This window comes from Helianthus annuus, chromosome 9 (genome assembly GCF_002127325.2).
Source record: "Helianthus annuus cultivar XRQ/B chromosome 9, HanXRQr2.0-SUNRISE, whole genome shotgun sequence".
Taxonomy (NCBI): domain Eukaryota; kingdom Viridiplantae; phylum Streptophyta; class Magnoliopsida; order Asterales; family Asteraceae; genus Helianthus; species Helianthus annuus.
This window is the reverse complement of record NC_035441.2, coordinates 131,574,500-131,646,588: the sequence shown is the minus strand read 5'-3', so window position 1 is coordinate 131,646,588 and position 72,089 is coordinate 131,574,500. Positions and strand designations below refer to the sequence as shown.

Here is a 72,089-nt window from a genome sequence, read left to right as displayed (position 1 = left end):
CATCATTCATTATCATATTCAGAGCTCCCTCTTCCTCCCACCAATTCAAAAATGTGAGAACTTTTTTTTCTAATTTACGTTGAGGCCTCTCGTTCAGAACTATACAGTTCACCGTTAATCACATATGTTTGAACATCATCTATATTAATATAACCTATTTGATTAGGGATTAAAAACTGAATATCCAAAATTACTGATTGGGAAAAAGAAGATTGTTTTCATTGAACTGCAGAAGATTGTTTATGTTTAGATCATTAAGGTTCCCTTTGTAAATGAGATGAAAAAGTTTCTATACCCAATATATATGTATACATAAGTGATCTCACCTATGATTATTTTTAATTGTGATCAACCTACGACGAAAGATGGGAAAAGAACATCAACTATATGTGTCACACCCCTTTCTAAGGCGGAAGCATGAGGTGTGATCTTGAAAGGTTCTCATTGCATATGAATGGTAAACATACTACATGATCATAAAATAACTCCAAATGCCATTAACATTACATAATCGAAAACATAAGTTAAGTTTAGAGTTTACATCACAGCATAAAACATTGTCTGAAAAGTTTACAACTTTATTTAAAAGACAAACATAAGGGTTTTGATCCTTATATCACCACACAGGATGGGATATAACAACCAAATCCCGCAAAATGGGAATAGGAGTCTTGACACATAGTAACTAAAAACAGAGACGACATCCAAGCGCAAGAGTGAGACTGCGCGTACATCCACTTTAGTTACCTGAAATACATGTGAGTTTTGAAAAATCGTCAACAATATGTTGGTGTGAATTTATGCAGTTTTTGTGAAAAACATTCAAGCATTCATTGTAGAAAACATGGTATGTAATTGTATGAAACAAGTATTTCTGTAAATGTAAGGAATACGAGATCGCCAATGGTTCGCGAGGCCACTAACATATGTAACGACATAGGAAGCATCCAAACCATAGGCATTTTTACTTGTCGATTCATGACTGTCGATTCACGACTAGAGACACAAAAGCACTGCTTGGTAAAAGAGTGGCCAAGAGTGTGGTTGCCTGAAACCCATTAGATCTAACCTTTTGTTCCGCGGTCTTAGTATGTAACTGATTAATGGTGCTTATGGCACCCTATTCGTGACATGATCTAAAGTATCGTTCTCTAGTTTTTATATTCAACATACCATAGCACATGTATTTTCCCCAAGTTTAGAAAACAAGTAAGAATTTAAAAGTGGGGGCATGAACTCACAACTTTGCGTATCCTGCGCCGTAAACTTCACCAGTTGGTTTCGTAGCATCGTGACCTATACGTGTTCTATTAGTGTTAGTCACTAGACTTGTATCGCACAAGTACAAGTCACCATCTTTTATTTATGTATATGTTATTTGTATGTTCATTCTTAGTGAGTGTCGTGCCCTTATTTGTCGGGTCTTGCCCGTTGAGTATATATTGTTTATTTGTAAATATATATTTCACTCCTTAAAATATATATTTGTTTATGAAGTCTTTTACAAGTAGTAAGTGTTAAAAATAATTTATATTTTTAACTTTTCATATATGTTACTTATATTATTTTCCAAAAATAAATATAAGTATTTCGTGAAATAATATTTTCAATATTATTTTTGTACAAGTATTCTTAGGAAAGTATACTTGTATTTTATGTGAATACTTGTGTATTTTGTATTTTTCACCAAAAATTAGTACTTTGATTTTTATTACTTTCCGGAATTATTTTTCTTAAAAATAATGTATTTTTAAGATTTGTATGAAATATATATATTTTGTCATGTTATAAAATATATATGGTTATTCTTGATATTCACCCGATTTTTACATAAATTCCATTACTTAGTAACGGTCATATATTTGTCCAAAAATATATTTTAAAGCCCAAAGTGTCCAAATTCAATAATATGTTAAGAAATATATTTTCATAAATATATTTTCTTGTATTTGTCCATGTATTTCCTTGTGGGAAATTTTTGTATACTTGTATACTTATGTTTTCCCATGTATTTGTATGTGTATTTTTGTATTTATACTCTGCCACACCCCGATATTTCCACGTATTACCGGTGGGCCCAACGGGGAGTATCGTGACGTAGTTGATATCGTCATAGTCAAATGTATACAGTTTAATGCACAGCGGAAGTCTTGGATGAAAATAATATTACAAACCGAAATGCAAAGTATAATTAAATGTTATACAAACGGTTGTATATGGATCCACAGGCGGATCTTAAAACATAAATATAAATATTGTTTAACGGACTTTAGACGTTTAGAACTTGCAAGATTCTTTATTAACGCCCCGAGCTCCCAGCCAATTACGTAAGGCACCTGCCACTTAGTCTTTTTGGAAAAATACGTCAGTTTACACTGGTAAATACAATTAACCGACTCTTTTGAAAACTGTTTATGAAAATATGGTTTAAATGAACAAGGCACAAACATTTTATAACTTGGGATAATTATATTAATAACAATCTTGTATCAGATTTACATGTTTGTCCAAAATTTAGGGTCGGTATAAAAGCCGAACAAGATTAATCGACACACCACAAATATAAACTCACAAGAAGTTTCCTCACGAGTGAGTATATCTTTTACATACGCAACAGTCAGGTGTATGCCTACACCTCGTGCTTAAGTCGTGGCCATTCACGCTTTTTGAATGAGCCAAGGATATCCAGGACACGGTCGTTAACCCCCAATGTTATTTGTTATCAAGCAACACTGATTAAAACGGGATTATACAATTTTAACATATTTGATTAAAAGGTTTCTACACCCGACTAAGCGGTAATAATTTACCGTACCCCAAGCCCGTATAAGGGAAAATAAGTTAAAAGTATATACCTGAGCTAAAATGTAAATTATTCTCAGCCATATATTCTAATCAGCAAGTGCAGATAGCTTTTACTGGGCTCCTAATCTGAAACAAAGGTTTTAATAACCTATTAGATTACTAACGGGCCTTATTTAAGTTATAACTCAGACCGGTTAGTTTTAAAGAAAAGTTTACGGCACAAAACGCTAGATTAAGCGGTGACCGGATTGGAATGTGATTTAGACCCGACAAGTATGAAGACATGTATAAAATGGGTAAACAAAATACATTCTGGATTTTGAAGTAAAAATGATAAGTTTTGACCCGTTTCGGCTAATTTATGCAAACTAGTTACACAAACCGTACCGAACGCGTATAGGCACAATGGGTAACCGAGTGAGTCATGTACAAGTTCCATAAGTTATTATGCTTAAAATATGTTGTGATATCAGTAGGATATCTTCAATTATACCCAAAACGAATTTAAAACAAATTTAGGCCCCGAAAGGGTAATTTGGTCATTTTAAAGTTTATAAAAGATGTTTAATAGCAAACTGAGGTTCTGGTCTAAAATATTCGGTAAAAATATTTATTTTATCAAGTTACATCAGTAAGATATCATACATATGCGAGGTTTATCATTTATGGCCAAACTATGTACCGTAGGGGCATTTTGGTCATTTCACATATGCTTTTAAGCTCAAATTTGGAAGTCTGAGTTCAAGACTTTTACTTACTATTAAAGTATAAAAATTTATTTATAAAATCAGTAGATAACAAGTCTTAGGCGTTAAATATGGTTTTAAACCATACTATGCGCCTGATTAGCGTAAAAGTCGGTATTTGACGATATTTGAGATGTTTATGAATTTCTGAGATTTTTATCAGTCTTGAATGTTTAAAATATTCTATTTAATATATAAAATCAATAGGAAAAGGTTTGACATGTAAATGATGTGTAAAACTCATTTTATTAATGAAAAGGGCATTATCGTCAATTACCGAGTTCATGCAAGAACCCCATGTTATGGTCAGTATAAAATTTAACAAAAATTTCCAAAAATCCCTAAATATTATATCAAAACAGTAGGTAGAAATTTTGGTGCCAAAAATTGGGTTTAAATATGATTTATGCTAAAAATGCAATTTAATTAACAAAAAGTTTTTTTTACGATATCTTGCATAACTTTTATTTGAGACAAGAAACGGATGTCAAATTTTTATGAAATACTTATAAATCAGTAATAAAGCTTTTTGTCCTCTCACATTTTCAAAAAATCTCGTTTTTATAACATAAGGGCATAATGGTCAATTTTTAAGCATTTAACGGAAACATGCAAATGATCTATGATTTCTAAGGGACCATGTAGTATGACCTCAGATGGTATACTAACATTTAATATGGTCACAAAGGAACCCTAAGGCATAACTAAACTAAGCTAATTCGGGTCAAAACTAAAAGTCAAAGCAAAAGTCTACTTTTGCGACTTTCGGTTGCGAACCGAGCCTAATACTCAGAATTGTCGGGTTGAACATGCCTAAACATGTTCTTATATTATTTACCAAGTTATTTAAGTGATAAAACGTATTTTATAGTTCCTACATTATCAATTATGAATTATTTTGTAAAAACTGATTTGTTTGACTTTTATGTTCATAACTTTGACCCGACAATTGACTGAGTAAACGAGATAATTAGGAGGTGCCCTTTTGAGGGATTATCACCTACTTAATTACCAACACATAGCCACTTTCAATTCTAATAATGGTTGGACCGTTAGTGATTAATCACAAAGTCAAAGTATCATTACGATATCTTTGACTTTCGGTCATTAAGCTAATAAAAACTTAACTACAGGAGCTAAGAACGCTTACAAGGGTCCTTAGCACGAAGATTAAACTTAAGAGAGCTTCCTTAATGCTTAGGATGCTCCAGAGAATTCTCCAAAGCGTTAGAAATTGTGAGAGTAAGAAATTTAAACTTGTGCAATGAAAGAAGCAACACCAAGCCCCTATTTATACTACAAGAGGCCATCACCAGATCTTCCTAGGTGTTCTTTGTTATATTCAGATGATAACAAGTGTCCTAGGTGGTATTAGAAACCAGCAAACAGTCCATAGTTTCGAATTTTAAGTGACTAAAGCTGAAAATGGTGAAGAATTGCGCAGGACCTGCACCTGTGCATGCATTCTGCCAAATTGAGGCCGTCGCGTCGCGCGATGGCAGAGGGGTGTTGGTGTCGCGCAGTGCGACCCCTAGGGGGACCAGCACATTAAGTTTCAAACATGGCAGAATAAACCCCTGGACCTTTTAAAACGTAATAACTTCTATTTCAAGCACTTTTAACCCATAAAGTTTATATTTGGATGATCTTTAGGATATACTCAAACATCGTTAGGTCTGGTTTCGTTGAATGATAACCGAAAACACTAGTTTTTCCTCGTTGACGCTTTTAACCCTTTATTTACGAAGGTTAACGTATTTAATATCAAATGATATCGAAACCTCGTGAATTTTTCGTCACTTATTCTTGAGAGTATAATTAATCGTTACAAAGCCCCGGGTTCGCTAAAAGGTCACTCAAAGGTAGTAATTTAACATGTTGACATGTTTAACCCCCGTGTCTTGTAAACTTTCACTTTCTTTCACAAACGGCTTCATACGTTTCATAATTCCTTCGTTTAAGAGTATAAACATCGTGTAGGGTTGTTAAAAAGCAAAATTTTCAAATGTTCCAACACATTCGATGATCTCGAATGGTCCTATGTATCTTGGGCTCAACTTGCCCTTTTTGGCAAAACGCATCACCCCTTTCGAGGGTGACACCTTGAGTAGCACTTTGTCACCTACCTCGAATTTCATAGGTTTACGCCTTTTATCTAAATAGCTTTTCTGCCTATCCCTGGAAGCTTTGAGACGATCGCGGATTTGAACAATCTTATCCGTCGTCTCGAGGACTATATCAGGTCCTGACAGTTGGGTTTCTCCAACTTCCGCCCAACAAATTGGCGTTCTGCACTTTCTTCCATACACGGCCGCAAAAGGTGCGGCTTGGATACTCGAATGATAACTATTATTGTATGAAAATTCAATCAAAGGAAGATGGTCATCCCAACTTCCACCAAAGTCAATAACACAAGCCCTGAGCATATCCTCAAGCGTTTGAATCGTACACTCGCTTTGGCCATCTGTCTGAGGATGGTAAGCAATGCTGAAGTTTAAACGAGTGCCTAGAGATTGCTGAAAGCTTTTCCAAAAATGAGATGTGTATCTAGTATGCCTATCAGAGATAATAGATACTGGCACTCCGTGGAGAGATACTATCTCATCCACGTACAGCTGAGCTAGCTTATCGGAGCTGTGCATTTCTTTAATAGGCAAGAAGTGAGCTGACTTGGTCAGCCTGTCGACTATAACCCAAATCGTATCATTCCCGTGCTTCGTCCTTGGTAACTTTGTAATGAAGTCCATAGTTACCATTTCCCACTTCCAAGTGGGAAGTTCAGGCTGTTGCAGTAAACCTCATGGCTTTTGATGCTCGGCTTTAACCTATGTGCACGTCAGACATTTAGCCACATAAGTGGCTATAGATTTCTTCAAACCTATCCACCAGTAATTTGCCTTTAGATCCCGGTACATCTTATCACTGCCTGGATGGACTGAATATTTTGAACTATGAGCTTCTTGAAGTATCACATCTCTAAGTCCTCCATGGATTGGAACCTAGATTCGACCATTTAATCTAAGGATTCCATCCTTGCCATAAGACAATTGATCAGCAGTTATGCCTAACTTCTCGTTCGGGAAGTTAGTTTCTAATACAACTTCCTTTTGAGTAGCTAACAACCTTTCATTCAAGCTGTTCCTTAACTCAATGCTTTTAGCGTTGATCCTTATTGGCTTAATCCTTCCTTTCTGCTCAAAGCATCAGCAACAACATTTGCTTTGCCTAGATGGTAGCGAATTTCGCAATTATAATCATTCAATGTCTCCATCCAACGACGCTGCCTCATGTTAAGATCTTTCTGGTTAAATAGATGTTGAAGGCTTTTATGATCTGAATAGATTACACACTTGGTTCCATATAGATAATGCCTCCAAAGCTTTAGTGCAAATACAATGGCACCCAACTCCAAATCATGGGTGGTGTAGTTCTTTTCGTGCACTTTTAACTGACGTGAAGCATAGGCAATAACCTAGCCTCTCTGCATAAGCATACAACCCATACCTGTGTGCGATGCATCGCAGTAAACAACAAACTCTTCAATCCCTTCTAGCAATGTCAACACAGGAGCATTGCTTAATTTCTGCTTGAGGATCTCAAAAGATTCTTGTTGCTTGGGACCCCAGTCAAACTTTACATTCTTGCGAGTTAACGAAGTTAGAGGTGCAGCGATTCTAGAAAAGTTTTCAATGAAACGCCTGTAGTATCCTGCTAGACCCAAAAAGCTGTGAATCTCAGTAGGTGTTTTTGGTGCCTGCCGATTCATAATCGCTTCAATCTTAGCGGGATCCACCTGGATACCACGCTCACTTACTACATGTCCAAGAAATTGGACTTCTCGAAGCCAGAATTCACATTTAGAGAACTTCTCGTAAAGCTTCTCTTGTTGCAGAAGTTCAAGAATACACCGGAGATGCTTTTCATGATCGGATAAGTATGTCATCAATAAAATCAATGACAAACTTGTCTAGATACGGCTTGCAAACGCGATTCATGAGATCCATGAATGCTGCAGGTGCATTAGTGAGCCCGAAAGGCATCACTAAGAACTCGTAGTGGCCATATCGAGTCCTGAATGCCGTCTTATGCACATCTTCGGTTCTGACCTTCAGCTGATGGTATCCTGACCTCAAGTCGATCTTTGAAAAGTAACTTGCCCCTCGAAGTTGATCGAACAGATCGTCGATCCTGGGTAATGGATATCGGTTCTTGATTGTAACTTTGTTCAGCTCACCATAATCAATGCATAGACGCATTGATCCATCCTTCTTTTTCACAAATAGAATCGGCGCTCCCCAAGGGGACGAGCTAGGTCGAATAAAACCCTTTTCTAATAAATCATCCAACTGTGTTCTTAATTCTTTCATTTCAGTTGGTGCCAACCGATAAGGAGCTCTTGCAACTGGTGCTGCTCCAGGTATAATATCGATTCTAAGTTCCACTTGCCTGTCTGGTGGTAACCCAGGTAGTTCTTCAGGGAATACGTCTGAATATTCAGAAGGGTAAATTACTTTTTGAGTCCCTGTGTTTTATGGGTTTTAACCACTTGAGTCCAAAAGCAAAAAGTTTAACAACCTAAGTCCCCATAAGCATTTTCTTTAACCATTTGAGTCCAAATTTTTAACACTGTTAGAATTATTCTGTTAACTTTTGTTAAATGACCAAATTACCCTTATACTTAAAAAAACCATTTTATTATTATTAAAACTATTATTAAATATATAAACAAATTCCATCCATTATCTCCAGATTCAGATCTCTCTCTCTCTCTCTCTCTCTCTATATCTAATCACTTTCTCTCTCTTATCTTCTCTCTCAAAAAAACAACCACCACCGTCATCACCGTACCAACACCGCAGCACCACCACCTCCACCAACACCGCATCACCACCACCATTGTAGCCGCTCCACCACCGCTGCACCACATCGGAAAATGCTAACGAAGAATGAAAGCCAAATCGGAGATGATTAAAGCTCACCTGTGACTACTACCTTACATCATTGTTGTCAGCCACCATTTACCTGCACTATTTGCTGTTGAAGTTTGCTTTTCAAATCATAAAATTTTTGGGGATGTGATTCAGATTAAAGATTTTAGGGATGTGAAAGATTATAGATCTGGTTTTGGGGATTTTAGGGGGCGGTGGTGATTCAGATATGGGGGGCTGGTGATTCAGAAGATGCGGAGGGTCAATCCAGAATTTAGAATATAGAAGGGTTACTTGGAGATTAGTGTGAAAAAGTGTATAAAACCAGTGTAGTACCCTGTATGAGAGTTGTATGTTTAGTAGGTTCAGTTTAATCCTTTTATTTGTATTCACATCGACAAGTTTCATTATTTTTTAAGCTGTACACACACTTTTTTCTTAACTGACTTTTTTTTGTGGTACAAAGATGAGTTTGGCTCCAAAACCAAGAGGCTAAAAGGAATTGGTATTGGTGCTTCTGACGGTCCTATTTCCCTTGATGACTTCCCGAAACTTCAACGATCAAACACGGTATTGTTATTTTAGTTTGTAAATTATCATTGATGAAATAGATATTTGACTCATTACATGTAATCGACATGTAGGAATTAAGGAAGCAATTGGAAGATCAAGTTGCAACCATTAACTAACTACAGCAGCCACTGAGCTTCATGAAGTTGTATGAGCTTCATTGAGAGAGATAGAGATAAGAAGAGAGAGAAATCCAAAATAAATTAGTTTTTTATTTTTTAATTATAGGGGTAATTTGGTCATTTAACAAAACTTAACTACAGAATTCTAACTGTGTTAGAAAATTGGACTCAAATGGTTAAGAAAATTGCTTATAGGGACTCAGGGCGTTAAACATTTTGATTTTGGACTCAAGTAGTTAAAACCCCCAAAACACAGGGACTCAAAAAGTAATTTACCCTATTCAGAAATAACAGGAATATCTTTGATCTTTGGCTTTGGCTCGTCTATAGTCACCTGTGCCATGTAAATGACACAACCTTTCTTCAAACACTTTGATGCCTTAAGCATAGACACTTGCTTAGGCAATCCGTACTGCGTATCTCCTTGAATTGTAAGTGGCTCACCATAAGGGGTCTTGATAACCACTTGCTTCTTATCACATACAATTTGGGCTTGGTTAAAAGATAACCAATCCATGCCTATCACTATATCGAATCCTTCCAATTTCAACGGAAGCAAAGACAACGGAAAAGAGAAATTCCTAATGGACATAGAACATCCATCTAAGACTGTTGAAGCAGTCTCTATGGTACCATCGGCCAATTCTACCACATATTTTATGCTTAGAGTTTTAACAGGCAGATTTAACAGTTTACAAAATTTATTGTCTATAAAAGACTTATCAGTGCCAGAATCAAACAAAACTCTAGCATAAACATCATTGATAAGGAAAGTACCTATTATAACATTATCATTCTGTACTGCCTCCTGGGCGTTCATCTGGAAGACTCGTGCGTTTGTCTTTTTGGCCTCTTCAGGCTTCTTTGCAAGTTTTGGGCAGTTGGTTTTGATATGCCCTTTCTCGTTACAGTTGTAACAAGTTGTGTTCTTTAACTCCTGGCATTCTAAAGTCTTGTGACCCTTGGTCTTGCAAATTCCACAAAGTTTAGCATATGGGTCGATCGTACACTTTCCAGAATGACGCTTTCTGTAGTTCCTGCACTTGGGTCTGTTATCAGACTGACTCGAGTTTTTCTTGAACTCGGAACCTTTCTTATGCTCGGAATTCCCCTTTTTCTTCTTGTCAGAACGATGAGAGCTCTCCTCTTCTCTTTTCCTCTTTCCCTCATCAGAAGTCTTAACAGACTTATTCCTGATTGCATCTAAAGTGAGGGATAAGGACAAGTCTACCAGGGACCTATAAGTGGTAGGCCTGGATGCTTTAACATTTCCTTTGATTTCTGGTGCCAGGCCTCCAATAAAACGCGTTATGCGCTTTGGTTCCGGTGTGACCAAATAGGGAACCAAACGGGACATGGTGTTGAAACTCGTCACCTACGTCTGACAGTCCAAATTCTTCATGACCAGAGTCAAGAAGTCTGTTTCAATCTTTTCTACCTCATGCTGAGGACAGAAGTTTTCCTTGATCAGTGCCACAAATTGTTCCCAAGACAAGTTATAAAGCGGGATTTTCCCCGTGGCTTGGATCAATGATCTCCACCATGCCAATGCTTCTCCTTTAAACGATTGTGAAACAAACTTCACGATATCCTGTTCCGCACAACCACTGATATCTACTACAATATCCATCTCATCAAGCCATGTCATACAGTCAATGGCTCCTTTTTCGCCTGTAAAGTCCCTTGGTTTGCAAGAGACAAAGTGTTTGTAAGAGCAAGTCTTGACACGTGGCTCCTGATTAAGCACAATTTGTTTGGATGGGATACTCTTCTAATTCGACGAATGATGTGAATCGTCCTTATGAGACGTATGTGTTTTGGAAGGTGGTTTTTTTATGAGGTACAGATTGGGTCCTAGTGCGAGCACCACTTGGTTCTTTGAATTGTCTGTCAATGGCTCGAGTGACAGCATTATCTATCATTTCTTGTAAATCTGCACCCATTACATTCATTCTTGTATTGTCATTCCTCATATTGGGATGACTGTTAACCTCGTCTGATTAAGGCATGCTGAAGCTTGTTTTCTATAAAACAATTGACATTAATTTGTTTAGAAGTCTATTATGAAATCATCATTTTCGATGATTCATTAACCATGGTATAAAATAGACCATATTTGGTTAATTTGATAATCATCTTTATTTTAAACTTTTCATTATAGTTAATCCAGTTATAAAGTATTAAGGATATTAAAATGGCACAAAAAGGCTTTATCACGAGGACTGTTTTGAATTTATGAGCCATGATCTTTATAGGATTGAGGCATTAAGGTTTGAACATAGTTCATTACTTTTCTTGACAGGGAGTCATAGACTACAACTGTCTTTTGTCTTTTAGGACAATAGGTATAGCCCGTAGGCATTTCATCACTAATGGATGTTTATAATATGATCACCTTATTTGATGATTTAAGCCATGATTTCTAGATCATTAGGCTAGATAAGGGATTGGAAGAATCCAATATAAGGATGACTAGTGTGATTTTCTCGAACCACACGTCTCTAGAATGGTAAAACGTTCTCAGGTGTTAACAAGGATTTATTATCTTAAAAAGGTTTTACCATCATGGCCATGTCTTAGTGACACATAGGCTAGGTTATACCTTTAAGGTTTTCTTTTAAGATTTAATGACAGATCAATTAAAATTGAATTGTTATTTTTGATGTGATTTTAATATATATGTATATTTTAATGCCAGATGTAATTTCAAAAAGGAAACTTCATAATAAGTCCTAAAAATTATAATAATGCCCTAAACGGGTCTTTAAAGAAATAACATTCTCCACGCAGGGACTAAAATAAGAAAGACAAGTCCATGCAGGGACTGAATACATAAATAAAATGTCCACGCAGGGACTTAATTGAAATTTTAAAAATTACAAAACAATAAATAGGGATTTCTAATAGTCCATTTTCTTCTTCCCCTTAATAAGACTTGCCAAACCCTTTAGTAGACCACAGCGGCTCCTACGCTCTTCGTCTACCCTTTGTTCCATCTCGTGCAACCTCTAGAGGATTTCTTGCTGCTGCGGTGGTTGAATTTATGGTGGCTGCGGCGGCTGCTGCTGCTGAGGTTGAGGAGGCGGTGGGTATTGATACCCATATGCAGGGTACCCAGTTGGGTACGTAGCTGGAAAGGGTCCAGGGTAGAGAGCATTGTAGTTCGCTGCCTCGATGTACGGGTCAACGACAGGGGCATTGTTGTAGTTATAACCCGAATAAGCTTGCTGCTCAAACGGGTTGTACCCAGCTGCACCTGGGTAAGAAGGAATTGGGTTTTCATAACCCATGGGTGGTGCTGGTGCGACTGGTGCATAGTTGACTTCAGAAACTGCATTTGAAGGCCCACCCATTTGCGGGTCTTCATAGAGTGGCGGGTATTTGTTGTTGCTGGAGTGTTGGGGGGTGCTGAAATGGAAACCCCCACGCACGGACATCCGTGCAGTTCTTCGTCGCCTCGATGGTTCGGGAGGCGGTGGCTGCTCTGGCGCTGGTGGTGGCGGCGGCGTGACCGCCTGGAAATGTGGGTCCTCAGAAGGGACCTGCTGGTGTGGTGGCGAGTTGCGGTGAGGGGGAGTATACTCCCACTTATATGAAGCCCATCTTTCGGCCCAGATATCAGGGCCCCTGTAAGGCGAACCATGAAAGATGATCCGATAGAAATTTCAATGGGATGCGTCAGCGTCCTAGATGGCGGCATCTCAGGATCTGGATCTTCGTCCACATCCATGTTTTGATATTCCGGAAAATGGTCAACCGGTCCCAAAGGGTTTTGACCCTTTGGTTCTTCAACCTAGTTCATCGGGTTGAACCTGCTCTGAAAGTAAGGTGTCAGGTTCTGAAAGTAATGGTGTGAACCCGATCGTTGTAGAGGAATGTAAGAATGGTGAGAGTCATTGGGCTCATCCTCCTACTGCGACCCAAAGGAATGGTGATAAGATGGTGAGGAGCTGAGCGAGACAGAGCGTCTCGCAGGCTCAAGGTATGTCCTCCAGTCTTCATGAGGACTCGATCCAAGTGATGCGGATGGTGTGCGCTGGTGAGATGGCCCAGCTTCGTGGTCGTTCCTAGTTAAGATCGGTGCTTTTCCTCGTCCTCCACGTCCTCTCACTCTAGGTGGCATGTTTGCTTGTAATCCTGTCAAAACAAGAAAAACAACAAAAAGATATAAACCAATTAAGATTAGGATTAATCCTAGGTCTTTTTCCTAGACTTGGAAGTCAAGGAATATGCAACTGTGTCATTGAGATTAAACACAAAAGGCTAGTGTTTTATTCACTCAATGTTGGCTCTGATACCAACTTGTCACGCCCCGATATTTCCACGTATTACCGGTGGCCCGGCGGGGAATATCGTGACATAGTTGGTATCGTCATAGTCAAATGTATACAGTTTAATGCACAGCGGAAGTCTTGGATGAAAATAATATTACAAACCGAAATGCAAAGTATAATTAAATACTATACAAACGGTTGTATATGGATCCACAGACGGATCTTAAAACAGAAATATAAATATTGTACAACAGACTTTAGACGTTTAGAACTTGCGAGATTCTTTATTAACGCCCCGAACTCACAGCCAATTACGTAAGGTACCTGTCACTTAGTCTTTTTGGAAAAATACGCCAGTTTACACTGGTAAATACAATTAGCCGACTATTTTGAAAAGTGTTTATGAAAATTGGTTTAAATGCTCAAGGCACAAACATTTTATAACTTGGGACAATTATATTAATAACAATCTGGTATCAGATTTACATGTTTGTCCAACATTTAGGGCCGGTATAAAAGCCGAACAAGATTAATCGACACACCACAAATATAAACTCACAAGAAGTTTTCTCACGAGTGAGTATATCTTTTACATACGCAACAGTCAAGTGTATGCCTACACCCCGTGCTTAAGTCGTGGTCATTCACGCATTTTGAATGAGCCAAGGATATCCAGGACACGATCGTTAACCCCCAATGTTATTTGTTATCAAGCAACACTGATTAAAATGGGATTATACAATTTAAACATATTCAATTAAAAGGTTTCTACACCCGACCAAGCGGTAATAATTTACCATATCCCAAGCCCGTATACGGGAAAATAATTTAAAAGTATTTAGCTGAGCCAAAATGTAAATTATACTCAGTCGTATATTCTAATCTGCAAGTGCAGGTATGGCTCCTAATCTGGAACGAAGGTTTTAATAACCTATTAGATTCCTAACAGGTCTTATTTAAGTTATAACTCAGACCGGTTAGTTTTAAAGAAAAGTTTACGGCACGAAACGCTAGATTAAGCGGTGACCGGATTGGAATGTGATCTAGACCCGACAAGTATGAAGACTTGTACAAAATGGGTAAACTAAATACATTCTGGATTTTGAAGTAAAAATGATAAGGTTTGACCCGTTTCGGCTAATTTATGCAAACTAGTTACATAAACCGTACCGAACGCGTATAGGCACAACGGGTAACCAAGTGAGTCATGTACAAGTTCCATAATTTATTATGCTTAAAAAATGTTGTGATATGAGTAGGATATCTTCAATTATGCCCAAAACGAATTTAAAACAAATTTAGGCCCCGAAAGGGTAATTTGGTCATTTTAAAGTTTATAAAAGAGGTTTAATAGCAAACTGAGGTTCTGGTCTAAAATATTCAGTAAAAATATTTATTTTATCAAGTTACATCAGTAAGATATCATACATATGTGAGGTTTATCACTTATGGCCAAACTATGCATCGTAGGGGCATTTTGGTCATTTCACATATGCTTTTAAGGTCAAATTTGGAAGTCTGAGTTCAAGACTTTTACTTACTGTTAAAGTATAAAAATTTATTTATAAAATCAGTAGGTAACAAGTCTTAGGCGTTAAATATGGTTTTAAACCATACTATGCGCCTAATAGCGTAAAAGTCGGTATTTGGCGATATTTGAGATGTTTATGAATTTCTGAGATTTTTATCAGTCTTGAATGCTTAAAATATTTTATTTAATATATAACATCAGTAGGAAAAGGTTTGACATGTAAATGATGTGTAAAACTCATTTTATTAATGAAAAGGGCATTATCGTCAATTACCGAGTTCATGCAAGAACGCCATGTTATGGTCAGTATAAAATTTGAAAAAATTTTCCAAAAGTCCCTAAATATTATATCAAAATAGTAGGTAGCAAGTTTGGTGCCAAAAATTGGGTTTAAATATGATTTATGAAATGCAATTTAATTAACAAAAAGTTTTGTTTTACGATATCTTGCATAACTTTTATTTGAGGCCAGAAACGGATGTCAAATTTTTATGACATACTTCTAAATTAGTAATAAAGCTTTTTGTCCTCTCACATTTTCAAAAATCTCGTTTTTATAACATAAGGGCATAATGGTCAATTTTTAAGCATTTAACGGAAACATGCAAATGATCTATGATTTCTAAGGGACCATGTAGTATGACCTCAAAGGGTTATACTAACATATAATATGGTCACAAAGGAACTCTAAGGCATAACTAAACTAAGCTAATTCGAGTCAGAACTAAAAGTCAAAGCAAAAGTCTACTTTTGCGATTTTCGGTTGCGAACCGAGCCTAATACTCAGAATTGTCGGGTTGAACATGCCTAAACATGTTCTTATATTATTTACCAAGTTATTTAAGGGATAAAACGTATTTTATAGTTCCTACATTATCAGTTATGAATTATTTTGTAAAAACTGACTTGTTTGACTTTTCTGTTCATAACTTTGACCCGATAATTGACTGAGTAAACGAGATAATTAGGAGGTGCCCTTTTGAGGGATTATCACCTACTTAATTACCAACACATAGCCACTTTCAATTCGAATAATAGCTGGACCGTTAGTGATTAATCACAAAGTCAAAGTATCATTACGATATCTTTGACTTTCGGTCATTAAGCTAATAAAAACTTAACTACAGGAGCTAAGAATGCTTACAGGGGTCCGTAGCATGAAGATTAAACTTAAGAGAGCTTCCTTAATGCTTAGGATGCTCCAGAGAATGCACCAAAGCTTTAGAAATTGTGAGAGTAAGAAATTTGAACTTGTGCAATGAATGAAGCAACACCAAGCCCCTATTTATACTACAAGAGGCCATCACCAGATCTTCCCAGGTGTTCTTTGTTGTATTCACATGATAACAAGTGTCCTAGGTGGTATTCGAAACTAGCAAACAGTCCATAGTTTCGAATTTTAAGTGATTAAAGCTGAAAATGGTGAAGAATTGCGGAGGACCTGCACCTGTGCATGCATTCTGCCAAATTCAGGTCGTCGCGTCGCGCGATGGCAGTGGGGTGTTGGTGTTGCGCAGCGCGACCCCTAGGGGGACCAACACATTAAGTTTCAAACATGGCAGAATCAACCCCTTGACCTTTTAAAACGTAATAACTTCTATTTCAAGCACTTTTAACCCATAAAGTTTATATTTGGATGATCTTTAGGATATACTCAAACACCGTTAGGTCCGGTTTCGTTGAATGATAAACGAAAACACTAGTTTTGCCTCGTTGACGCTTTTAACCCTTTATTTACGAAGGTTAACGTATTTAATATCAAATGATATCGAAACCTCGTGAATTTTTCGTCACTTATTCTTGAGAGTATAATTAATCGTTACAAAGCCCCGGGTTATCTAAAAGGTCACTCAGAGGTAGTAATTTAACATGTTGACACGTTTAACCACTGTGTCCTGTAAACTTTCACTTTCTTTCACAAACGGCTTTATACGTTTCATAATTCCTTTGTTTAAGAGTATAAACATCGTGTAAGGTTGTTAAAAAGCAAAATTTTCAAATGGTTACACTTTGGATCCTTCCACATACATACTTTCTTCGTTTGTCAACTTTAGTCCCTCGAAATCAATTCATTACACGTTTAGAGTTCATGACACGTGTCTTTATTATATTGGACATGATTTTGCGAGGTGCTACATACTCCATGGGAGTATTTAGTGTATTTTCAAGTTCCTAATACACTAATATATATAATACACATAATATACACTTAGCACAAAATTTGATTATCACTAAATATATATATATTTTTCCCTAAAACATACATACTTAATATTAATTTTAACTTGAAGAAATCACCATTTCTTGACTTGTAATTTTACACAAAAATTAGGGAAACCTTGGTAAATATTCTTAGGTGAATTTTTAGGGAATAAGTTTCACCAAAACTTATAGTTTTCTAAGTGTCAAAATTTTATTAAAATTTTGACATAGTTTCCCTTAAAATGGAGGTTTCCCATGTTTTCAAAACATGTGTTTATTTTCTTTTCAATATCAAAACAATTTTCCAACAATATTCATCACAACATACACTAATTTTTCCATATGAAATATCATGGTGAACTTGTTTCTTGTTAAAAATGTGTAGTCTTTTAGATCTACACTTTTCATAAGATGATCTTTCCAAAAATAAGTGTTCTTGAGTATTTTAACAAACTTTTATGAAACTTTATTTCATTAACCAACTCATCCATGAGTTTAATGATCTTTAAAGTTTGTAAATCATGTTCTAAAACCACTTTTATGTTTATTAGAAAGATCATTATTTTTAACATCATGTTTAACCATGGATCTTTCAAGATCCATGCTTAATAACTTTAGATCTTTCAAAAACAAGCTTTATGTTAAATTTTTAACAAACTTTCCATGAATTTTAGTTTCAAAAATTAGTTCTACACACACTTTATTACTTCAAAATTACAAGATTATGCATAGAAATTCTTATTTCAAGTTCACATCATGCTTCATACGTTCATCTTCAAGTTTAACCATGGATCCTTCAAGATCCATGCTTAAACTTGTTAGATCCAAGCTTTAACATACTTGATCTAAACATAAACACAAAATATAACATCAACAACATCATTTCATACATCAAAAATTCATGTAATCACTTGATTTCTTCATAAATATGTTAGATTTTCTCATTTTTATCATTAAAAGTTAAGTTGTTTAGATGGTGAAACTTGTACATAACATAAACATGACTTATTTTAGTGATCAAGAAGCTTACTACTAGCTCTAATGACTAGGGAAGTGGCACAAGAATGAAGATGATGATCAAGGAAGAAAATGAGAGGTTAAAAGCTTCACAAGGTGGTCCTTCAAGTTCCTACACTTCAATCCTTCTTAGATGATCTCCATACACCTCTAAATTACCTTGGATTGCTAGTAAGTGGAGTGAAAATGGTGATGGTTAGTGGGTGTGTTGGAGCCGTGAGTTAGAGGGAAGGGAAGGAAGAAGATGAAGTGAATGAGAGTGTGTTATTAGTTTAGGATTTTATAAGATTTTCCAAATCTCTTATGGCATATATGTTGGAATATTCTCCAACAAATCTTATAAAATATAACAAAGAAATCAATTAAAATCCTTAGATGGGACCATTGTCCCAACCGTCCAACTAAAGGGGAGGGGGTAAAGTGTAACATTTTCAATTCTAGTTTCTTGGTTTAGTTGAAATGTAATGGTATTAGTTAGGTATTTTGTGTATTTAGTGTTTATGTGATGTAATATGATGTTCGGTGACCATAACTAGATTCGTAACACTAAAACAATGCTTCTAGTGAAAATTTGGTATTTCGGGTAGTGTCCGGTTATTCATTTCGTTACGGTTCGTTAAAGTGCTAAATTGCGCAGTTTCACAAAGTATGAAGCACCTTTTGTGACAGTTTTTATTCCCGACACTTTGTAAGTTAATTTGGATAATAAAACATAAATTTTGCATGATATTTTAGTGTCTAAAAGCTGATTATAGCTGAATTAGTGCTGATTTATGCTGGATTCTGCATTTAAAGTGCGTTTCGGGTGTCTTTTAGTGCCTAGTTTAGCTTTCGGAAAGTTTATATGTTAACCCTTGTATCCACACTTGGGTTTTAATGTATTTTAGGTGTTGGACCTATTCCTAGGCCCTAATTCTATTATCTGACTATTTTGCTGCAGAAATGCTGACACAGAGTGTCTTACCGGTGGGTTTACCAGTCTTTCTGACGCAACACTTAAAGTAATGCATAAAGCAATATTTGAAGTATAAAACGTGCATGAATTCACATGTATAGCATGTAATCAGACAATGTTGATGCTTAAGCACATAATTGCAATCATTAAATAATAATTAAAATTGTACGGAACTTACTGGTTTGTGCCAGTTGTCACAGTCTCCCCCCGTTAAAAGAATTTCGTCCCGAAATTCAGGCTGAGTTATCTCCCACAGGAGCTTTCTCGAACATATGGGGGTACTTGGCTTTGAACCGGTCTTCACGTTCCCACGTGAATTCAGGTCCGTGCTTAGAGTTCCAACGTACTTTGACACGCTTAATGCGATTTCTCCTTGTTTTATGGATCTTCCAATCCGTCACCTCAACAGGTTGTTCTGTAAATCGGAGTGTGTGACAACTCGTATTTCCAAACCGATCTTTGTACCTTGACGTAACGTATGTGCACGATATGTGATCTTATGCAAGTGAATGATTGTAAGAATGTTACGTGAATTGTATTAATTGATTTAATGCATGTTATGTTATGTGAATATGCATGTGTTTTCTTGAACCGAACCACACGACACACACCCGATCGCACAAACCATTAGGGCTTTACACTTGCACTCGGACCAATGGGGCAGCCCAAGTATGGGTTCGGCCCAACCCTTCATGAATGATTAACACCTAGAGTGTTGGTAACCTTCTCATTTGTTACAAAACACCCTACACACACACACAAACCCTAGGAGCTCTCTTTCTCTCTCGTTTTTCCCTTGGAATACGACGGCAACACCTTCAACATCGAAGTCCTTTGGATCTCGGCTCATATCTCGATCTAGCTAGATACTTCACACATCCGGTTAGCACTTTATCCTTATTTGATAGTTGATGATGCATATTACTAGGTGGTTATTATGAATTCAGATTATGCGATTTACATGATGAATTAGAACCGATTTTGTTATAGTGCTCGGCTGTGATGTTATTGATTGATTTGGCATGTATGATTTAGGTTGCATGATAGTCTATGAAGTTGTTAATCAAATGATCCGGTTGCATATTTATGTTGATATTGGATTACTGTTCTTGTTGATGATGATTTGAATAAGTGAAACTGTTGCACATGGTGCTTGATCCGATTTGTGAAACTGATAAATTGTTAGCTGGATTTACGGAGTGATTTTTGCAGTTTAATCATGGAAAACTGTTACATATCGTCTCGAGAAGGTTGCGAGTCGAGATTGCTAGTCTCGACTCGCGACCACATAAGCGACACAAAACAGCACAACCCGAGACCTGCATTGCGAGTCCTGTTGCGACTCGAGACCTGACTCGAGACCACCCAGTCTCGAGTGATATAGGCACAAGTCGAGACCTCTTTGTTGTGACTCGAGACCCCGAAACCAGTACAACACGAGACCACTTAGTCTCGACTCGAGAGCTTAGTCTCGACTCGAGACCATTTACACGTACACTTTGTTATTGGGCCTGCACACAGTTACGAGCCCAACTGATTGGGCTGGATACTTGGACTCTGCTTGTTTACGTAATTGTTCTGCTGCTACCTATACGTGAATATGATGATCAATATTAGTACACAACTTGTTACTATACGTGTAGAACATACGTGCAATACTTGTATACAAACCTGACTTGTATGATAAACATGTTAGGACGTGGTTGATCACACTGTAGCTTAACTGAACCTTTTCGTGTATCATACCGAGCAACCCCAGGTGAGTTCATTGCATTTCTCAAGCATGCGTCCCGGTGGTTTGGGACAACTAGTAAACATGTGGAAGGGAATTTTGGGTAAACAGTTGAATTGGGTAAACAGTTGAACACGGAATCAATCAGTATCGGATTGCCTGTAGGGCAATGGGGTAATTAGTTGATAGCGCTATTAGGTGGGATACCTCACACCGGGCCGTAAGGACGGGCGTGAACTAATTATCTGGGCATCATTACCAAGGCTTGGTTAGGAGCATTGGGGTTGTTAAGGGGCACACTCCCCGGATACATATGGGCACACTCCCTAGGGTATCTAGCATGTTATGAGCAACATCGTATCGCAACGTTGAATCGGCTTAACATACATATGGTAACAAAATACACTAACGAAACCTTGAACTCACCAGCGTCGTCTGACACACTTGTCTGCATGCTTGCAGGTCGTTAGGGTTGGAGACATGGGCTTGCTATCTGGGAGTGCTGGAGTGGTCATGGGTCGTGCCTTTAATTAAACAGTTGATTTGGTGGTTTTGAAACTTTAAAAAATTGAATATTATTTCACTTATGCTTCGGCTAAACATATCTTTTGGGTTTAACGCTTGGAATTGAACTTGCTTGGTTAATTAATGACATGTCTATTTAAATACTTGTGTGGTTCAATGTGATTGGTGGCTCGTACTCTGATGTGTCGCACCTCCCGCGGTGTTTCCGCTTGTGGTATTTTTGGGGGTGTTACAGTTTGGTATCAGAGCCACTGGTTATAGTGAACTAGGTTTTAAAACGTTTTATAAAACCAGACTATAGCCGAATACCTTCGAAGAATCGATCATGACACTCAGCTCCAGATCGCAAGGTTTGTCCTCTGTTTAGTTTATGCATTACATCCATAGTTGTCACACACTCATAACTTGCATGACACGATACACTTGATACTATAGTGACTTGATAGTGTGACACTACTCTTTGACTCATGTGAATCATAGACCTGTGATACCATTCGTTGTGTGAACGGGGGAAACTTTGAGCGCAAGCTAAGAGGCACTGAGATAAGCATGCAAATTACCTTATTATTATGGGTGCACACTTAATAATAACGTGGGGTGCATGCAAGTCCCAGTGAGGCTTATCGAGCGTGAGAAGGGTTCTGCCTTATTATGTGTGAATTTGGTAGTACATAGATATCGACACGATACTTGATTTCCATCTCGTTTCGATTTCCTGAATCGGTTCATCTCTATATATAGAATCATGAGTGGACGAGGACACGGACGTGGCAACATCAACATGACTCAGGCTGAGTTGACTGACTTAATCAATACCCGTGTGGCTGAGGCCTTAGCAGCCTATCAAGCTGGTACGGAATGTACCAAGTACTCTTTACTCTTATACCGCGTACACGTCTTTTCACTCCTATAATGTGTTCCCTTTCGTCCTTTAGGTCAGCAAGTGCAACCTCAACCCAACCAGCCTGCGTGTACGTTTAAAATGTTTATGGACTGTAAACCACAAACCTTCACCGGGACTGAAGGGGCTGTGGGACTTCTGAGATGGTTCGAGAAAGCAGAGTCTGTGTTTGCTATCTGTAACTGTCCCGCTGGGGACAGGGTGAAATATGCTGCGGGTACCTTGGCGGATGGTGCCCTAACGTGGTGGAATGCCCAGGTACAGTTGTTGGGCATCGAGGCAGCGAATGCCACAACTTGGGATGACTTTAAAGAACTAATCAGGGAGGAGTACTGTCCTCGGGATGAAGTCCAGAAGTTGGAAAACGAGTACTACGACTTGAAGATGGTTGGATCTGAAGTCGAAGCGTATGTGAAGCGATCGTATGAACTGGCCGACATGTGCCCAAACTTGTCCCGGCCTATGTCTCGGAGGATTGAGTTATTCATCAAATGGTTGGCTCCGCATGTGAAGAGTTTGGTCACTGCAGCCCATCTCAATGATTTGACACAGATTGTTCGTCTGACTCATAAGATTGTGGACCAAGAGGTAGAGAGCAATTCGTTACCCCCGCGCATTTCAGCCACTACTGCTGCGGCACCCACTGCTACTACATCTGCTAATGATAACAAATGGAAGTGGAGCGACTACGACAAAGCATCCAGTGCTGGTCAGACTCAGAAAAGGCCAGACAACAACAACAACCGTAGCATCAGCCAGTCGTCTTCCGTAAATCAAGGCCAAGGGAGTGGCCAAAGCCAGGGTTCGTATGCAGGGAGGAAGCCACGGTGTAACAAGTGTGGCTATCATCATTTTGGGCCGTGTGGTCGGATGTGTAACAGGTGTGGTAAGGCGGGCCATGAGTCCAGGGATTGTAGGGCCCCACAGCCCAAACACCAGCAACAACAGAACCAGCAGAACCAGAGACAACAGGGACAACCACCCCAGCAGAACCAGGGTTTCAGGAAGGGGTGCTATCAGTGTGGGGATGAGGGTCATTTTAAGCGGGACTGCCCTCAGTTGAATCAAAACGCTAACGACAACAATCACCCGAATAACAACAATGCGGGGAACAACAACAACAACGGCAACAATGGGGGAAATGGTGCTCGAGGCAGAGTGTTCCAGCTTGGAGCAGGGGATGCCAGGAATGACGGCAACGTTGTAACTGGTACGTTTCCTGTAAACAATCGTATTGCTTCTGTATTATTTGATTCCGGCGCCGATTGGAGTTATGTGTCCCTAGAATTTAGTCGACGATTAGGGATAACCCCAACACCCTTAGAAGTTAAGCAGGTAGTAGAACTAGCAGATGGTAAAACGATAGAAGCCTCGAATGTTCTTTTCGGGTGCAAACTAGATCTCGTGGGTCAAGTGTTTGATATTGATCTTCTTCCCGTTACGCTCGGTAGTTTCGACATAGTAGTAGGCATGGATTGGTTGTCTAAGCACCAAGCGGAGATTTTGTGTAAGGAGAAGATTGTGCGCATTCCTCTCCCTGATGGAGAGTCATTATCAGTTCAAGGGCATCGTAGTGGGATGATGGTTGGGATTATCTCGGCCATGCGTGCACAGCAGTATCTACAAATGGGGTACCCTGCAATGTTAGCGTTAGTTACTAATGCTCAGTCTGAGGAGAGAAAGATCGAAGACCTACCAGTGGTGCGAGACTTCGCTGATGTATTTCCAGAGGAGCTACCAGGGTTACCTCCTCACCGTCAAGTAGAATTCCAGATTGATCTTGCGCTGGGAGCAGCTCCAATTGCACGTGCTCCTTACCGTTTAGCACCAGGGGAATTGCAAGAACTGTCTAATCAACTGCAAGAGTTGTTGGACAGGGGCTTTATTCGACCCAGTTCTTCGCCTTGGGGAGCCCCAGTACTATTTGTAAAGAAGAAAGATGGGTCATTCCGTATGTGTATTGATTATCGGGAGCTCAACAAGGTGACCATCAAGAACCGTTATCCGTTACCCCGGATCGACGACTTGTTTGACCAGTTACAGGGGTCAAGTTTCTATTCGAAGATCGACTTAAGGCCGGGTTATCACCAGGTAAGGGTTAGGGAAGAGGATATTCCCAAGACGGCTTTTCGAACGCGCTATGGACACTATGAGTTTTTGGTCATGCCATTTGGATTGACAAATGCACCAGCGGTTTTCATGGATCTCATGAACCGCGTGTGTAAGCCTTATCTCGATGAATTCGTTATAGTATTCATCGATGACATCTTAGTCTATTCGAAGAACAAGGAAGATCACGAGCAACACCTACGTCTCATCTTGGAACTTTTGAGAAGGGAGCAGCTGTATGCGAAGTTTTCTAAGTGCGATTTTTGGATTCGAGAAGTACATTTCCTTGGCCACGTTGTTAATGAAAAAGGGATACATGTTGATCCTGCAAAAGTGGATGCGGTTAAGAATTGGGCGGCACCAAAGACTCCCTCTGAGGTGCGCCAATTTCTTGGTCTTGCTGGATATTACCGGAGGTTTATCAAAGATTTCTCAAAAATCGCACAACCTCTCACCTCGTTGACACAGAAGAACACGGTATACTCTTGGGGAACGAAGCAGGAAGAGGCCTTCCAGTTGTTAAAACAGAAACTATGCAGTGCACCGATCTTGTCGTTACCAGAGGGTACCGAAGATTTTGTGGTTTATTGTGATGCTTCGATTCAGGGTCTCGGTTGCGTGTTGATGCAACGCGAGAAGGTGATAGCTTATGCTTCTCGTCAGTTGAAGGTGCACGAGAAGAACTATACGACTCACGATTTGGAATTAGGAGCGGTGGTGTTTGCGTTGAAGATCTGGAGGCACTATCTGTACGGTACCAAATGCACCATCTACACCGACCATAGGAGTCTTCAGCATATCTTCGACCAGAAACAATTGAATATGCGGCAACGACGATGGGTTGAACTGTTAAATGATTATGAATGTGCCATCAAGTATCATCCGGGCAAGGCGAACGTCGTAGCTGACGCCCTCAGCAGAAAGGATAATGCACCTAGGCGTGTGCGAGCATTGCAACTCACGATCCAGTCCAATCTTCCTTCCCAGATACGAGACGCTCAATTAGAAGCGTTGAAACCAGAGAACGTTCGAGCTGAAGCTTTACGCGGCTCAAGGAAACGATTAGAACGAAAGGGAGACGGTGCTTACTACGTAACCGGACGCATCTGGGTCCCACTCTATGGCAACTTACGAGAACTTGTAATGGAGGAGGCGCATAAGTCACGTTACTCCGTACATCCTGGATCAGATAAGATGTACCACGACTTGAAAACTACATACTGGTGGCCTAGCATGAAAGCTCACATAGCAACCTACGTCAGCAAATGTTTGACTTGTGCTAAAGTCAAAACGGAACATCAAAAGCCCTCAGGTCTACTGCAGCAACCAGAGATACCCACATGGAAGTGGGAACAGATCGCCATGGATTTCGTGACAGGGCTACCAAGAACTCAGGCTGGAAACGATACCATTTGGGTGATTGTTGATCGCCTCACGAAGTCAGCACATTTCTTAGCAATTAAGGAGACAGACAAGTTTTCGCAACTAGCAGCGGTTTATCTTAAGGAAGTCGTCTCTAGACATGAAGTACCAACTTCCATCATCTCAGATCGAGATCCACGTTTCACTTCTGATCTTTGGCAATCAATGCATAAGTCGTTCGGTTCACGGCTCGACATGAGTACCGCTTATCACCCGCAGACTGATGGTCAAAGCGAGCGCACCATTCAGACACTTGAAGATATGTTACGAGCATGTGTAATCGATTTTGGGAAAGGGTGGGAGAAGCACTTACCGTTGATAGAATTCTCCTACAACAACAGCTACCACACTAGTATACAGGCAGCTCCGTTCGAAGCGCTGTACGGACGGAAATGCCGTTCACCTCTCTGTTGGCTTGAGGTGGGTAACAGTCAGATCACAGGCCCTGAACTTGTGCTTGAGACATCAGAAAATATTGTGTAGATTCGAAACCGTATGGCCGCAGCTCGCGATCGCCAGAAAAGCTACGCTGACAAGCGTAGTAAACCATTGGAATTCGAAGTTGATGACCGCGTCATGTTAAAGGTCTCACCCTGGAAGGGTGTGGTGCGTTTTGGGAAACGCGGCAAACTCAACCCACGTTATGTAGGACCATTCAAAATTCTGGAACGAATTGGAAAGGTGGCCTACAGGTTGGAATTACCTGCTGAGTTGGGTAATGTCCATGATGTGTTCCACGTATCGCAGTTAAAGAAGTGTTTGGTTGATGAAACACTAGTTGTACCATTTCAAGAGCTGAAGATAGACGACAAATTACAGTTTGTCGAAGAACCAATTGAGATTATGGATCGGGAAGTTAAGGTTCGTAAGCACAGCCGTATACCGATTGTGAGAGTCCGTTGGAACTCGCGACGTGGACCAGAGTTCACGTGGGAACGCGAGGACCAGATGGAGCTTAAGTATCCACATTAGTTCCCCAAAGACAAGACAAAACCTAGCGAATCTAATGTTAATGCAACTAGTGAATTTCGGGACGAAATTCCCATTCAAGTTGGGGATGATGTGACACCCGCGGAAAATGCACAACCATCCTGAATTAGCATCGCACCGTTTTGTTATTTACTTCTGTTTGTGAGTGCGTATCAAATTTCAGGACGAAATTTCTTTCAAGTTGGGGATGATGTGGCAACTCGTATTTCCAAACCGATCTTTGTACCTTGACGTAACGTATGTGCACGATATGTGATCTTATGCAAGTGAATGATTGTATGAATGTTACGTGAATTGTATTAATTGATTTAATGCATTTTATGTTATGTGAATATGCATGTGTTTTCTTGAACCGAACCACACGACACACACCCGATCGCACAAACCATTAGGGCTTTACACTTGCACTCGGACCAATGGGGCAGCCCAAGTATGGGTTCGGCCCAACCCTTCATGAATGATTAACACCTAGAGTGTTGGTAACCTTCTCATTTGTTACAGAACACCCTACACACACAAACCCTAGGAGCTCTCTTTCTCTCTCGTTTTTCCCTTGGAATACGATGGCAACACCTTCAACATCGAAGTCCTTTGGATCTCGGCTCATATCTCGATCTAGCTAGATACTTCACACATCCGGTTAGCACTTTATCCTTATTTGATAGTTGATGATGCATATTACTAGGTGGTTATTATGAATTCAGATTATGCGATTTACATGATGAATTAGAACCGATTTTGTTATAGTGCTCGGCTGTGATGTTATTGATTGATTTGGCATGTATGATTTAGGTTGCATGATAGTCTATGAAGTTGTTAATCAAATGATCCGGTTGCATATTTATGTTGATATTGGATTACTGTTCTTGTTGATGATGATTTGAATAAGTGAAACTGTTGCACATGGTGCTTGATCCGATTTGTGAAACTGATAAATTGTTAGCTGGATTTACGGAGTGATTGTTGCAGTTTAATCATGGAAATCTGTTAGATATCGTCTCGAGAAGGTTGCGAGTCGAGATTGCTAGTCTCGACTCGAGACCACATAAGCGACACAAAACAGCACAACCCGAGACCTGCATTGCGAGTCCTGTTGCGACTCGAGACCTGACTCGAGACCACCCAGTCTCGAGTGATATAGGCACAAGTCGAGACCTCTTTGTTGTGACTCGAGACCCCGAAACCAGTACAACACGAGACCACTTAGTCTCGACTCGAGAGCTTAGTCTCGACTCGAGACCATTTACACGTACACTTTGTTATTGGGCCTGCACACTATTACGAGCCCAACTGATTGGGCTGGATACTTGGACTCTGCTTGTTTACGTAATTGTTCTGCTGCTACCTATACGTGAATATGATGATCAATATTAGTACACAACTTGTTACAATACGTGTAGAACATACGTGCAATACTTGTATACAAACCTGACTTGTATGATAAACATGTTAGGACGTGGTTGATCACACTGTAGCTTAACTGAACCTTTTCGTGTATCATACCGAGCAACCCCAGGTGAGTTCATTGCATTTCTCAAGCATGCGTCCCGGTGGTTTGGGACAACTAGTAAACATGTGGAAGGGAATTTTGGGTAAACAGTTGAATTGGGTAAACAGTTGAACACGGAATCAATCAGTATCGGATTGCCTGTAGGGCAATGGGGTAATTAGTTGATAGCGCTATTAGGTGGGATACCTCACACCGGGCCGTAAGGACGGGCGTGAACTAATTATCTGGGCATCATTACCAAGGCTTGGTTAGGAGCATTGGGGTTGTTAAGGGGCACACTCCCCGGATACATATGGGCACACTCCCTAGGGTATCTAGCATGTTATGAGCAACATCGTATCGCAACGTTGAATCGGCTTAACATATATATGGTAACAAAATACATTAATGAAACCTTGAACTCACCAGCGTCGTCTGACACACTTGTCTGCATGCTTGCAGGTCGTTAGGGTTGGAGACATGGGCTTGCTATCTGGGAGTGCTGGAGTGGTCATGGGTCGTGCCTTTAATTAAACAGTTGATTTGGTGGTTTTGAAACTTTAAACAATTGAATATTATTTCACTTATGCTTCCGCTAAACATATCTTTTGGGTTTAACGCTTGGAATTGAACTTGCTTGGTTAATTAATGACATGTCTATTTAAATACTTGTGTGGTTCAATGTGATTGGTGGCTCGTACTCTGATGTGTCGCACCTCCCGCGTGTTTCCGCTTGTGGTATTTTTGGGGGTGTTACAGAGTGTGTCGTCGATATGCACCTTATCCACAGGGATGATAACTGTTTCTTAGGTTGGACTCTTTTTCATGTTTGACACATGGAACGTATCATGTACACCATTAAGTTCTTCCGGTAACTCTAACTTGTACGCCACGGTACCAATTCTTTCCAAGATCTTGAATGGTCCAATGTATCGTGGATTCAACTTTCCACGTTTTCCGAACCTTGCTACCGCCTTCCAAGGGGAGACTTTCAACAGAACCCTGTCTCCCACCTCGAATTTTAAGGGTTTCCGTCTTTTATCAGCGTAGCCCTTTTGTCGATCACGAGCCGCCTTAATGCGCTCTCGGATCTGCATAATCTTGTCTGTTGTCTCTTGAACAAGTTCAGGACCAATCAACTGTTTGTCTCCAGCGTCTGCCCAACACAAAGGTGAACAGCACTTGCGGCCATATAGAGCCTCGAACGGTGCGGCCTTTATGCTCGTATGGTAGCTGTTATTATAGGAAAACCCAACTAAAGGTAGATGAGTATCCCAGCTGCCGCTTAGATCCATAACACATGCGCGAAGCATATCTTCCAGAGTTTGTATGGTCCGTTCGCTCTGGCCATCTGTTTGCGGATGGAAGGTCGTGCTTAGATCTAGTTGAGATCCAAAGGCCTCCTGGAAGGATTGCCAGATCCTTGAAACAAAGCGTCCATCTCTGTCTGAAATAATCGAAATAGGCACTCCATGATGTGCCACTATTTCTTTAAGATACAGCTCAGCAAGCTTTCCGGTGCTATCCTTCTCTTGGATTGGTAGGAAATGTGCAGACTTCGTTAATCGATCAACTATCACCCATATCATATCATGCCCTCTAGGGGTCCTGGGTAGTTTGGTTATGAAGTCCATTGAGATTTGCTCCCACTTCCACATGGGTATCTCGGGTTGTTGCAGCAGACCAGACGGTTTCTGATTTTCGGCCTTAACCTTAGCACAGGTTAGGCACTTCCCAACATAAACGCAACATCACTTTTAAGCTTCGGCCACCAATAGTATTCTTTCAAGTCTTGATACATCTTGTCCGATCCCGGGTGGATCAAGTATCTAGACTTGTGAGCTTCATCAAAGATGATTTCTCGAATACCGCCATAGAGCGGAACCCAAATGCGTCCCATAAAGTATAAGGTTCCCTCTTCCTTTGGCACCAATTTCTTCTCCATACCTCGGAGATATTCAGCTCTACGATTCTCCTTCTTAAGAGCTTCTTGTTGGGCGTCATGAATGCGTGCAGTGAGATTCATTCGAATAGTCATTTCCAATGCTCGAACTCTTAGGGTCTTAACCCTTTCCTTTCGACTTAACACGTCTGCTACAACGTTAGCCTTTCCAGGATGGTACTTAATCTCACAGTCATAGTCGTTCAGCAACTCAACCCATCGTCGCTGACGCATGTTTAATTCCTTCTGATCGAATATGTGCTGTAAGCTTTTGTGATCAGTGAAGATTGTACATCGAGTACCATACAAATAATGTCGCCAAATCTTCAAGGCAAACACCACCGCGCCTAGCTCCAGGTCGTGTGTGGTGTAATTCTTCTCATGAACTTTCAACTGTCTAGAAGCGTAAGCGATGACCTTTTGGCGTTGCATGAGCACGCAACCCAATCCTTGATGCGAAGCATCGCAGTACACCACAAAGTCTTTGGTGCCTTCGGGTAAAGATAGTATTGGTGCATCGCATAGCTTGCTTTTGAGAAGCTGGAAGGCTTCTTCCTGTTTATCTCCCCATTCATACTTCTTGTCCTTCTGCGTAAGAGAAGTCAGCGGTTGAGCTATCTTGGAGAAATTCTTGATAAATCGGCGGTAATAGCCCGCTAATCCCAAAAATTGTCGAACTTCAGTCGGTGTTTTGGGAGCTTCCTAATTCTTTATTGCTTCTATCTTTGCTGGGTCTACATGGATACCCTTCTCGTTCACAACATGACCAAGGAACTGTACTTTGCGAATCCAAAATTCACACTTTGAGAAATTTGCATAAAGCTTCTCTTTCTTCAGTAGTTCCAAAATGGTCCTGAGGTGTTGCTCGTGCTCCTCTTTCGTTCGGGAATAAATCCGAATATCATCGATAAATACAATCACGAATTTATCAAGATATGGTTCGCAAACACGATTCATCAAATCCATAAATACTGCTGGCGCGTTCGTCAATTCGAATGGCACCACCAGGAACTCGTAATGTCCATAACGAGTCCTGAACACAGTCTTTGGTATGCTCTCTTCTTGGATCCTTAACTGATGATAACCAGATCGAAGGTCGATCTTGGAGTAGTAACTCGATCCTTGTAACTGATCGAATAAGTCGTCAATCCTCGGTAGTCGATACCGATTCTTGACAGTAAGCTTATTCAATTCTCTATAATTGATACACATCCGCAGTGTTCCATCCTTCTTTTTCAGGAACAAAACTGGAGCCCCCAAAGGCGAGAAGCTCGGCCTTATGAATCCTTTATCCAACAACTCCTGGAGTTGTGTAGATAATTCTTACATCTTGGATGGCGCAAGTCAGTATGGTGCCTTGGCCACAGGAGCGGCGCCTGGAACCAAGTCAATATGGAATTCGACTTGTTGTTGCGGAGGTAGTCCTGGCAAGTCTTTGGGAAAAACATCAGGAAATTCCTTCACCACAGAAATGTCTTCGAGTTTTGGCTCCTCGGCCTTCTTATCTACTACGTGCGCCAAGAATGCAACGCATCCTTTTCTTAAGCACTTCTGTGCCTTCATACAATTGATGATTCGCAGAGTGTGTCTCTTTTCTCTCCATGCACGATGAGAGTTTCATTATTCGCAAGAAGGATGCGAATAATTTTCTCGTGGGAAACAACTTCAGCCTTATTCTTGGGCAGCCAGTCCATTCTGACCACCACATCGAAGCTTGTAACACCCCATGTTTCGAAAGTCAAGGTCAAAGTCAACATTGAAGTCAAAGGAAGAAAAGATTGCTAATTGCGATCTGTCACTCCTTGCTCAACTACTGTTTCGACTTCCTTGACTTGTAAATAATCTATTTGTTTTATCGCATTAGTTGTATTATGTGGAGTACTCATTAACAATCGAGGTTTAATCGCTATTTATCGCATGTTTTATCGCTTATCGCATCGCAATCGCATTCGCAACTCGGATTATGCATTCTGGATATTGTTTTATGTGTGTGTGCTACTTATGTGATACTTGTGCATGCTTACTTTATGTTTTGTGGTGATTAATCGAAACGCAATCGCAACGCTATCGCAAACGCTAAACGCAAGTTACTTAGGATGATTGTATGTTAGATATAGTAGTTGGGATTAATGGATAATTCTATCGCATCGCTTAAACGCATCGCAAAACTCAACACGCCGAACACCGGATTGAGTGGCCACCCGATCGAGTGACCATCCGATCGGATTGCCACCCGATCGGACAACCATCCGATCAGTGGCCCATCCGATCCTTGCACACTTTCCTTTTTGGGAAACCCTATAAATACCTCCAACTGTCACATCACTTGATGTGACAGCTCCTCTCACTCGACCCAGCCGCTCTTAAGCTTCTTTCTCTCGATTTCTCGCAATTCTTGTAAGTTTTCAACCTAAATCTTATACTTTCATGATCAACACGCACTCATTCACCTTTTTCTCTTTTGAATCTTAATTTTTAACCGTGAAATCACTAGATCTAAGGTGTTTTAGGATGATGTCATCATGGAGTTCTTATGAACTTCATGTTTTGGGCTTCAATCCACCAAGAACAACTTAGATCTGAACGATTTCCACATGAATAAACAAAGATCTTGCATAGATATGGACACATTCATGGTGAAAAGGATTGAAAGATGGTTTTCTAACTTTCTTTCAACTCTTTTACACTCAATGCACTCAAAACCGATAGAATAGGAGCTTGTTCTGATCTTCTACTCCTTCTTAGTGATGTGTTGGTTCAAGATCTGGATTCTATCCAAGGGACAACCGATTCCGGGTTAAACATGAAACACCATCTCGAACAGTTGACTGGACGGACTAGGGTGGTTCCTGTCCGATCGGGCCACTTGGGTCTTGATGAGGTTTCTGTGGTTTGGCACGATATCACATCGTCTCGTATCGAACAAAACGCAAACCTGCAAACAATCAAAGTGTCAAGGACGACCAGGTCACGGGACGGATTACCATCCGATCGGACAGCCGTCCGATTGGCCTGCACTTGGTTACTCACTTAAACTATTATTTTACTTTTCAAAGTCTTGACGTCGAACGGATTGCCGTCCGATTGGATTGTTATCCGATCGAACGACCATCCGACCATGTGACGTTTGGACTTCAACACTTAAACAATTTTTCAACATGATTCAATACATAGTCAGTTCCAAACGGATTGCCACCCGATCGGATTGCAATCCGATCGAGTGACAAACTGCTGTGAACTTGTTCTCACTAAGTATCCTACTAATCGGATCGCCACCCGATCGAACCACCGTTTGATCGATCGACCTGAAGGGTAGAGATACTTCTCTGTTTTCAAAATGCTACAACGAAAACTTCAAAAGACAAGCCATCATACACAAACACATCCTCACCAAACGAGATGACAATCCAATCAAGTGGCCATCTGATCGGATGACCATCCAATCGACTGGCCATCCGATCGGATTGCCATCCGATCGATTACCATCCGACACTTACTACCTTTACACCGATTTACGCGCCACTTATCGTTTATGCTATCGTTAACTGTTCAGGCTAATCTCTCTCAGCGCTCCTTTCAATCCAAGAGCGTGTTTACTTGTTAAACACAATCTGTGAGTATACTCGATCCCTTTGGTTTACGCACTTTTGGGTGTTACATACATTATCTCTACATTCAAATCACAATCGACACACAACGCAAACACTATTTATACGCTAACCGCTAATGCATGTTATACGTGACTCGATAAATGCCTGTTTGTTGTGTTTACACATTGATTGCTGTCTACCTGCCTTAGAAACGATAGTACTATAGTTTGGACTCAGCACCTGTCATGGACAGGGGTTGTTAAGGATATTACTTCTCGTGTTCGCAGTGGTGCACATGTGTTGCGCACCCGTTACTCGCAGTCAAATCGCAGTCTTTGGTATTGATAGAATCTTTGTCGATAACTTACATGCTTCACATCATACGTTGTACATGCTGGTTATGCGTAAACAATTTCGAACTCTATTATGCTATATCAAACTTGTATGCTCACCTTTACACTATGTGTATTGACCTTTATGTATATGACAGGTGTTTAGGATGCTACTTGCTAGGAATCGCTGTGCTTTGATGAATCAAGCTAGGGGTCTAGTTATGTCACGCTAAAATTTGAGTCGTCGGAACAGTATTTGTTTTTGAGACAATTATTTGTAATAACTGTTTTTATTTGGATATGTTGTGGTATGGGACATGACGTTTAATTATCTAGTAATGAATAGTTGTTATGGATACTCATGGACAATCTGTTTCACTCAGTGCCATGCCCCGATGTTTCCACTATCAGTTGGGGTGTGACAAAGCTACCCAATTGAACAGGTAAGAGGTCGATAATAAACCTTCGCTCACCAAGTTCTAACGTACAACCCCTAACAACATCGCCCGATTCAACAAGTTTACCATCGGCTAGTTCTATGGTGTCACGGCCCCCGACCCGGTTTAACCCGTTTCAGGAGCCGCGGGACAGAAATCCCGTGATATTTATTTAATTGAGTTTAGCAGCGGAATTTTAACGTCAGGATCGTTTTAAAGCTAAAAACTTTTCCCGATTATTTCATTTCACAATTCGGGACAAAACCCCGATAATTTACAATAATAAGATTTTTCTGATAATCTTTGTTTCAAAACATATTTCTTTATTTTATATTGAGCCACTATCGTAAGCTTGAAATGCTCCTCGGCACTTTTCCTGAATTACAGTAGATCACCTGAAACATGTTTGAAAAAGGTTTTGTCAGCGGGGAAATACTGAGTGAATCATTCATTTTACTGAAAATGACACATTTATTATTATTCACAGTGTTAAGATCTTTTACGCATGTTTCTGATATCAACCAACTACCCACAGTATTTGTCACTCGACCGGATCTGTGACAGTGGTCATATCACCATTGGCTGCCCCAATGAATGACGTAAATCAATTAAAATTAGGTTCGCCCACCTAAAATGATTTAAACTGTAGTAATGTGCACAATACCCCACATACTGGCTGTAATTTGGTGATTACATCAACTTAATCACTGTAATTATAATTCTGAAAATAATTTGGAGTATTGTAAAACAGTTGATAAAAAGAGAATGACTCACATTGCAGATTTAATACGGACAGAATATGATTTAGCCTCGTTAACCTAATAGTAATAATAATGCACACAAAACTGGGTTAGTGATCAATACAGCAGTCATGATAACTCACGAGATCAAATTCTCACAATGAACGACAAAGTGCAATACTTAAACATTCATCGATTTAACGACGAATGACAAAGTATAACCCTAATGTGGGCGGCACTTAAACATTCTTTGGATATATTGATCTCGGAAAATGAATCGTAATAGCGATCGAGTAATTACCCTGTTTTGCGGCAGCGATTCGAGTGCAGTGGGTGTTTAATTTGTACTATAATAACTGTAAGACGACGTACAGAAGGCTTTTGGCCAACGTTTTAACTCCCAATTTCAAGTCCCGAAGTCGGCTATTTATAGCCAGAAAATAGCCCCGCTTACGGACCGTATGCTTCAACCCTTACGGTCCGTAAGGGAAGCACATATGCTTACGGTCCGTAAGGCATTTTCCTTTACGGTCCGTAAAGTGTGCAGTCTATTTACCTAGACTAGCTGGAAACGGGACTAGCTTGCATGAATCATCAAAAATTCGAATTTCAATTGTGACAACGGATTTTATTGATAATTATCAATTAGGGTTTACCCCCCCTGAGTTTTAGGGGCCCTGATCCTAATTCTGATTGTTCTGAAAATTTTGGGGTTAGTGCGGAATTACTTGGGTGTCTCAATTAGGGTTTCCTTATTGACTAATTATCATTCTAATTATTAATTTTAATGAGAGTTGTTACATCCTCCCCACCTTAGGAAAAATCTCGTCCTCGAGATTTAGTAAAATAGATGAGGGTATTTCCGCTTCATTTCTGACTCCAGTTCCGAAGTATATTACGGTCCTCTCTTGGATTCCCATTTTACTTTCACCAGTACTAGTCGTTTGTGTTTGAGAAACTTGATTTTCCTATCTTCTATTTGTAAAGGTTTCTCTATGAATTTCAGCTTTTCATTTACCTCTACATCTTGAAGAGGTACTACCAGGGATTCGTCTGATAGACACTTCTTGAGATTGGATACATGAAATACATCATGTACTCCAGCTAGTTCTTCTGGTAGTTGTAAGCGATAAGCAACTGGTCTGATTCGTTGAATCACTGGGAATGGTCCAACATATCTTGGACTCAGTTTTCCCTTCTTACCAAATCGTACTACTCCTTTCCAAGGAGATACTTTCAAAAGTACTTTGTCTCCTATCTGGAATTCGAGTGGCTTGCGGCGATTGTCTGCATAGCTTTTCTGGCGATCTCGAGCTGTCTTTAGTCTTTCCTTAATTTGTGTTATCTTGTCAGTGGTTTCTTGCACGATTTCTGGACCTGATAATTGACTTTCTCCTATTTCTGCCCAACATACGGGAGTTCTGCATTTGCGTCCATACAGTACTTCGAATGGAGCGGCTTCAATGCTTGAATGATAACTATTATTATAGGAGAATTCGATTAATGGTAAATGGTTATCCCAATTACCACCAAAGTCAATTACACATGCTCGGAGCATGTCTTCTAGAGTTTGGATCGTCCTTTCACTTTGTCCGTCTGTTTGTGGATGATATGCAGTACTTAAATTGAGTCGGGTTCCCATTGATTCTTGGAAACTTGTCCAGAAATGGGAAGTGAAACGACTATCTCTATCCGATACAATGGAGAGTGGAACTCCATGTAAGGATACTATTTCATCTACGTACAACTTGGCTAACCTTTCCATACTAAAGGTTTCCTTTATTGGTAGAAAATGAGCGGATTTGGTTAATCGGTCCACGATTACCCAAATGGCATCATTACCTTTTCTGGTTTTGGGTAACTTAGTAACAAAGTCCATTGTTATGAGTTCCCATTTCCATACAGGCGTTTCTAACTGTTGTAGTAGACCTGAGGGTTTCTGATGTTCGGCTTTAACTTGTGAACATGTTAAACACTAAGATACGTATTCGGCTATATCCTTTTTCATTCCTATCCACCAAAAATTCTTTCTTAAATCTTGGTACATCTTATTGTTTCCTGGATGTATAGTATACCTAGATTTATGAGCTTCGTCTAAAATCTTTGATCTTAAATTTCCCTGTTTAGGTACCCAAATTCTGCTTTTGTGGAATTTCCATATTCCATCATTTCCTTGTTCCAATTCTTTTAGGTAACCTTTCATTCCTTCGGCATCGTCCTTGATGGCCGTTTCCTGAATTTCCTTTAATTGTTCCATTAAATCTACTTGTAGATTTATTCTAAGGGCACGGACTCGCCTTTGCTTCTCATGATACTTACGACTTAAGGCGTCTGCGACTACGTTTGCCTTTCCTTCGTGATATTGAATATCACAGTCGTAATCATTCAGGATTTCCATCCATCTTCTTTGCCTCATGTTTAACTCTTTCTGCCCAAATATATACCTTAAACTCTTATGATCTGTATAAATAGTAAATTTACTTCCATACAGATAATGTCTCCATATCTTAAGGGCAAAAACTATAGCTCCTAATTCTAAATCATGAGTCGTATAGTTTTCCTCGTGCTTCTTCAATTGTCTGGAAGCATACGCAATTACCTTTTTGCGTTGCATCAACACACATCCGTATCCTAATTTTGAAGCATCACAATATACCTCAAAATCTTCTGTTCCTTCTGGTAAGGCTAAGATTGGAGCATTGGTTAATTTCTGCTTTAAGATTCTGAAGGCTTTTTCTTGTTTAGGTCCCCACTCAAACTTAGTGGCTTTACAGGTTAGCTTAGTTAATGGTACAGCTATTTTGGAAAAATCCTTAATAAACCGTCTATAATACCCTGCTAAACCTATAAAACTTCTAATTTCCATTGCAGATTGCGGAACCTTCCAATTGGTAATTGCTTCTATCTTAGCAGGATCTACATGAATTCCTTCGTGATTCACCATGTGTCCTAGGAATTGCACTTCTTGTAGCCAAAATTCACATTTGAGAATTTAGCGTACAACTTTTCTTTTCTTAACAAAGTTAAGAGTGCATGCAAGTGCTTACAATGTTCGACCTGAGTTTTTGAATAAATAAGTATATCGTCTATGAAAACAATTACAAATTTATCCAAATATGGTTTACAGATCCTGTTCATCATGTCCATAAATGCTGCAGGTGCGTTAGTTAATCCAAAGGGCATGACTGTAAACTCATAATGTCCATACCTAGTTCTAAAAGCAGTTTTAGGTATGTCTTCTTCTTGAACCTTTAATTGATGATATTCGGAGCGCAAATCTATCTTAGAAAAATATTTAGCGCCTTGTAATTGATCGAAAAGATCATCAATCCTAGGTAATGGGTATCGATTCTTAATTGTAACCTTATTCAATTCTCTATAATCGATACACATTCTCATCGATCCATCTTTCTTTTTCACAAACAACACTGGTGCACCCCAAGGGGATGAACTAGGTTGTATAAATCCTTTGCTTAGTAATTCATCTAATTGCTTTTTCAATTCTAGCATTTCGGTAGGAGCTAATCAATAGGGTGCCTTGGCTATCGGTGTAGTTCCTGGAATTAGATGAATCCTAAATTCTACCTCCCTATCTGGTGGTAATCCAGGTAAATCTTCTGGAAATACATCTGGGTATTCTGAGACTACAGGAATTTCCTTAAGTTCCTTACCTTTAGTACAAATGATTACTGAAATCATATATACTATTCCTTGTTTACGTTCATAATTAGCAACTTTCATTACTGATATGAACTTCAGTGGCTTCCGAGGTTTATCTCCTGAAATCTTAATTACCTCTCCAGTAGATGCTTGAATTTCTATAGAGTTTCTATCACAAATGATTTGAGCATGGTTGGCTATTAACCAATCCATTCCTAACACAACATCGAACTCAGCTAATTTCATAGGCAATAGGTTTGCAACAAACTTATGACCTGAGAGTTCTATTTCTACTTTTTGCAGAACCTGATTGATTTTTACTGAATTCCCATCTGCGGTTTCGACTGTAAAAATCTGCCTAACGGTAGTTAAGGGTAACTTAAGAGCTTGACAGAATGAAGTATTTATAAAACTTTGGTTTGCACCAGAGTCAAATAATACTTTTGCATAAACGTTGTGAACTAGAAACGTACCGGCGATGACATCCGGAATGAGCTCTGCTTCTTGAGTAGTTAGCTAGAATGCTCTGGCATTCTTCTTAGTAGCTCCTTCGGCTGCCTTGGGTTTGTTATCTACTGGGTTGGCTAACTTAGGACATTCTGTTTTGAAATGTCCGGCTTCTCCACAATTGTAACAAATTATGGATCTTTTTCTACAGTTTTCTTCACGATGTCCTGTTGTCTTGCAAAAGTTGCAAATTCTATTACATTTTCCAAAATGGTTCTTCCGGCAAATTTTGCAGAATGGCACAGTTGAAGATTGCCCTGTTCCTCTCTTCTTGAAATTACTACTATTACCCATCCTAAATCCTTGGGTAATCTTCTGAGCTAGTTCCTTTTTCCTATCTTCATCCCTTGTGCGTATCAGTTCATCAGTTAGGGTGTTAGCTAATTCTACTGCATCGTCAATAGTGCGAGGTCTCGCAGCCTTAACGATATTTCGAATTTCGCTAATTAATCCCCAAATATAGCGAGAAATGAGTACCGGTTCTGGCGAAGCCAGGTTAGGTACCACTCTAGCATATTCGAAGAATGTCGAAGTATAACCACGACAATCCACACCTAACATCCGATGAGTTAGGAACTTATTTGCCATTTGTTCCTTTTCATATTCAGGACAAAATTTTCTTTCTACCAGATTCTTGAATTCTTCCCAAGTCATAGCATAAGCCCTATTTCTTCCTTTAGCTTGTAACACCGTGTTCCACCATTCGAGTGCTCCTTCTTTAAACAGATTCGATGCGTACATGACCTGATCATCTTTGGCACACTTACTTATTGTAATTACTGCTTCGGTTTTCTTGAACCAACGCAGCGATGCAGTTACCCCTTCGTTGCCTGCAAATTCAGTGGGTTTACAAGCAAGAAATTCCTTGAAAGTGCAACCAGGTGCTGCAGCCTTTCGTTTCTTAGGGAGCGGCGTGTGCTGGGATTCATTATCATGATTAGCATGATTATTACCCCCGTTTATACTATTACTGAAGTTATCCTCAATAGTATGTTTACTAGGAATAATATGTTGCGGTTCGACTGGATTTTTCACAGCAGCAACAAATGCTGGAATAGCATTAGCTATCCCTTGAGCAACAATATTTTCAATATCTTGTCTAGTCATATATTGATCCCCTGTATGTTGCTCTGACTGATTAGCTTCATTTACCGGTTCATTACCACTATTAGCCATCTGATAATATATATTAATTAGTATCTTGATAAATAGCAATTTATACAAACAATCAGAAAATTCATAATGCACGTAAAGTCAAAACTATCGATTTTATATTAGTTATAGTATGCATCAATACACACCAATATTTTACAATGTTTTATTTGTTATGTTACAGACTGATTTTGCTATTTACTTTTACTATTACACAACTATAGTTTTACCATCCTCCTATCCCTCGTCACTCGTCATCCTAAAAACGAAGTTCCCTTTCGTCATATTTCCAGGCAATTTGTCCCCCTATCTCCCTGATTCTGTTCCCTGCATCCATCAATTCTTCACTGAAATGGCGCAGTTCAGCCATATTCTCATGGCTCATTGGTGGATTAGGTAGGGGTTCTGGATCGAATTGCGGAAAGAAGGAATAAGGGTCGTTGACAATATATTGAAATTGCCAATCATTCGTCCACCATTCTTCCATTTCTACAGGTTGGGCGTGGACTATTGGTTCTGGGATTGCTGGTGTAAAATTCATAGGGAGTGGATTTTCACTAGGATAGGTAAAAACATTCGTATTGACAGGCTGAATAGTTTCACAGTTGGCCAATAGAAAATCTATTTCATCCTGAAAAGTTATTCCCTGGTTTTGGTTTTGATTGGAGCTCTCTCCGATTTCTACCTGAGTTGGTCTAGAACCTTGTCCTACTTCCATTTCTATTTCTTTAGAATATTCCTCAAACTGTATCTCCATTTGCCTAGAATCTTTCTCGACTTCAGTTTCCATTTCCGGCTGTTTACCAGTTTCTTTTGCTATTTCTAAAGGATTGTTTATTTTAGGAAGTTTCGGGACTGGCTTTTTCCTACGGATACGATGTCCCCACACGTAATTCTTCTTTTTCTTTCGTTTTGGCTTTGTCAAAGGTGGAGCATGGAATTCTACAGGTTGGTCCACATCAGCAAAGTATCCGGTAAACTCTTGGGAAACTTCTATATTCACCGGGTAAAGATTGAGGTTCTGAAAAGCTTCAGATATCTCGCTCATGTTGTGTAGCATATATGCAAAATGCACAGAAATGCTAAGTTAAAACTTTGGAACAAAGTTTAACAAATAAACATCGAAGTTTTATTGCACACTATTTGTACAAAATAACAGAAAAGAACACACTCAGATTTATTTATTTATTTACTGAGAAGTGTTATTACTAGACTTAGGGTATTTAAAGATTTGCATGTTCGGCTATAGTAGCTAGCATATACAAATTTGTCCATTTCTCATCTAGCTTATCTTCCCAAGGTGATTTATTGATTAACTCCTGGGTTTCCTTTTTAATCCTCTTTTCTCGGATTTGCTCTTTACTTTTCTTAATAATCATACTCCTTTTTCTAGGAGAAAGCGGTTTCTCATATTGTGCTTTCCGCACAAATAGTCCTTCTTTAGGAATTGTAGGGAGCTTTGAAAATTTAGTTTTGGATGAACTTCCCTCTTCATAGACTGACCTATCTAATTTAAGATAGATATTTTGCAGCTTTTGCTTACCCATACTGTAACTAACAAATAGTCAATTTAATAAAACACATAATCACATAATAGTAATCAGGAAAAATTGAGTATCTGTTAAATACTTAATTAGCTTAACTCAGTGGCTCTGATACCACCTTATTTCTGTCACAGCCCCCGACCCGGTTCAACCCGTTTCAGGAGCCGCGGGACAGAAATCCCGTGATATTTATTTAATTGAGTTTAGCAGCGGAATTTTAACGTCAGGATCGTTTTAAAGCTAAAAACTTTTCCCGATTATTTCATTTCACAATTCGGGACAAAACCCCGATAATTTACAATAATAAGATTTTTCTGATAATCTTTGTTTCAAAACATATTTCTTTATTTTATATTGAGCCACTATCGTAAGCTTGAAATGCTCCTCGGCACTTTTCCTGAATTACAGTAGATCACCTGAAACATGTTTGAAAAAGGTTTTGTCAGCGGGGAAATACTGAGTGAATCATTCATTCTACTGAAAATGACACATTTATTATTATTCACAGTGTTAAGATCTTTTACGCATGTTTCTGATATCAACCAACTACCCACAGTATTTGTCACTCGACCGGATCTGTGACAGTGGTCATATCACCATTGGCTGCCCCAATGAATGACGTAAATCAATTAAAATTAGGTTCGCCCACCTAAAATGATTTAAACTGTAGTAATGTGCACAATATCCCACATACTGGCTGTAATTTGGTGATTACATCAACTTAATCACTGTAATTGGAGTATTGTAAAACAGTTGATAAAAAGAGAATGACTCACATTGCAGATTTAATACGGACAGAATATGATTTAGCCTCGTTAACCTAATAGTAATAATAATGCACACAAAACTGGGTTAGTGATCAATACAGCAGTCACGATAACTCACGAGATCAAATTCTCACAATGAACGACAAAGTGCAATACTTAAACATTCATCGATTTAACGACGAACGACAAAGTATAACCCTAATGTGGGCGGCACTTAAACATTCTTTGGATATATTGATCTCAGAAAATGAATCGTAATAGCGATCGAGTAATTACCCTGTTTTGCGGCAGCGATTCGAGTGCAGTGTGTGTTTAATTTGTACTATAATAACTGTAAGACGACGTACAGAAGGCTTTTGGCCAACGTTTTAACTCCCAATTTCAAGTCCCGAAGTCGGCTATTTATAGCCAGAAAATAGCCCCGCTTACGGACCGTATGCTTCAACCCTTACGGTCCGTAAGGGAAGCACATATGCTTACGGTCCGTAAGGCATTTTCCTTTACGGTCCGTAAAGGGTGCAGTCTATTTACCTAGACTAGCTGGAAACGGGACTAGCTTGCATGAATCATCAAAAATTCGAATTTCAATTGTGACAACGGATTTTATTGATAATTATCAATTAGGGTTTACCCCCCCCCCTGAGTTTTAGGGGCCCTGATCCTAATTCTGATTGTTCTGAAAATTTTAGGGTTAGTGCGGAATTACTTGGGTGTCTCAATTAGGGTTTCCTTATTGACTAATTATCATTCTAATTATTAATTTTAATGAGAGTTGTTACATATGGAATAAGGAATATCTAATCTACTAGATTCTATTCCAAGCATACATTTAAATTCCACAGACGTGAAACTATAATCGGCACCAGTGTTAAATAGTATGGATGCAAAGTGATTGTTAACGAGAAACGTACCGGTGACCACGTTAGGGTCCTCGCATGCGTTGCTTGCTCCAATCACGAATGCTCGAGCCTGAGCGTTGTTCTCCCTTGGGCAATCTTTCTTGAAATGGTCCTTGCTGCTACATCCAAAGCATCCTTGGTTTTGCCTAGTTCCATTACCATTCCGGTTACCATTACCATTGCCATTTCCAGCACCGTTTCCATTACCAGCACCGTTTTGGTTTCCAGTCCCGTTCCTACTAATACTTCTATTTCCCTTTCCCCAACAGTTCTCGGTGCGGTGACCCAGTTTTCCACACTTATCACATTTTGGAATGCGACAAACTCCTTCATGGTGACGCCTGCACTGATTGCATTTGGGCAGAGTGCCCTGATATCCTCTGGTAGTAGCGTCATTCGCAGCTGCAAGTGTTTTTGTTTCCTTGGGTGGATTGGGTTCACGTTTCTTATTGCTGGAACCCTTGATGTTACGCGCTGCTTGATTCAGACTCGAATGCTTCCTCTTCTTATCACCAGACGACTCAGCATGCGTCTCAGTTTTCTCAGTAGGTTTCAGCGACAACTTCTTCATACGGACAGCATCTTCGGTAAGGCTGACAGCCAGAGTTACAGCCTGAGTGATCGTTGTGGGTTTTGCCGCAGTCACCATGCTGCGAAATTCTGGAGCCAATCCCCAGATGTAGCGCTCAATGCGCTTAAATTCGGGAGTCACCAGATAGGGGATCATTCTTGACAGATCATGGAATCTTCGAGTGTAACCCACAATGTCCGCACCTTCCACGGACAAGTTCCAGAACTCAGTCTCCAACCTTTGGAGTTCAACACGAGAGCATTACTTCTCTCTCATTCTTTCCTTCAACTCGTCCCAAGACATACCATACGCAGCATCATCTCCTAGGGTTTGGACTTGCAAATTCCACCAAGTCAAAGCCTCATCAACAAACCGCCCAGTAACAAAAGTGACTTGTTGGTCTGCGGTACACTTTCTCATGCGGATAGTGGAACCAGTCTTCTCCGTCCAGCACACGAAAGCCACTGCACCTCCAGTGTCGTCGTAGTTAAGTGGCTTGTAGTCGAGAAACTGCTTGAAGGTGCAGCCTGGAATTTATCCAACCAATTCACACATGAGCAATCAATGAAACAAAGACCGTTCATAAATTTCATCAGGTTTTTAGCAAATCGTCTTAAGGTTACCTTGAATTGGGTTTCCTCCAGAGGAATCTCCATGTCCATTACGTCTAGTACCGTCCTCCACTGTGTTCAGTACGGTTCGCCTCGTACTGGGCGATAGCTCCAGAGATTCTTTCTTCCAGTAGGGAGTTGATCAGAATTACGAGCGTTCATAGCTCTCCAGGGTGCCATGTTCTTCCAAAACACAACACAACATAGTTAGACATTTGTTTGATATCATCACACAAGACAGTGGTAGTACATATATGTATAAGCATACACATAAGCAATATCAAACAATCCGCCAAAATATAAATCAATTCATACAGCAACAAGCATGCATAAACAGATAAATACGGATGTGTCATAAGATATTCACCGAGTCTTTATACATATTAGGACAACTTGTTACATCATTGTTTGCGAAGAAAACAAAATGCATAAGGGTTACATCACCCCATAGTACAAGTTTAATACATATAAAAGATGAAATATCTTTCTTCACATTGGTGGTTTAAGTTGTTCCCAAGGCTCGGTTGTAGTCTTCATACCCAAAAATACTACTCCAACTGAGTACCTGCAAAGAAACCTAATGGGTTGGGGGAGAGGGTGGGGTCGTAGGGAAGATCAAGTTATGAAGATGGGTCACTTCATCCTCGAGCTCACGAATTCGACGGATGAGGGAGCTGACTTGAGTAGGAGTGTGGGGAGGTGTAGGAACACGGGTAGGAGTGGATGGCACAACAGGCATAGTGTCATCATCATCACCAGTCGAATAAGCTCTCAGTCCAGCAGCAAAGAGGGCCAAAGATATCACTGAATCGAAGGAATCGGCATCATACTCGAGGTTAGAATCTGAAGGGATATTGGCAATGGGCACAACAGGAGTCGCCACATCATTATCCAGATCATCATCGAAAGACCAGTCCTTGTCAGGGATGGCGGCAAAAGGAATAGCAGGAATGGGAATAGGCTCAACGGGATGTCCTATGATAAGCTGGCCAAGGAGAGGTAAAGGTAAGGCTAAGATATCGTCGAGATCATCATCGTCGGTTATCATCTCAGGGTCGGCCTCGAAGTCAGACGTGAATGTCTCCTGTGCTGCAGAAATCTCGTCGTCAGAGAGAATTACCATCGGGTCACTTCCTTCAGATAGGCCACTGCTTTCAGATGAAGACATGTGTACCTGTAATATTTTATTCATAGTATATGTATATATTAATTATTACTTAATTAATATACAAATAATTATACACATTGTTGCAAGTAATTCTCCGTCAAAGACAAGTGTTACTCCAGTGCACCCTAAGTCCCGTAGTGTCCTTACATGACTCTTTGAAAACAGTTTCAGGTAGTGGATGTCGCGGAAAGTTTTATGCAATGAAAACTTTTGAAAAATTGTTTTCGTGAGAGGATCCTAAAGATTGTAGTCTACACTCGAGAAGGAATCCTGGTTCACTACAATCGCAGCTATGATACCAATCTGTCACCCCCCTTTCTAAGGCGGAAGCACGAGGTGTGATCTTGAAAGGTTCTCATTACATACGAATGGTAAACATACTACATGATCATAAAATAACTCCAAATGCCATTAACATTAGATAATCGAAAACATAAGTTAAGTTTAGAGTTTACATCACAGAATAAAACATTGTCTGAAAAGTTTACAACTTTATTTAAAAGACAAACATAAGGGTTTTGATCCTTATATCACCACACAGGATGGGACATAACAACCAAATCCCTCAAAATGGGCATAGGAGTCTTGACACATAGTAACTAAAAACAGAGACGACATCCAAGAGCAAGAGTGAGACTGTGCGTACATCCACTTTACTTACCTGAAATACATGTGAGTTTTGGAAAATCGTCAACAATATGTTGGTGTGAATTCATGCAGTTTTTGTGAAAAACATTCAAGCATTCGTTGTAGAAAACATGGTATGTAATTGTATGAAACAAGTATTTCTGTAAATGTAAGGAATACGAGATCGCTAATGGTTCGCGAGGCCACTAACATATGTAACGACATAGGAAGCATCCAAACCATAGGCATTTTTACTTGTCGATTCACGACTAGAGACACAAAAGCACTGCTTGGTAAAACAGTGGCCAAGAGTGTGGTTGCCTGAAACCAATTAGATCAAACCTTTTGTTCCGCGGTCTTGGTATGTAACTGATTAATGGTGCTTATGGCACCCTATTCGTGACATGATCTAAAGTATCATTCCTTAGTTTTTGTATTCAACATACCATAGCACATGTATTTTCCCCAAGTTTAGAAAACAAGTAAAAGTTTAAAAGTGGGGGCATGAACTCACAACTTTGCGTATCATGCGCCGTAAACTTCACCGGTTGGTTTCGTAGCGTCGTGACCTATACGTGTTCTATTAATGTTAGTCACTGGACTTGTATCACACAAGTACAAGTCACCATCTTTTGTTTATGTTGTATGTTCATTCTTAGTGAGGGTCGTGCCCTTATTTGTCGGGTCTTGCCCGTTGAGTATATATATTGTTTATTTGTAAATATATATTTCACTCCTTAAAATATATATTTGTTTATGAAGTCTTTTACAAGTAGTAAGTGTTAAAAATAATTTATATTTTTAACTTTTCATATATGGTACTTATATTATTTTCCCAAAAATAAATATAAATATTTCATGAAATAATATTTTCAATATTACTTTTGTACAAGTATTTTTAGGAAAGTATACTTGTATTTTATGTGAATACTTGTGTATTTTGTATTTTTCACCAAAAATCAATACTTTGATTTTTATTACTTTTCGGAATTATTTTTCTTAAAAATAATGTATTTTTAAGATTTGTATGAAATATATATTTTTTGTTATGTTATAAAATATATATGGTTATTCTTGATATTCACCCGATTTTTACATAAATTCCATTACTTGGTAATGGTCATATATTTGTCCAAAAATATATTTTTAAGCCCAAAGTGTCCAAATTCAATAATATGTTAAGAAATATATTTTCATAAATATATTTTCTTGTATTTGTCCATGCATTTCCTTGTGGGGAATTTTTATATACTTGTATACTTATGTATTCCCATGTATTTGTATGTGTGTTTTTGTATTTATACTCCATGGGAGTATTTAGTGTATTTTCAAGTTTCTAATACACTAATATATATAATACACATAATATACACTTAGCACAAAATTTGGTGATCACTAAATATATATATTTTTCCCTAAAAACATACATACTTAATATTAATTTTAACTTGAAGAAATCACCATTTCTTGACTTGTAATTTTACACAAAAATTAGGGAAACCTTGGTAAATATTCTTAGGTGAATTTTTAGGGAATAAGTTTCACCAAAACTTATATTTTTCTATGTGTCAAAATTTTATAAAATTTTTGACATAGTTTCCCCTATAAATGGAGGTTTCCCATGTTTTCAAAACATGTGTTTATTTTCTTTTCAACATCAAAACAATTTTCCAACAATATTCATCACAACATACACTAATTTTTCCATATGAAACATCATGGTGAACTTGTTTCTTATTAAAAATGTGTGGTCTCTTAGATCTACACTTTTCATAAGATGATCTTTCCAAAAATAAGTGTTCTTGAGTATTTTAACAAACTTTTATGAAACTTTATTTCATTAACCAACTCATCCATGAGTTTAATGATCTTTAAAGTTTGTAAATCATGTTCTAAAACCACTTTTATGTTTATTAGAAAGATCATTATTTTTAACATCATGTTTAACCATGGATCTTTCAAGATCCATGCTTAATAACTTTAGATCTTTCAAAAACAAGCTTCATGTTAAATTTTTAATAAACTTTCCATGAATTTTAGTTTCAAAAATTAGTTCTACACACACTTTATTACTTCAAAATTACAAGATTATGCATATAAATTCTTATTTCAAGTTCACATCTTGCTTCATATGTTCATCTTCAAGTTTAACCATGGATCCTTCAAGATCCATGCTTAAACTTGTTAGATCCAAGCTTTAACATACTCGATCTAAACATAAACATAAAATATAACATCAACAACATCATTTCATACATCAAAAATTCATGTAATCACTTGATTTCTTCATGAATATGTTAGATTTTTTCATTTTTATCATTAAAAGTTAAGTTGTTTAGATGGTGAAACTTGTACATAACATAAACATGACTTATTTTAGTGATCAGGAAGCTTACTACTAGCTCTAATGGCTAGGGAAGTGGCACAAGAATGAAGATGATGATCAAGGAAGAAAATGAGAAGTTAAAAGCTTCACAAGGTGGTCCTTCAAGTTCCTACACTTCAAGCCTTCTTAGATGATCTCCATACACCTCTAAATTACCTTGGATTGCTAGGAAGTGAAGTGAAAATGGTGATGGTAAGTGGGTGTGTTGGAGCGGTGAGTTAGAGGGAAGGGAAGGAAGAAGATGAAGTGAATGAGAGTGTGTTATTAGTTTAGGATTTTATAAAATTTTCCAAATCTCTTATGGCATATATGTTGGAATATTCTCCAACAAATCTTACAAAATATAACAAAGAAATCAATTAAAATCCTTAGGTGGGACCCTTGTCCCAACCTTCCAACTAAAAGGGGGGGGTAAAGTGTAACATTTTCAATTCTAGTTTCTTGGTTTAGTTGAAATGTAATGGTATTAGTTAGGTATTTTGTGTATTTAGTGTTTATGAGATGTAATATGATGTTCGGTGACCATAACTAGCTTCGTAACACTAAAAGAATGCTTCTAGTGAAAATTTGGTATTTCGGGCAATGTCCGGGTATTCATTTCGTTACGGTTCGTTAAAGTGCTAAATTGTGAAGTTTCACAAAGTATGAAGCACCTTTTGTGACAGTTTAGCAAAATTGTAAAGTGCGTTTCGGGTGTCTTTTAGTGCCTAGTTTAGCTTCCGGAAAGTTTATATGTTAACCCTTGTATCCACACTTGGGTTTTAATGTATTTTAGGTGTTAGACCTATTCCTATTCCTAGGCCCTAGTTCTATTATCTTACTGTTTTCTGCAGAAATGCTGACACAGAGTGTCTTACCGGTGAGTTTACTAGTCTTTCTGACGCAACGCTTAAAGTAATGCATAAAGCAATATTTGAAGTATAAAACGTGCATGAATTCACATGTATAGCATGTAATCAGACAATGTTGACGCTTAAGCACATAATTGCAACCATTAAATAATAATTAAAATTGTATGGAACTTACCGGTTTTGTGCCAGTTGTCACAATATGTACACTATGTGATAGATTGATGGAGCGCTGATAGGAATCAACCTATGATGAAGCTTTTATTATATTTTTGTTAGATTTTATCAAAACGGTGTAGTTTTGTTGGGTTTCGCATCTAAGTTAGCCCCATATTCACTTTCTCGTACGAACTCAGCGAATATTATAAAGGGTAAATTACACATTTCGTCCTTTATGTTTGTATTGGATTGCATTGGACAGTCTTTAACTTCAATAATTACAGTCACAATCTTTTTTTGTGAAACCCATTACACCGTAGGTCCTTTGTCACTAACAAGGTTAAAATTTTAAGTTAGGTTTATTCATACAAGGACAGTTTAGTCTTTTTACCAATCTGATTAAAATATCTTATAAATAAAACAAAAACAAAATCTAAAACTTATATATATATATATATAATATATATCTCTTTCATTCTTATCTAAATCTCTTTACCCTCTACTATCTGTTTATTCGAAGAACACCCTAACTCATATAGGTTTTCATATGTGCATCTTCCTCATGGAACCCCAATCCAGCCCCCTATTTCAAAATCAAACACCATAATTCAAAGTCAAAATCTCCTGTTTTTAAAAGTCAAAATCCATTACAGGTAATAATTCTGGGGTTTGGGGTTTTGAAAGTGACGGTGGCTAGGAGACACGTGGCACCTTCGCCGAAGAGAAAGCGGCACTCGTCGTCTAGAACTATGATGAACACACCACGATACAGGAATGTGTGGCTGGCGAATAACGGGCGGATAAAAGTTGCGGCTCGGAGATCGAGGTCTCCGGAGGTGCGTGGGGAAACATGTCAACGACGTAAAGTAACGGAGAAGAGTTCTGCTGAAAAGTCCGATGACGTGTTGCTGGTTGCTGCTGTGGAAAATGAGGAGGGTGGCGTGACGCCGTTGCAGGAGACGGAGGTGCAGGCAAGTGAGTCGTTGGAAAAATCCTCTTGTTTCTTTGGAGTGTTACATTTTTCTCTAGGAACAAGTGGCTGGGTTAAACGATGTCGTTTGTTGGCATGTTTTGGTGGATGAATGGATTTGGTGGTGGTGGTGGCTGGGATATGATACGGTGGTTGTTGGCATGTTTTGGTGGATGGATGGATTTGGTGGTGGTGGCTGGGATACGATGGTGGTGGCTGGGATATGATACGGTGGTTGTGGAGGTTGGTTGAAGAGACAGAGAAAGAAATTTTGTAAACAAATGTGTAAAATTACCTATCTACCCTCATGTGTAAAGCACATAATTAGACTTGACTTAAAATTTTAACCTGGTCAGTGACAAAGGACCTACGGTGTATTAGGTTTCACAAATAAATGATTGTAACTGTAATTATTGAAATTAAAGACTATCTATTGCAATCTGGTACAAACACAAAGGACGAAAAATGTAATTTACCCTATTATAAAATTAGTGTGTCATCATTAAAGTTCTTTTTCTAGTAAAGTATGAAATTATAACATATTAATTAAAATTTTCAGGTTTTTTTTTTTTTTCTTAAAAGCTATATAGCTTTTTCTTTGTTTTTCTACGGGGAGAAAACGAAGTTTTAATTAAAGGACAAAAACAATGAAAGAAAGTTAGCAATGCATGTTCTAGTTACTAGCTAGAGAGATTTGAATTACATAGATATGTTTATATTCTACCGATGTAGTCACATATTATTAGATTTATTCCTATAAACCAAATATTTATAGTCGACTATTCACAAGACAACACGTGTATCATTTAATGTTCTATGTCGTCTATCTTTTTTCGTTTTTTCAGGTTCGTCGCAACACGCGTGGTCATAAATTGACTTAGTTATTATTTCCTATTTTTTACATTTCAGCCTAATTTATTCGAATTAACACCCGCAACTTCAGTGTTAGTGGTCATTGACGGTGATGTGACATTAGTACTATTAGACACTGTTTTACGCACCCGCAACACGGGGGCTTATTACTAGTTACTAGTTATCATTCATTTCTATATGGTACTTTGATCTATACTTTTGTTTTATCATTTAAGGCAATATATATTTTTTTTAATAATCATATTCATAAACATTTGAATTTACACCAAGATAGACGGTAAACGGGTAACAAGTTGCGTCGCTGCCTCGTTTTGACTGGCAAAACTAAGTATTTTAAAAACTACGTCCATAGATTTGGGGGTCATAACATTACTATGCATGATTGTTTATCTATTTAAAAGTTTATATAATTTGTGTATTCGGTATTTATTATATTATATTATATACGGCGGAGCTTAAATAAAAAGTCGGTGGAGGCCGGACTCTCAAAATCCAAATCGGTGGGGCGAGACTTTAAAAAATCCAATATTTGAGGCTGAAAAAAAAACAATTTTTTGGAAATTTTCGATAATATTAACACTACGAACGGAAAAATTGGTGGGGGCCGGGGCACCCCCGAGAAACCATTAACCTCCGAGCCCCTGTATATGTTTAGGGTGGAGGGTATAAGGGTGTTTGAGTTGTGCGGTGAGTGGGGGTCACCAATCGGTGACCACCCCCACTTGATTGAGTTGGGTGTTTGAGTTGGAGAGATGTTGCCATTTTCGGTGAGTGTTCACCGATTTGTTTGAGAGGAGAGGAGAGAGGAGAGAGAGAGAGAGAGGAGAAGGGACCAATCATGTTTTTTTTTTTTTTTAATTGAGGGGTGTTTGACTATACCTAGTGATTGAGTGTAAAATGGGGAGTAGAATGGGGAGTTGACATGACATAATACTATTGGGTAGGATTTCACTTAAACACCCTAAGTTGTTTGACTATACCCTCCACCCTTATGTAGTTTGATACTTGAATATGTATGTATTGATCGACATGTTAACGATCTACAGGCACGTAATTGTTACATCGACTTGATAGATTAGATAAAGAATCAAGATATAGGGTGGGTACCTTTCTCTATCCAGCCAAACCACCTGTAATTTCCTTTATCTAAATCCAATGAAGTCACTCGATCACAGATATATGGGCATGCTCTTACACAAAGGAAGATTGTACTTCATAAAAGGGATCATGCATGAACAAGAACAGAAAACCAAGAGTGAGAGGGTGTTCCTTGTATGGGACACAATGTACTAGCATCAATATTATCATTATCAATTATTATCAATTATCAAACTATTAATAAATATACTTTGTGAATAGTGTCATGCGACATATGGCATATCTTTATTGGTCTTTTATTTTTTTCTTTACCCCTTTTTGTTAGTGTATATATATTGATTTTTTTTCAAGGTTTAGCATCTTATTGTGTATTATAAAGTGGTTCTATAGTTGTTTGGATTCTTAATGCACTCAGGTTCAATTCATGGCATATTTTTTTTCTTCCCACTTTATTTCTTGTAGTGCAATGCCTCCCATTTCTTTAGCCACGTATCTTAACCTCGTCCTCCCATAGTTCTGATCTCATGTTTTAATAAAAAAGCATGGTCAGAAGATCCTTTGTTCTCTACAAACCCTCCAACTCGATCACCTCTCTTCAGCACTGTCGTCAACGCTTCTCACCACCAACAGCCAAAAGCATCTTAATTGGTTCCCGACGATTTAGAGACGAAGGTGGTCGGTTGTCGTTCGATTGGGATTGCATCGTTCGATTCTTGCCACCTTCTTCCGCATCGGTGTAGGGTGTTTTTATACTTATGGGTCTTGATCTCTATTATAACTTCAAAAGAAGATAGAACTGGAAAAGAACGTTCGAATGGAAGAAGTTGTAGAAAAGTGAAAAAGAAAAAGAAAACAAAAAAGATCAGTATCATAGCACGTCGTCCTTCCCTGAAATGGAACTTTCATGCTGGAGGCCGAAGAAGACTTCTCATTGAAAAACGAAATCTATCGGGATCAAATTACTTGAGTTTTTACGCCGTCGCAACGCGCGACGGGTAAAAAAAACCTAGTTATAATAATAATACAATTACATGTGGATACATCATGGTATATGGATCAAAGTCATTCAATTTTAATTCAGTTAATAATTAATGTATTATCATCATACGTACCATACATATATGATATTTTTTATTTTATTTTTAACGATAAATTTGAATCTCTGATGGACCACTGGAGTATCATTGTGTCACCAGCGGAATCATCTCTGATCATATTCATCTCCGCTGGCGGACCTAGGAATTTTTCTATGAGGGTGCGTAATATTTTAAAAGATTTTAGGCCCCTGGGTATATATAAAAAAATCGGTTCATATCGGGTCGGCTCATGTACATCAAAATAAAATTTATATAATCAAAAACATGTCAAACGTCATTATAAACATGTTTAAAATTGTGTCCTACAGGTTTTCATTTTTTGAAATCTATGCAAAACATCATCTTGAGTTACATATTTTAAAAGATTTTAGGCCCCTGGGTATATATAAAAAAATCGGTTCATATCGGGTCGGATCATGTACATCAAAATAAATTTTATATAATCAAAAACATGTCAAACGTCATTATAAACATGTTTAAAATTGTGTCCTACAGGTTTTCATTTTTTGAAATCTATGCAAAACATCATCTTGAGTTACTTTTCTAATGGTTCCTCATGAGGAAGCTCACCAAAACTTCCCTACTCATGGTTTCTATCACATATAAATCGATCAATAATTTTCAAATTTCAATTTTCAAGCCCTAGTAAAATCTAGAACAACAAAAAAAAAACATCAAAACAACAAAATCATACTACTAAAGTCTAGAATAGCAAAAAAAAAAAAATCATCAAAACGCATAAAATTTCAAACTCTTTTAACATCTCTATAGCTCTCTCTCCTAAAAACCATATAAAAAAGCCGAAGGTACCTCGTTCAGTTTTGTATTCTAGGTGGCGGGGTGGCCGAAATCAAATTAACATGTTGTAACGTATGTGATTAATTCATCATTTTTACGTTTACTTTTTATTCGGCTTAATATTCCAGTCGTGAACTAGTTATATTTAAATTTTATTTTGCAGAAGCTACTCTTTAGTTCTATACAGGCACTACAAATTAATTAAATTTTGAGATGAGTGGAATAAGAGGGCAGGAGCCAGGAAGACGAAGACAAAAAGATATGATGCTTGTTTGCCAATAAATGGTCCCACCATGCTCTTCCTACTCTACCTCGCTGACAATTAAACCCCAATTTTCCAAGCACATATAGCATCAAATAGATGTCATGCCCACGTCAAGTATCAAGATAACAATGCTAACACAAATTTATTTGAGCAATGATTTTTTTTTTCTTTTATAAATATTGGATACAATACGGGTACAATTTATTGAATATGTATGAAAACTAGTATTTAACCTGCGTTACATGACGGTGTCATAGTTCTCATTAAAAGTTGATACAAAATAAGAAATAAAAAGAAAGCTAAAATCTGTGGAAAAGAAAAGAAAAAGAATAACAAAACAGATATGAAAAAATAACAAATCTGGGAAAAAAGCAAAAAAAAAAAAACAATATTGTAATCCTACAAGTCAAATAGACTATTCAGATATTATTACTGTTCACATTTAACTATCTTAACATGCATTTTCATTTGCAAAATATATTTTATTCTTTTTTTCATAAAAGTTATTTTTTGCCCCTATAGTTTCGGTTTCCTAGCATTGATATTATTTTGTTGTAACTTGTCATTAATTGATCCGTTTATTTTAGGTAAAATATAATTGCATTGATATTCTTATACGATATAATGTTATCTATCATTTGCATTTTACAAGTTAAGCCGGAAACGAGCTAAAACAAACAAGAATATTTAACTTACAATAAGATAAAAAAGATAAGAGTAAACTGCCATTTTGGTCCCTGAGGTTTGGTTACTTTTGCCACTTTAGTCCAAAACTCAAACCTTTTGCATCTGGGTCCCTGTGGTTTCAGTTTTATTGCCATTTTGGTCCAAAAATGAAATCAGGTCATACTTGTCTTATAAAAGCCTGCAATTTTATCATTTTCCTCAGGGGCAAATCAGGTCATATTTGTCTTATAAAATATGGTATTTATTTATAAAAAAGAAATGATCATTTTGCCCCTGCGGAAAATGACAAAATAACAGGATTTTATAAGACAAATATGACCTAATTTCATTTTTGGACCAAAATAGCAATAAAACTGAAACCACAGGGACCCAGATACAAAAAGTTTGAGTTTTAGACTAAAGTGGCAAAATTGACCAAACCACAGGGACCAAAATGGCAGTTTACTCAAAAGATAATAATGTTCATAAAAAGGGGAAACCAAACCAAAATTGTGTAATCAAATAGGTGTGAGCCGATTAAATTGGGCTGAAATGTTGATCCAGTTAAACGGCAAGTGAACATGGACAAATTAATTTAGAGAGTTGCAGCCCACAGAACACAAGAGGTCCATTGCAAAGCAAAAGGAAGTCAAGAGAACTGGGCTTTGGAGCTGGATCTTGGTAGTAGCGAAACCAAATAAGTAATTAAAATAGCGCTGGGCTGGATTGTAAATTACTTGGGTTGAACTTTTAATTAATGAGGCTTCGATTGAATTGATTATAACACATGTACATTTTCAAGCTAAACTAATATAGATAGATCAATGGTGCTAGTTAATTACAAAGGAATATGGGATTTATGATAATCCATGCCACAAGATGTTCAAAAAAGAAAAGAATAGTCAATAACTAATTGCCTCACACACTGATATGATGACTTACATAGGATGGAACACATTTATCCAATATTAGGGCCAGTGGTATGCAAGTGCATGTTGTCAGAATTGTGTTGAATCTTAGTGTGTCTCTTTCTATGGAAACAAAAGAAAGGAAGGCTCCCACTTACAAAAGATTTCAAGTTTTGTCTCTCTTCTATGTTTATTTGAAAACATTATTATTCGATCTAAATAATAATACTTTAATTAGATATTTTTAAACAATATTATTCAAGCACTCACCTAAACAATACTTGTTGTAATAATATTTAGTTAACCATATTTGAATCACAATTAATTGTAATTAGTGTGTACTTGTTTTTTATGCAACCATATAGTTTATGTGTTATTATGTGAGATTAAATATATAAAATGTAATATTTAATCTTGTAGCCTATATAATCATTTATATTATATTAGATCAAAATATATTTATTAACCTATTAATAATTAGTTGGTAATTGTTGATGGACCATATTACCCTTATTAACTAATTGGGTTTCCTCTTGGGTGTATAAATAAGGGGCTTATTAGAGAGTTAAAGGGTTACACAGTTACACACATTACACAATCACAACCCTCATTAACATCAAGAATTCGTGACTCTCTCCCCTAACCGAAATTACCCTACTTCGGTTTCATCACCATCATAATCTTACACCCTAAGGAGGAACCAAATCATCCTGACAATCATGTCAAACTCCATGGCTGCATCTCTGACTGGATTCTCTGCTGGCATGTCTGCTGTAACAGGTATTATTCATGTTTTCCATTATGTTTAAACAGAACTGATCCAACATGTGGTATCAGAGCATATGTTGATAAACCAGTTCTGTTTTCGTATCCATTATTCTTGGATCAAAATCTGGAAAACGGAAGTTTTTTAAGCCTTAAAATCAAAAACTGTTTTCGGGTTGTTTGTGGCCGAAATCCCTGTTTTCGGAAACTGTTAATTGATAAACCGACTCGAAATTATAAAGATTAAACTTATTATCACGAAATCCCTTACAAAACCATTAAAATCAGGTTTCGGATTTCCAGATTATGTTCTTATTTTGTTAGGGTTCATCATAATGTTCTAAGAAAACTCGAAAATTCCCTAAGATTTGGAATATAATTTAGATTAGTGGGTGTTTTTCCTGTTTTTGATCTTATTTTTATCTAATAAAATTCCGAAAACTGTTAAAGAGATATCAGTTATTATTTTCGAAATATTTTGATAAGTTTAGATCAGCATTAAAACAGGAAACATTATCACAGCTTCATAATTAAAATGGTCATTATTTATGCCTGCCTTAGTGTAACAAGCCCATTAGATCACATTAGGATTTCTTCTTTTGTATCATAACTTGCTCATCTTATTTCCACTACCAGCACCCAATTGCGGGATTCCACCTTTGACTGGTGATAACTTTGCTGAATGGAAGGATGCCCTCATGCTTACTCTAGGATTGCTGGACTTTGATTATGCTCTAAGAGAGAATAAGCCAGCGGACCTTACCGCCACCAGTACTGCTGCTGAGCAGATAGTCCATGATAAATGGACTAGGTGCAACCGCATGTCTCTCATGTTCATGAAGCAATCCATTCATAACTCAATCAGAGGGGCCATTCCTGATTCTGAAAATGCTAAAACCTATCTGGCTTCTGTGGAGGATCAATTCAAGGGAACATCAAAAGCACACGCTAGCACTCTTATCCTCAAGCTGGTGACAACTAAGTATGATGGGAGGAGCGGCATTCGCGAACACATCATGATGATGCATGACATGGCCAATAAGCTGAAGGGCCTAGAGATGGAAATCAGTGATGGTTTTCTCGTTCACTTCATCATCACTTCGCTTCCTTCGTCCTATGAAGCTTTCAAGATCAATTACAACACTCAGAAGGACAAATGGACGATGAGTGAGCTGATCGCTATGTGCGTGCAGGAGGAAGAGCGTATGAAGATGGATCGCACTACTGATGTTGCTAACTTCACCACTTCCAGCTCAAAGAAGAGGAAGAACTCTTATCATAGAAAGGATGCTTCTAAGGTTCAAAAGCCAAATCCAAATCCTAATACAAGTGCACCTTCCAGCTCTAAGAACTCCTTAGGCAAACCCTATTGCAAGTTCTGTAAGAAAACAGGACATAAGCAAAAGGAATGCCCTGACTTTAAGGAGTGGCTGGCTAAGAAAGGTAACGATTTTTTCATGATACTTGAGTCCTTTAATTTAAATGTTCCTGCTAATTCTTGGTGGTTTGATTCTGGTTCTATGGTTCATGTAACCAATTCACTTCAGGGATTCCTTACAATCCGGAAGCTGGGAAGAAACCAAAGAACACTTAAAGTTGGGGATGATCGGGAATTAGAAGTGAAGGCCATAGGAACATTACAATTATTTTTGAAAACTGGTTTATGTATTAAACTTTATGATACCTTATATGTTCCTGAGGTAACTCGGAACCTTGTATCAGGACCAAAGTTAGACATGGACGGTTTTGTCGTTTCTCATGGTCATCGCAAACTCTCTATTCTCTATGATTCCGTTGTTTATGGTACTGGCATTCTGGATGGTGGTCTCTATAGATTAGAACTCGATGATAATTTTTCCAAATCTTTGTTGTCATATAATATTAATGAATCACTCACAAAGATGGAAAAGAAACAAATTCGAGACTTAGAGACTTCATCTATGTTGTGGCATCAACGTTTAGGCCACATCTCAAGAGAACGATTAAATCGTCTCGTAAAGGATGAAGTCTTACCTCCTCTCGATTTCACTGATTTTGGAACATGTGTCAAATGTCTTAAAGGCAAAATGACATCAGCGAATAAGAAAGGTGCAACTAGGAGCTCTAATTTATTAGAACTCATTCACACTGACATTAGTGGTCCCTATCAAATCGCTGGCATCACAGGACATACTTCATTTATCACTTTCATTGATGATTATTCTCGTTACATGTACTTGTATCTTATAAAGGAAAAGTCTGAATCTCTTACAACTTTTAAAGATTATAAAGCTGAAGTTGAAAAGCAATTAGATCGTCAGATTAAAGTTGTGAGATCAGACAGAGGCGGTGAATATTATGGAAGACATACTGATGTGGGTCAAGCTCCTGGTCCATTTTATGAGTTTTGTAAGGGCCAGGGGATTGTGAACCAATACACCATGCCTGGTACACCTCAGCAGAATGGTGTCGCTGAACGAAGAAATCGTACCCTTATGAACATGGTGCGCAGTATGTTAGCCAACACTAATTTACCGTTATTCCTCTGGACTGAAGCGTTAAAAGCAGCTGTTCATATACTCAATAGAGTTCCTTCTAAGTCTGTCCCTAAAACTCCTTATGAACTTTGGACAGGAAGGAAACCGAGTCTTAAATATATGAAAGTATGGGGCTGCATTGCTGAAGCAAAATTATATAATCCTTTCCTAAGGAAACTTGACCCTAAAACAGTTACCTGTTTCTTTATCGGGTATCCTGATCATTCAAAGGGTTATCGTTTCTATTGTCCTTCCCATGTCACCCGTATTGTTGAAACCAAGCGTGCCGCGTTCCTGGAGGATTTCAAGGTCAGTGGGAGCAGTACTAACCCTTACGAAGAATTGCAAGAAGTACAAGACGCGGGGGGGAGAGACTCGTCGCTTACCATTACTCCGTTTACTCCTCTTGTACCACATGCAACTGCACCTGAAGTCACTGCACAAACTCCAACTCCACAACCAGAACCCATTATACCTCATAACGAAGGCACATCAAACGCTCAAAACCAAGACAACGCTCAACCCGAAAATCAGCTCAGGAGGTCATCTAGGCAAAAACGGCCTACTAATTGGGATGATTATATTACCTACCTGACTGAAATGGATGCTGGAAAGCTCAATGATCCTATCTCTTATAATGAAGCCATTAGCAGTGATCAGTCTTCTGAATGGAACAAAGCAATGATTGATGAGCTTGAATCCATGAAGAAAAATGACGTTTGGGATTTGGTAGAATTACCCAACGGTGTCAAACCTGTAGGTTGTAAATGGGTGTTCAAAACAAAACTAGATCCGAATGGGAACGTTGAACGCTACAAAGCGAGATTGGTTGCAAAGGGCTACACTCAGAAAGAGGGAATTGATTATCAAGAGACGTTTTCACCTGTCTCTCGTAAAGATTCATTAAGGATCGTTATGGCCCTAGTAGCTCATTTTGATTTAGAGCTGCATCAGATGGACGTCAAAACTGCTTTCCTTAACGGAGACTTAGACGAAGATGTTTACATGAAACAACCTGAAGGCTTTAAACCTGAAGGTCAGGAGCATCTAGTCTGTAAGTTGAAGAAATCCATTTATGGGTTAAAACAAGCATCACGTCAATGGTATCTCAAGTTTGATGAAGTCATGAAGAGGCAAGGTTTTATGAAGAATCAAGTGGATCAATGCACCTACCTCAAGATGAGTGGGAGTAACTTTACTATACTTGTCCTTTACGTAGATGACATTCTATTGGCAAGTAATAGTTTAGACATGTTGCATGAGTCGAAGCGGTTACTCTCGCATAACTTCGACATGAAGGATCTCGGAGATGCTTCTTACGTCATTGGCATCGAAATTCACCGAGATAGACACAAAGGGATCTTAGGATTGTCTCAAAAGACTTACATAGATCGTGTCCTTACACGTTATAACATGCAACAGTGCAAACCCTCCGTCGCTCCAGTAGTTAAGGGAGATGTTTTCGGTTCATTCCAGTGTCCGACAACAGAGGTTGAAAAGGAGCAAATGAGCCAGATACCTTACGCGTCAGTAGTCGGGAGCCTGATGTATGCTCAAGTCTGTACTCGCCCAGATATCGCTTATATTGCTGGAATGCTAGGCCGTTATCAGACTAATCCTGGCCTAGATCACTGGAAAGCAGCTAAGAAGGTCCTCAGATATCTGCAAGGGACGAAAGACTATAAACTGACTTATAGAAGAAGTGATCACTTAGAAGTGGTAGGTTATTCTGATTCTGACTTTGCCAAATGCAAAGATGACAAGAAATCCACTTCGGGCTACATCTTTATGTTAGCAGGCGGACCTATCTCATGGAAGAGTCATAAACAACAGTTAACTACAACTTCCACAATGATGGCAGAATACATTGCTGTTTACAACGCAACCTGTCATGGAATGTTGCTTAGAAATCTGATCACTGGACTCAAAATTGTTAATTCCATTTCTAGACCATTGAAGCTTTACTGTGATAACTCAGCTGCCGTTAGTTTCTCGAACAGTAACAGTTCGACTGGAGCTGGTTTATATCTCGATACAAAGTACTTGTTCGTACGTGAACGTGTTGAGGAAAATAATCTTTGTATAGAGTATATTAGTACTAAAGATATGCTAGCGGATCCGATGACTAAAGGTCTCCCACCTAAAGTTTTCGAAGAACATGTATCGAATATGGGACTTACTAAAGACCTTGTTTAATGGCATATTGTACTAGCTTATGTTTTAATTAATAAAATTTCCTCAGTTTGATTTTGTATGTCTCTAACATATGTTCTGCCGGTGTAATGACATATAGACAAATATAAATACAAATCAGACGCTAAAGGGCTTATACATATTTTGATCGTAACTATTAGGTTTTAAATTGAGGCTATAGTATGACTAATGGGGGTCCTGAGTCGAATGATGATTCAACGGCTGTATTTCTCTGCTATAGTTCTTGGTTTAAAGCTAAAATGAGTGTTAACTCCTGGCCAGGCTTACCTAATACTCATGATAAATGATTACTTGGCTAAGTGGGAGAATGTGAGATTAAATATATAAAATGTAATATTTAATCTTGTAGCCTATATAATCATTTATATTATATTAGATCAAAATATATTTATTAACCTATTAATAATTAGTTGGTAATTGTTGATGGACCATATTACCCTTATTAACTAATTGGGTTTCCTCTTGGGTGTATAAATAAGGGGCTTATTAGAGAGTTAAAGGGTTACACAGTTACACACATTACACAATCACAACCCTCATTAACATCAAGAATTCGTGACTCTCTCCCCTAACCGAAATTACCCTACTTCGGTTTCATCACCATCATAATCTTACACCCTAAGGAGGAACCAGATCATCCTGACAATCATGTCAAACTCCATGGCTGCATCTCTGACTGGATTCTCTGCTGGCATGTCTGCTGTAACAGGTATTATTCATGTTTTCCATTATGTTTAAACAGAACTGATCCAACATATTAGTCATTTAGTCATATGTTATGTCTTGGGATCTTACACTTGTGCAAGATTCAACAAAAATCGAATAATATCGGGTACACATCTAGTGGACTACCACTAGCCCTAATATTGTATGAATGTGTGCCATCCGAGGCAAGTCATCATATCAATGTGTGCTATCGTGGCGCTTTTTTGGTGCACTTTTCATGCCTGTATGCCTGTGAGCCGCTTAAGAGCTACCTTTACATTTTTTACCTCATGCGCGTGGTCCAGGAGATTGTAGCGTAGCTCCGCAGATCTTAGCGCACGTGTGGTGTGGGCCTAGGGTGGGCAATTGGGTACCTGTTAAGACACGATTAGACATGTTTGACTGAATAGGACTGTTCATGAGCCGAGCCGAGCCGAGCCAGGCCAAGCTCGGGCTCGGCTCGCTTATAAACCGAGCTGACTCGGCTCGGCTCAGATTTGAAACCGAGCTGAAAATCTAAGCTCGGGCTCGGCTTGGTTTTAAACCGAGCTAGCTTGGCTCGGCTTGGTTTGGCTCCATTTTATTAAAAAAAAACTAATATATACCTCTTAAAATTTAATAGCCTAAAATATTATTCATAATTTAAAAGAATATATTCAAAATAAGTTCAACCTAATACAATTCAAACCAAAATCAAGTTTAACAACGCAAAATAAGTTTTAATTTCAATAAAATACAATATTAGTTCATTAGTATGGTAATCAATCTTCAAATATGCCATAAATATCAAATTACAAACCTATATACATGTAAATAATAATCAGTTTTTTTGTAATATATTATAATGTATATAAAACTAAAACTTATTATAAGTAAAATAATTCGAGCTAAACCGAGCCGAGCTACAAAGCGAGCCGAACCGAGCCAGCTCGGCTCGTTACGAGCCGAGCCGAGCTAGGCTCACTTTCTAACCGAGCCGAGCCGGCTCGGCTCACTTTTAAACCGAGCCAAATCGAGCGAGCTTTTTCCGAGCTAAATCCGAGCGAGCTTCGAGCGAGCTCCGAGCCGCAAGCTTTTTGAACAGCCTTACTGAAAAATACACCCTTTGACTTTTTTAATTTTTAAAATAATTAAAATTACAATGTTAGGATCTATTATTTATTCATCTTTGTACATAAAACATAAAACGGTTTTATAAACATGAGGTAGAAAATAGTTAAACGAGTCGTAATCATGTTTGAAACTTATGTTGTGCGCGCCGTCAGAAACCTGTTAAACCTGTTAAGACACGATTTGCCAGCCTTATGTGGGCCGTCAGGTCCTGATTGGACATGCAAAAACAGAGTGGCACATGTGTGGTCTAGATGGATCACAAGGCATGCGCACTTGGTCGAATAAACCAGTGAGCAGTTATCTATCGCATGGACCTGCAAATTCGTGCGTGCAACTAGTGGTGCAACCTATGTTGGCTTGGTGTAGCGCGCAAGGTGGTACGATGCAGGTGTGCAAACCAGGCAACCAACATTGTCCGCACGACCGGTTTGGTCAAGCAGATCAGGGCATGGCTAGCGGGATGGCACGCCCGAGCGTCTAACCCACACATAAACTGGTGCGCTAGTTCCTGTTTTTGCAGCTAGTTCAACATGTGCCTCTCACTGTTGCAGCAATTCCTTCCTAGTAGTGCAGGTCAGCAGAAGTTGAAACATAATAGTTTGCGGGTTCAACTTAAAATTGAAAACCAAACAAAATAGCTTTAAATACATTCAATGCAATATATTTTCTATTTTAATTTTTAGAGTTGTTTCGACTTTCTTTACAATACTGACTGTTTCAAATGTTGTACCTTGGGAAATAGACAAATTCTCTTAGGATACCAGTAATGTTTTTCAAAGGACCATGTTGAATAGGAGTCTTTATCTAAAATCTTGTGGGTAATCTTATTTCTCGTCTTTTATTTTTATTTCAATTGTAATCACATTGTAATTAATGCTTTCCTTCATTTTCCGTATTGTAATTTGAAAAGAAAAAAAAAGTGTTTTATTTATTTAATTTATGAGTGACTTCCTACATTTATTTGGTTTTCAATTTCTTGGACCTCATCCTCATTCCATTAACTTGATAGATTGGTGATGTTGATAGTTTCTTACCAGTGACAATCGGTTATGGGAACTTACAATTTGCAACACTCGAAACTAATGTTGAAACTAATCCAGATTTAATCGGTGATTGAAAATTTGTTATAGACAAATTTTCCACGTTTTGCATTCTGGATAGAGGACGAGCCATTTTGCATTATGGATAGAGAACGAGCCTCCCAAATACATTTAGGTTTAAACATCCACACTTGCCAATGAATTCTTGTATCTAAGTCATCAATGCATAAGCTTACCACGTATTACTCTCATATAGTAGCTTTATTCAGAACAAATCGAAATCCTTGCAATAATCAATAAGATTACCCATTCGTTAAGTGCAACTCGTGCTCCATTGGTGTCCTCTATCATAGTGCTTGAGAACCTTGTAAAAATTGTTCGAACATAGCCGTTCCATGCAAATTCTAAGATCAAAACTCAAAGAGTTTTCATGAATGATCGATGGCATTGCAATGCTTTGAGCTTTCCCTTCCAGTTGAATTCCTACGTATCTCGTCTTCAACTTTTTTCAGGAGTCTCATCATCTATAGTAATAAAATTATCACAACAATATAACCAACCCTAAACATCTCAACGATAAAATCTTAGAAATTCCACCTTGGAGAGTCAATTATTGCATTTATTTGTTCTTGAATCAATTATAGATTCAGAATGATCTTTTCTATTTGTAAATCCCCAAACCCAAGAGACCTCAAGTTGGATTTAAGCATCAAATCATAGTTGTTAAATAAAAAATGTCCTACATATGTAGCGGAAAACATCAAATGTCCAATACATCTATCGATCATTTAGAAACACAACAACCATATTCATAACAATTCAACTATGGCCGATGGGATGCCAGACATCAGGGTAGGACAACTTTCATTCCATGCCAAATGACTTCCAATCAACCACCAATACATGTTTAACCTGATATACATGCTAAAGACCGTTAGCTACACTGAGGGAGTTCTAATTTATTTTAAGAAACAAAATACCGACGTATCATTTTGAGTAAAAAAACATTTGAAAAGAATTGTTAAATCATACTAAACATCAGTAATGCACATTAACATCAAGCATTGATATAAACATCAAATTATGAAGCGAACTTCACTATCAACTGCTTGTCACAAAGCCTAGCAGGCATATACCCAATTGTTATATGGGATTGTTGGATTGCAAAGTACATATGGTGGAACATTTTGGCATGGGTTAAGGTTCCTTTTCCTAACAGGGATCTCCCCATACAAGATGTGCTTGGATTAGCTATGAAGATGAAAGGTTCCAAAGATAGGAAAAAAATAAATGGAGGCATTCTTTTGGACACGGCTTGGAAAATTTGGAAGGCGAGAAACGAGAAGACTTTCAACATATACCACATTCACTTCAACCGGACGACGGAATCCATCAAAGAAAATGCGTTTTTTGAATTGCTAGTAGATCAAAATTTGTCAACTAAGATTGGGATAGATGGTGTGAGTTTAACATTCAGGATGTAGTCTTGTAATTTTAGGGTTCTGGTTTCTTGTTGGCCTAGTTTTCCATTTTGTATTAGAAGTCTCGTCGTTCCTATATATATACATATACTGACATAAGACAACAACAATCATCATTACATGCTACATCGTCGCTTTTACAAGGTTCGTCAATACCTTTCTAGGAAAGCATACTAGACATTCAATAATTCTAGAAACAAATGCTAGCCATCGATAGTTAACAGTTAACATCAATCATAAACATGTAACATCAAGCCTAAGCATGTAACGGCTAACAGTCACAATCAGTGGTTCAATTCATGAACATAAGCTTGGATATCAACTCAAAATAGTAAAGAGAGGCGTCTAAAACTCAAATGGGAGTTAGCTTCCTTATTGGTTACAACATACAACCTAACCCTTGAACATAAAGTCAAATGGTTAAAAATTCGCATAAAACTATATCAACTTTTCGCACCAAAAAACCATGCGAAATGGAAAGCTTTTTGCACAGAATGTCTCTACACGAAAAGCCACCTTTTGCGAGGACCTCATCTATAACATTTCGCTAACTAACTATTAACATTTCGAATAAATCATTTTAAAGTTGCACAAACTCTAAATGTGATTCAAATGCAACTCTTAATTCGTTCATCTTCATACAATGCTTCAATGATGTCGCCCTAATTATTTTCAAAGGTTTTCTCAGTTCTTTCAGCCGCAGATTGAATCGTGATATTTTTCTTTATTTTTGATAGTTGGTTTTTTTTTTTTTTCAAATCTTGATTTTTGGTTGTCATGTTGTTTGTTGATCTAATTGCTCAGTTGATTGTTAATGTGACACGAATCGATGATATAATTGATTGTTGTTGAATTGTTGATGTGAATTGAATCGCTGCCAGTATTGAATTGATGATGTGAATCATTAGTGCTCCAATTTGGTGATCATTTTGTGTCAACGTGAATCACTCTCAAAACTAAACCTTGTTTTAAGGAAAGAACGGTTCTGATACTATTAGACCACTTGATGTACTTTAACATCCATAGGTGTTAATCCTAGTTGGCATTCGTTAACACTTGTTATACCGCTCCTGAAGGATGTTAAGAGGCATTAATATCTTCACATGTTAAGAAGTTAACTAGAAGAGAGAGTGAGGGAATCAAGCATTGCAAAACTTACACACACAACATGCTATATATATATATATATATGTATGTATGTATGTATGTATTTTAATTAATTTAAGGGGCGTTAATGGGGAGTTAAACCATTTCCTTGTTGTGAGGTGAAGTGAAAGAGGGTCAAATAGGTGATGTAACGCCTACGTGTAGTTAAGGGGTGTGAAACTATACCATAACCTTAGGGATCGTTATTAGAGAGAGAGAGTTTCAACTCAAATCATCAATACTTTTTTTATTCTCACAACTTAATTTAATAATTAGTTGCTAACAACCCCTAGTTTGGTTAGTTAATCCATTTACATTTTACCTCTAATTTATAGCAACTTGATCGACATTATTAGCCAGCTAACTATTATGAGCTAACATTTTCCCATCTTGTGAGAAAAGCATTTTTTAATTAATGAAACAAATACAAATTGAACTGACAACCAACGAGAGGCAGAAGGGGTTTCTTCCATCTTGAAGAAAAAGCTTATGTGAAGTTCACTTTTATAATTATTAATAATAATAATAATAATTGGTCGGTTGTGAATTATACTATATATATATAGAGATTTTCCATTGCTTCATTGTCATCTTTTTAATTTATCCATCTCGAGTTCTAGCTTTATAGACCCAAAGTCAAAACAACCTTTGATTGTTTAGAGGCTCTAAACACCCTAATTCCTTCCGGTTGCGAAGCTTGGAAATTTTCATCGGAGGTCGGAAGTCACCGGACCTAAAAATTCTATATAACTATTTTTTTTTATAAAACCGGGGTCGAAAACGTATACGAAACGTACATACATAACACTAATGAGGGACCCGGCCCCTTGAAAGCTACGCCCCTAATTCCTTCTTTGGTTTCGTTAAGTGCATGCATGTATAGGTGTTTAGCGAAAGTTTTTATTAAGGTGTTCATATATTTTTAAATAACAAACCCCAACAGATGCCATAGACGTCCGCACGATAGGAAATCAACAACGATACCATTTACAGATAATTATTAGTATTATTTTCTGTAAACTGAATAGACATAAATGATTGACTTGTATATGCACCAACCCAAATTAAATTGTGAAAATTGTAAACTGTCATCCACCTGTATTGATAAAGATCACATGAATATACTAGAAGTTGCATCCTTGCACGACCATTAATTGAACCTTTTAGAAAAGTAATATTATAAAAAGGTGGATAAACATTTTTCATTTAAATATTTTTACTACTCTAGAAGCTCATCGTTAAATTATATTAAAAACTAACTGATTACATTTTAACCATCTTACTTTTATTTCAATAGTTCACAAAAGAAACTACAAATACAATGGCTTAAATCAATTTTATATATTATTTTCTCAATATGGAAATGAAAGGGTATTTTCTAAAACATATATTGGTCGAAATAATCAAATACTTTTGTCATCTTAAACATCTTATTCCAGAAAAAAAAAAGTTGTATAATTGAATATACGCAACAATATTTCTATAGAAAAAAGTAGATGCACCTTTAAAATTTTAAAATATTGACTTAAAAAAGTCTAAAGTCAAATATCAAAAAGAGGTTATATTAATTGATAACAAGTGATTGAGATGAGAAGCATACCACGTGAAAGGTTGTCACTTTTTCCCTTTAATTTCCTCCTTTGGTGTGTTTATATAACATCCACAAACAGCTGATCGTGTGGCTCGATCAACTTCGCTCGAAAGATGTTGATGTCGGATCGTATGCTGCTCAAGGTCATTGTTCTTGGAGATAGCGGGTACGCCATTATATTTATATTTATATTTATATTAAAATTTAGCTCACGAAAATATAACATGAGCTCCTAGGAGTTTATATATAGAACATGAGCTCTTAGGACCTCATATAATGTTGATCTATGTATAAGCCTAAAATAACTTGTTTTTTGTTCAAGTTCGGTTTAGTTCATCGTCTTGAGCTGTTGAAATGGAGCTTAGCATGACTCACCAACACTTTCATGTTTTTTGTTTTTGTAGGGTTGGGAAGACATCTTTGATGAATCAGTATCCTTAAAAAGTTAAATTATATAGTAGTTTTATCATGCTAACATACTAATGTTGAATGACTTTGAAGTGAATGTTTAAACGAAATGGCAGAAATGTTGGTGATCGCGTCGAGTTTTAAGAGTTTTCAGTTCAAATTAACTGTCATTCTAGATATGTTTATAAAAGATTCAACAAACAATACAAGGCCACAATTGGTGCTGATTTTGTGACAAAAGAGTTGCATATAGATGACAAGCTTGTCACCTTGCAAGTAAGTATTTAGCCAATAACTTTAAGGTTTTCGGGTGAGCTTGTATAAGTTGTGAAAACATTAACTTCTAGGGACTAGGATAATTACAGATCATAAACAAGAAACATGTAGATATCCTTTATGGTTAATTAGTAAAACGATAAAAAGAAATAATTTAAAATGAAAAATTAAGAGTAATTTAATATATGGTTGTATGATCAGATTTGGGACACAGCTGGGCAAGAGAGGTTTCATAGTCTTGGGGTTGCTTTTTACAGAGGGGCTGATTGCTGTGTTCTTGTATATGATGTCAACATTCAGAAAACCTTTGAAACCCTTCAAACTTGGCATGAAGAGTTTTTAAATCAGGTATAAAACTATGCTTCTTATTTCCACACAAACACACACACACATATATATATATATAATATTTGTATGTATGCATGCATGCATGGGTGCATGTGTTTACTTATTATATGTATGTGTGTGGATATTCATTTCATAACTCAGAATTTGTTAAAAATTGCCTAAACTGTTATAACTCTTATACCATTTATTATATAATAATAATAATAATAATAATAATAATAATAATAATAATAATAATAATAATACATATAGATTTCAATATGTTTAGTTGTTTAAAAATTGATTTTTAAAAATGTATATGCTAGTTGTTAGAGTTGTTCATGAGCCGGACCAAACCAAGCGAGGGTCCGCTCGAGGTTGGCTCATTTACAAAACGAGCGGCCTGGCTCATATTAAATTTACAATATCGTGCAGGATGTTAAGGCTTGAACTCGTTTGGTTTATAACTTAGGTGCCCAGTTCTACTCAGCTTGCCTCAATTTCAAATTAAAATTTAATACAATGTTTTCAATATAAAATATCCAAATTGTCATTCATTCAAGGATTCTTACTCAAAGTTAACAATCTAACAAAAAAGATACAAAATAATTTATAAGGCCTTATTTTGGCTTAAGCAGATAATCAGAGAGCCAAAGAATGAGATCATTAGTGTATAGTTGTTTATTTGGCTAGTTATTAGCTAGTAGGCCAATAGAGTAATATGTATAAAATATGTTCCTATTACATATACAGGGTTAACTTCCCGTAAAAATAAAATAAATGTACGAAACGTACGAATTAGGGGAAAAAGCAAAAAGTGGCGGTGGCAATCTGGTAACTATCAGCAACTTCAAAATTACTCTAGTAGAGTAATTTTGAGCTTCTGTAGAGTAATTTTGTAAATGTTCATGCAGAGTAATTTTGATCGTGTAGGGTAATTATCAAAATTGTACGTAATTATCAAAATTACACTAACCCCCCCCCCCACCCCCAAAAACCTAAAAAAAAACTAACCCCCCCCCCCCCCCCCAAACTAAAAGCTAAAAGTTAAACCATAAAGCTAAACCCCATAACTAAATGCTAACAAAATTACTCTACAAGACATTTTCCAAAATTACTCTACAGAAGTCAAAATTACTCTACTAGAGTAATTTGATAATTACCCCACATTTCCCAAAATTACTCTACAGATGCTCAAAATTACTCTACTAGAGTAATTTTGAAGTTGCTAATAATTACCAGATTGCCACCGCCACTTTTTGCTTTTTCCCCCAATTCGTACGTTTATTCTATTTTTATTTGATCTTTATCCTACATATATATGTATAATAATAATAATTCAAACCAAACGAGCAAGTTGATTGTGTATTATGCAGTCTTTGATTGTGTATATGACAATATTCCACTTTATTTTACTGCAGGCTGATCCAAGTGAACCTGAGAGATTTCCTTTTGTGTTGTTAGGGAACAAGGTCGACACAAACGGTGGGGCAAGTCGAGCGGTAAGTATGTGTGGCTATTGGATCAGTTAAGTAAGTTTTAATGATTACTAGTTGTGTTAAATGAAGGTCTCC

At 38.0% G+C, this 72,089-nt stretch overlaps 2 protein-coding genes across 2 annotated transcripts in view; one reads left to right on the top strand and one right to left on the bottom strand.

The window, feature by feature from the left end:
- Positions 1–12,212: 12,212 nt before the first annotated feature.
- On the bottom strand, positions 12,213–44,615 carry LOC110876383 (formin-like protein 7). Its single transcript, XM_022124556.1, has 3 exons — positions 44,048–44,615; positions 13,086–13,308; positions 12,213–12,798 (listed from the first exon to the last, which is right to left on the bottom strand). Exons 1-3 carry the CDS (start codon positions 44,613–44,615, stop codon positions 12,213–12,215), a joined length of 1,377 nt encoding a protein of 458 aa, XP_021980248.1.
- A 24,915-nt stretch (positions 44,616–69,530) lies between these two features.
- The window catches only part of LOC110878729 (ras-related protein Rab7), a 3,020-nt gene continuing 461 nt past the window's right edge, over positions 69,531–72,089 (top strand). Inside the window, exons 1-6 of the mRNA XM_022127084.2 lie at positions 69,531–69,670; positions 69,909–69,935; positions 70,089–70,188; positions 70,390–70,536; positions 71,937–72,017; positions 72,084–72,089. The exon at positions 72,084–72,089 is cut by the window's right edge and continues 152 nt beyond it. Of these exons, the coding sequence (XP_021982776.1) occupies positions 69,618–69,670; positions 69,909–69,935; positions 70,089–70,188; positions 70,390–70,536; positions 71,937–72,017; positions 72,084–72,089 (414 nt within the window). The 5' untranslated portion in view covers positions 69,531–69,617. The remainder of the gene's footprint in view (positions 69,671–69,908; positions 69,936–70,088; positions 70,189–70,389; positions 70,537–71,936; positions 72,018–72,083) is intronic.

What these genes read in the sequence shown, in the direction of transcription:
- LOC110876383 (XM_022124556.1), bottom strand. Translation starts at nt 44,615, where the DNA reads ATGATCCCCTATCTGGTGACTCCCGAATTTAAGCGCATTGAGCGCTAC. An exon ending in TGGTAATGGTAACCGGAATG is followed by an intron (nt 13,309 to 44,047) that starts GTAATGGAACTA and finishes TTGTTTTGACAG; the next exon opens with GATTACAAGCAAACATGCCA. An exon ending in CACCATTCCTTTGGGTCGCA is followed by an intron (nt 12,799 to 13,085) that starts GTAGGAGGATGA and finishes TTCGCCTTACAG; the next exon opens with GGGCCCTGATATCTGGGCCG.